This window comes from Eutrigla gurnardus (genome assembly GCF_963514095.1).
Source record: "Eutrigla gurnardus genome assembly, chromosome: 17".
NCBI lineage: Eukaryota > Metazoa > Chordata > Actinopteri > Perciformes > Triglidae > Eutrigla > Eutrigla gurnardus.
The window spans coordinates 20,526,579-20,598,667 of NC_139928.1; the positions used below are offsets into that span (position 1 = coordinate 20,526,579).

At 42.8% G+C, this 72,089-nt stretch overlaps 2 protein-coding genes across 2 annotated transcripts in view; both read right to left on the minus strand.

The window, feature by feature from the left end:
* Window positions 1–13,446: 13,446 nt before the first annotated feature.
* On the minus strand, window positions 13,447–21,665 carry LOC311027486 (uncharacterized protein; the record flags this gene model as incomplete). Its single annotated transcript, XM_084031508.1, has 2 exons — window positions 13,447–14,884; window positions 21,656–21,665. The coding sequence occupies 2 exons, from the start codon at window positions 21,663–21,665 to the stop codon at window positions 13,764–13,766; spliced, it is 1,131 nt and encodes a 376-aa protein (XP_083887634.1). The 3' UTR covers window positions 13,447–13,763.
* A 49,175-nt stretch (window positions 21,666–70,840) lies between these two features.
* The window catches only part of LOC311027487 (uncharacterized protein), a gene marked incomplete at both ends in the record, with an annotated part of 6,438 nt that continues 5,189 nt past the window's right edge, over window positions 70,841–72,089 (minus strand). The window contains 2 exons of the mRNA XM_084031509.1: window positions 70,841–70,924; window positions 71,837–72,089. The exon at window positions 71,837–72,089 is cut by the window's right edge and continues 86 nt beyond it. Coding sequence (XP_083887635.1) covers window positions 70,841–70,924; window positions 71,837–72,089 — 337 coding nt within the window. The remainder of the gene's footprint in view (window positions 70,925–71,836) is intronic.

Consider the following 72,089-nt stretch of genomic DNA (forward strand, 5'->3'; position numbering starts at 1 on the left):
CCACACAAACTCCGTCAAAATCTGTTTCCAGCTAGCATGCTAAGCTAACTAGCTTAGCTTCGTAGGCTCTCGGGAGATGATTCAGAGTTAAAACATTCAGAATAAAAGGTGAAGAGTACAAAGTCCATCCAGACAGGTTTATCCAGACACACAGAGACTCTGATGGATCAGTACTGGTGAAGCTAACAGACACTTTCTCAACACCACGAAGGAACTCTTCTACTGAAACCAGGCGCCATTGTTGAAAAGAGAACATCCGGGTGCGCAGCGACTTCTTCTGCTACTTCTTTAGTTAGGCAGACTAGACGCAGCTTTGGCGTAATGCTGCCCCTACAGTTTGTTATTAACAACTACATCAAATCCTTTTGTACAATCCTGTTTTGTGAAGATAATCCACCAATTTCTTTGTTTTAACCCAAGAATCGAGATTTAGATGTGTGCGCATGTTAAAAACAGTTTCCCCATCTGCTCCAAGTTTCTTGAAGAGAGTCCTTCTCTGACTGGAGTATATTTTGCCCTGGAGTAGTACATGTTTCACTGTCTCACTATCTCCACACTCACATTTGCCATCAGGATGTTTACAAATCAGAGCCAACCCACTCCTCAGCCTACAGTGTCCAAGTCTCAGTCTTGAGATTACTACAGAGTCTTTCCTACTGCACCTGTAAGTGCACTCGTCTTTACTTATGCTTTCCTGCACTGAAAAATATGCCTTCCTTTCCTTTCCTTCTCCTAAGACTTTTGCCACTTTTCTTTTAGAGACCTGTTTATTCTTTCACTATACTCTGGTGCCCCATATTGCAAATGAATTTGCACACTTTTTTTTATCAGGTCTGGACTTGGATTTAGCTTCTCGTAGTTAAGGTTGCTGTTGAATCACAGGGATTGCTGCCTGCTGCAACACCCCTGTCATTCTATGTACAAGACTCCGAATCTTTTTGCGCAGCGACTTCTTCTTCGTTTGGTCTTTTCTATGGCGGTTGGCAAACAACGTTGTGGTGCATCACCGCCACCAACTGGAGAAAAACTCATACAGAAGAACCTGAACCACCATGCAGCTGATGATTCTGATTACTATTCCCTAATTCTAATAAAGAAAATGATGAAAAAGCTATCCATCAAATTCGTCACTGAGACAAATTAATAACACCATATCCCATGGATTATTTCCCAACTTAACTTCCCTGAGACTCCGTGTCTATAGCATTTATCAAAAGCCTTTAAGTTTATAATTAAGATATATGTAGTGATGAAAAAGGGCCATAAGGACTAATCCGTTACAGATTTGCACTCTAGATCACCACTTAGAGTCAGGTACAGTCCGGAATAAACAAGACGAGAGGCCGATGGCTCCAAAAATATAACTTTTATTTTCAACCACTGATAAAAGCACAATTTGATATATCCTAATTAAAACCGTCTTAAGCTACACAGTAGCAAATTACATTACCCGGCACTTCTTAATTAAGACAATAAACTGGACAATTGGGCAAAAGTCGTGGCAGGGCCAACCTGTACAATATACGTGGGCTAGTAAGACAATAAGCTGGACAGTTAGTCAAAGGCGAGGCAAACCTAACCTTGGCAATATACACAGGCTAGTTAAGACAATAAACTGGACAGTTCGTTAAACACTAGTGCAACTAGTCTATATAGTACTGGTATAACAGGAGTTCAAAGGCTGCAATTATATTTAGGACCCAACGCACATGTGGCAAAAAAAGACTACGACCTAAGGTCCCGACCAGCTCCTCAGTGATCTGCCCTGTGGTACCTGTGGTCTGTGAAGCAGCTTTAGTATTTTCTCCCCTTTACACTCGTTTTGGCAGCACTGTCAGCTGGATAAATGTCAGAGATCATAATCTTTTGTCTATAAAATAGAATTATTATGATTAATATTGTTATTATTATTGTTTATGAAGATCCGTGTGGTCTGGACCAGCTGGTCTCTGGCACGGCCAGTGGTCACAACCACTAGGGGCGCTAAAGACACTGGTCTGTCTTGTGGTCCTTGTCATCTGCCTGTTGTCTTACCGAGTGGTCTTTGGAGTAGTTGTACATTTAATACACCTTCTCCCTTTTCTCATTGTGTTGGCAACACTGTGCTGAATCAATGTAAAAATAATTATTTTGTCTGACAAATATTTTTACTATCAATAGAAATCATAACGGAATAGAAATAACTTTGTCCCCGAGGGGAAATTTGCCTTGGGCACAGTGCTATATTTGTTGCTTCACAGGAACACCACAAAAAACAATTATAAAAACATCTCAAAATATGGAACACAATACATTTTAACAGTTTAGTTGTTCAACAGCTTGGTTGAAGTCATGAAAAATGATAACTTCAGTCAGTATGATTTCTATTGATAGTTAAAATATTCAGACAAAATAATTATTTTTACATTGATTCAGCACAGTGTTGCCAACACAATGAGAAAAGGGAGAAGGTGTATTAAATGTACAACTTCTCCAAAGACCACTCGTAAGACAACAGGCAGATGACAAGGACCACAAGACAGACCAGTGTCTTTAGCGCCCCTAGTGGTTGTGACCACTGGCCGTGCCAGAGACCATGGTCCCTGGACAGACCACGGAATCGGCTACAACCACTGCTGAGACCCTGCAAGAATACCAATACATGCATATCAGATCACCTTGAGACATATTTTAGCAAACGATATATTACAAACATGAGTATAAAAATACACAACATGCTGTACCTTGTCCAAGAGGGATTAAAGGCCGTGCCTTTACGGCGGCCACGCTGACCGAACTCGACCTGGGCTCTACGGGAACACATGCACATGGTTTTAATAACGTCTTTTTCGTGCGCTCTTTATTTACACTTAGTGTAGCGATAGACTACAAACCTACCGCAAACAATCGCCTGCCGTCTGTCACGCTGCTGACAATGCTTCCACGTCGCGCCGTTAATCAAAGGGAGAGGATGTACCCGGCTTCCGTTCCGTCCTTATATAATCTCCCGACCGGAAGAAGAGCCCGTGAGATACGTCGGTTCCGACAGTCAGACCTCCCCGCTACATATAGATATCTCATCAATGCGATCAAATATATTTCCTGTATTTAACGATAGGGCGTGGAAAGAGACGACTCAAAGGATTATTTCTCTGGATTTATTTTTGTGTATCAGAAGAGGTGATGCACAGCAAGATCATTTCCATAAGAAACTTAAATAAAAACATTAAATAATAAGTTGTGCTGTAATGATGGGGCAGACACAGACCAGGGGCCTGTACTACGAAGCAGGATTTGGGCTTAGCGAGGTAACTTAAGCGTTAACTCTGGGTTTTCCGTCCTACGACGTTCACTTCTTACCGGGGTAGATCGCCATGGTAACTTACGCTGTGGAGCTAACCTGCTCCGGAGCAGGTTATGTTCCTGATAATAAGAGATCAACGTGGAGAAACACACCGCCGACTGAGCAATCAGCTGTCTTGGTGCGCGGATATAAAAAAAAAAGAAGCTCGGTGGATCGTGAGAGGGTCTCGTAGGAGAACTATAGAGTGTACAGAGACCGGCAAAACCCTTTTGTCTGTGTCTGATGATGTTTTATATGAGAGATACAGATTCTCATCGGAGGGAAAGACTTTTCTTTGTCAGCATACAGCCTACTGACCACTTTGAATTATGTTTTATATTTATTTCATTTGCTCCCAAGTCCGTTTTACACCGCCGGGATTGCAGCTGAAAGAATGAGGCTAATGTTGTCATAAACAACGTTATAAGAATACATCCAAGCTACATATTTATCATTTTAAAGTTATATGTTTGGCGTATTAAGACAGCCGAAGTGTGGATTCGAACAGGTGTTGTACCCAATTCGGCACCCCCCGCGTCAGATGCACCCCCTCGCGGGAGCGCGCACCACTCGCTTGATCGGAAAGGAAAGCAGTTCGACTAAACAAACGCAGGGGAAAATACTATACTACGATTTAATTATTTGTGAAAGAGATGGAAGAGAAGAATACAAGTGATTACAGTCTTTAAAACTTTAAAACGAACGCAAAGGAACACCTTATTGTTCTGTGGAAATATATAGCCTACCCCAGCCATGACTACAAAATGAATTAACTTCATTTTGATTTGAGCAAGTTGAATGTATTTGACACGGCGTTTCACAAGACTAAATATGATTCTAGCATTTCTTGCAATTCATAGGTACAAAAGTAAGTGCTTTTAAATGGGTTAACCTGTATATAGGTCGAAACAATAGCCTTCTGATCCTGAATATCTCTTGATGAAAATGTAATGTGATCTATGCCTGATAGACAAGTCATAACCTATGTGTGTTTCTCACCATTAAAGGGCAAATTCTCTTCATCAAATAGCTACACTTGTTTTTGTGAAATTAAACATTTTTCTTGCTGCTTTATAAGATAAAATATAATAAACCAATTCCACATCCACCACTGACTTATCTGTTGTCAGACCTATCAAACTCATACATATCTTGGCACCAATTGCATGCAGTTAAAAGCACCAATAGTGAGGTCAAAGGAACAAAATGATGCAGATGGGGTGCATTTCATGGCAGGCCTTGTGTTCCATTTCCTGTGATATGTACCCCCAGCATAACTCTTACTGTGAAGCTGTCACATACACTAAACTGACTCTGGTTACACATACTAGTCTCATCTGCGTAGCGTGAAAAGCATTTGATGCTAGGATCAACAGAATCATGAATGAAACTGACTCTGCTTAGACATAATAGTCCCATGAGTGTACTGTCAAAAGTATTTGATGCTGGGATCAACAGGAAAATAATTAGGAGGGGGTGCATATCACGACAGGCCTATTTTCACACCAGGCAGAATAAGCACCCCCTCTTAACTTTTACTAGGAAAGTGGCACATGCATGAAACTCACACTGCTTACTCATACTAGTCCCATGTCTGTACTCTGAAAAGCATTTGATGCTGGGATCAACAGAATTCTTTTAAAGGGGGGGGTGCATATCACGCCAGGCCTATTCACAACAGGCAGAATAAGCACCCCCTCTTAACTTTTACTAGGAAGGTGGCACATGCATGAAACTCACACTGCTTACTCATACTAGTCCCATGTCTGTACTCTGAAAAGCATTTGATGCTGGGATCAACAGAATTCTTTTAAAGGGGGGGGGGGGGGGGGGGGTGCATATCACGCCAGGCCTATTTTCACAACAGGCAGAATAAGCACCCCCTCTTAACTTTTACTAGGAAGGTGGCACATGCATGAAACTCACACTGCTTACTCATACTAGTCCCATGTCTGTACTCTGAAAAGCATTTGATGCTGGGATCAACAGAATTCTTTTAAAGGGGGGGGTGCATATCACGCCAGGCCTATTCACAACAGGCAGAATAAGCACCCCCTCTTAACTTTTACTAGGAAAGTGGCACATGCATGAAACTCACACTGCTTACTCATACTAGTCCCATGTCTGTACTCTGAAAAGCATTTGATGCTGGGATCAACAGAATTCTTTTAAAGGGGGGGGTGCATATCACGCCAGGCCTATTCACAACAGGCAGAATAAGCACCCCCTCTTAACTTTTACTAGGAAAGTGGCACATGCATGAAACTCACACTGCTTACTCATACTAGTCCCATGTCTGTACTCTGAAAAGCATTTGATGCTGGGATCAACAGAATTCTTTTAAAGGGGGGGGGTGCATATCACGCCAGGCCTATTCACAACAGGCAGAATAAGCACCCCCTCTTAACTTTTACTAGGAAGGTGGCACATGCATGAAACTCACACTGCTTACTCATACTAGTCCCATGTCTGTACTCTGAAAAGCATTTGATGCTGGGATCAACAGAATTCTTTTAAAGGGGGGGGGGGGGGGGGGTGCATATCACGCCAGGCCTATTTTCACAACAGGCAGAATAAGCACCCCCTCTTAACTTTTACTAGGAAGGTGGCACATGCATGAAACTCACACTGCTTACTCATACTAGTCCCATGTCTGTACTCTGAAAAGCATTTGATGCTGGGATCAACAGAATTCTTTTAAAGGGGGGGGTGCATATCACGCCAGGCCTATTCACAACAGGCAGAATAAGCACCCCCTCTTAACTTTTACTAGGAAAGTGGCACATGCATGAAACTCACACTGCTTACTCATACTAGTCCCATGTCTGTACTCTGAAAAGCATTTGATGCTGGGATCAACAGAATTCTTTTAAAGGGGGGGGTGCATATCACGCCAGGCCTATTCACAACAGGCAGAATAAGCACCCCCTCTTAACTTTTACTAGGAAGGTGGCACATGCATGAAACTCACACTGCTTACTCATACTAGTCCCATGTCTGTACTCTGAAAAGCATTTGATGCTGGGATCAACAGAATTCTTTTAAAGGGGGGGGGGTGCATATCACGCCAGGCCTATTCACAACAGGCAGAATAAGCACCCCCTCTTAACTTTTACTAGGAAAGTGGCACATGCATGAAACTCACACTGCTTACTCATACTAGTCCCATGTCTGTACTCTGAAAAGCATTTGATTCTGGGATCAACAGAATTCTTTTAAAGGGGGGGGGGTGCATATCACGCCAGGCCTATTTTCACAACAGGCAGAATAAGCACCCCCTCTTAACTTTTACTAGGAAGGTGGCACATGCATGAAACTCACACTGCTTACTCATACTAGTCCCATGTCTGTACTCTGAAAAGCATTTGATGCTGGGATCAACAGTATTCTTTTAAAGGGGGGGGGTGCATATCACGCCAGGCAGTGGCGTGCACAGACTTTTTGAAGGCGGAAAGAGAAAAAAAGGGCACATATAGCGCGTTCTCACCACTGAAGAGGATTGTTGACGGGGGGGGGGGGGGGGGGGGATAAAATGTTAATAGTAATAGTATAAATAGTAAAAAAAAGTTTCAAAAGGGCAAAAGTCCTGGTGCGTTAGCACCACCTAGTGTCTATGTGTGCACGCCACTGACGCCAGGCCTATTTTCACAACAGGCAGAATAAGCACCCCCTCTTAACTTTTACTAGGAAGGTGGCAGATTTATGAAATGGACTCCCCTCATCAGTCCTGTGTGTACTCTGACAAGTACAGTAGTGATGCTGGGAGAAACACACCACTTTCATGAAAATAATGTAATTGTTTAATTTAATTAGTTTTTATTTTTACACTGAATAGTATTTGCATATGAAATGAATAGAAATGTAGGCAACATTCCTCACTCCCCACCATCGAGGCTGTCCAGCACAGAAGATGTCTGCGGAGGGCGCACAGCATCACCAAGTACAGCTCCCACCCCAACCGTTCCCGGACTAGCAGGTTCAGGAACAGCTTCTTTCCACCCCCCCCCCCCCCCCCCCCCCCCACCCCTGGCACATCGACCCCCATTGACTGTACTCCTCCCGGCCTTGACGGCCGTGCACCTTGACCCACCTGTTCATTTGCACTGACTGCTTTATACTGTTTTACTGTACTCCACTTATGCCCTCTACCTCAATCCACTTCACTCCACACCACTTGTTCTTCACCTGTCTTAACTGCACTTTATATACAGAGTCTGATCTGCACTCCCCTCTGCTATTTAGCAAAACTGCTGCTCACTTTTATAGTCATGTTATAGTCTTATATTGTACTGCACATATCCTACTTCATACTGTGCATTCTCATGTCTATAGTCTTTGTCATATTTTACTACTCCGTGTTACTGTACATATCTATCCATACTGTATATATCTTATTTATAGTCTTTTCATAGTTTACAACCTTACTGCTCACATTGCACATACTGTATCTTATTATATACTATCTCATTATTTATATACCACTGCCATTCATATGCACATATTCTGCACTTTCTGCTTATTTGCACTTCTGGTCAGATACTAAACTGCATTTCGTTGTCTCAGTACCTTTACTCTGTGCAATGACAATAAAGTTGAATCTAATCTAATCTTAAACATAAGTAGCTTAGAAATTAATTGCATTTGCCCCTTCATGTAGTGTAACTACTTTATTTAATTACATTTTACATAATAGCATAAATTTGTTAGCAAAGGATGATAATGTGCAGCAGTTGTAGCGCACAAACCCAGAACCGTGGTGGCACTTCAGGGGAAAAGTGCAGATCTGCTGGCTGAAGGTGGGACTGTCATAAATAAAGTTAATGTAGACCACCTTCAGCTTGCAAAGGTGGAGCAGCCCCGAATCCCCCACAAAATCGGTGCACATTGGGCCCAGTCTCCGCAGCACCAACCTCTGCAGCACCAGCCACAACAGCAGGTCAAGCATCGCCAGCCTCCACCCCACCAGCCTCCACCCCACCAGCCTCCACCCCACCAGCAGCACCAGCCTCCACCCCACCAGCCTCCACCCCACCAGCAGCACCAGCCTCCACCCCACCAGCAGCACCAGCCTCCACCCCACCAGCCTCCACCCCACCAGCAGCACCAGCCTCCACCCCACCAGCCTCCACCCCACCAGCAGCACCAGCCTCCACCCCACCAGCAGCACCAGCCTCCACCCCACCAGCCTCCACCCCACCAGCAGCACCAGCCTCCACCCCACCAGCCTCCACCCCACCAGCCTCCACCCCACCAGCAGCACCAGCCTCCACCCCACCAGCCTCCACCCCACCAGCAGCACCAGCCTCCACCCACCAGCCTCCACCCCACCAGCAGCACCAGCCTCCACCCCACCAGCAGCACCAGCCTCCACCCCACCAGCCTCCACCCCACCAGCAGCACCAGCCTCCACCCCACCAGCAGCACCAGCCTCCACCCCACCAGCCTCCACCCCACAAGCAGCACCAGCCTCCATCCCACCAGCCTCCATCCCACCAGCAGCACCAGCCTCCACATCCACCTCACCAGCTCCATATACTCTTACTTCAGCAGAGAAATGTAGGTATTATGATATTGTATTTCTTAAATTTGATTTTTTTTTCCCCCAAAATGTACAAATCTTCTTTTTTTCCCCAGATGTTCAGGAGGCATGGGCAGGGAAAGATGTTCATGTACTTCTTTCCAAAGTGGGGCCCATACAAGCTGTTTTATTGGGACATTCTGAATACTGGTCCGGACAAGGAGCTGGAGAGTGAGGTAATACTCTTCATTATTGTATGAAATCATCAATTTCCACTCCCTATTGGGTAATACTTCAGTAATGACATTTAGAGTATATTGTGTAGAAATAAAATGACCTTAAAACATGCAAGGAAAATCAGGAATACTACAACAGTGTAGTTGATAGTTTTACAGTGAAACTGCCACTGTGTAATACTAATGACATCTTTATAACATTTTTTATAGGTGATCAATGCGTATTTGTCTTTGCTACTGCGTCAGTACAACCAGTGCAATCCTGGAGATGGTGCGGTCATTGACACTTTCACAATGACCTCAATATGGAAAAGAAATTTCAGAAAAATCCGCGTATGTACTGGAGTGAAATGACTTTGCATTTTGTAAATATTACAAATATGCATTTTCAAGTTAAAGAGATTATGATTTTTTTCCCCCTTTAACTTCTTTCAGATTGATCCAATGGGCACACAAAGTCATAGTGGGAATTGTGAATGACAACCATCACTGGATGTTGGTGGTGAGAAGAGCAGCATTGCCCAACATTATAGAATTTCACTAATATCACTAATGCCCAGGGTGTTTTCCTAATTTATGTTGTGTTTCCATGTGAATAATAAAAGGTGATGTACCCACATGAAAAAAGAAGCCTTTTCTTGGATCATTTGGGGAATCCAAAGGCAAGATCCAAACGTGCCTGAGTCAACAAGGTAAATTTGACTCTTAAATGTAGTAGCTCTTCTATGAGTTCGCTAAATGATGTACAACAGTTTTCACACATGTGTTATTTACATACTTAGAGCCTTCATGAGAAAAAGGGCTGCAACGTTTCCAGGTGGACATGCAGCACTCTCCCCCATAGCCGTCAAAGAGATGGCACATCCTGTGGTGTCCTGGCCTAAAAGTGAGTGTGAAATGCAGTTACGGAAACATTATTGTCAAACTCAAATTAAGTAGCAATTGCAGTGAAGGTCTTGACCTGCTTTTAGACATCCTGACGTAGGTTTAATAGGTAGGTAATACTTAGAATTTGTTTGATTTGTATTTAATGAATTGGGGCAGGCGGTCATAGACCATGCAATGCTATTACATGTTCTTATCAAAGTTCTCTTCAGTTTGCAGAGAAAATTTTACAAGGGCAGGCAATGGACATCGACACATCACAGAAGGCAGTGGACAAGTTCAGACTAGAGATAGCCAAGTCCCTCCTTAGAGAATCAGGTGTTTCCTTTTTGCTCACATTGTCAGTCACTTCATGTTGTTGTTTTTTATTCATGTTCTCTCACAAATATGAAACCGTAAGACAGTCGATTAATACTGTGCAATGCAAATTGTATTAATCTGAACATGTTTGTCCAATATTGTTTGTCCTTAACAGATGACCTGAGCACGTGTGCTTCTTTTGTGGATGGAGCACCAGGATGAACACAATGGGTAATTTCTACGCTTTCAAAAATGTTAAAAAGGAAAAGGAATAGTTTTTACTTCATCATTGTCCATGGTTGCCCTGGTTATTTACAACAATTGATTACAACAATCTATGCTTCATCGGCATCTATTAATAAAGACATTGCTTATGTTGTGCTCGTTTTGTGTTGACATTTAAGATTACTTACTTTCTATTATGTGCTGGACAAAATATTTTTTTAGCCCGAACAAAACACTTATGTTGGTGAGAACATTCAAAACTGAATTAATATTAAAGATATTATTAGTCAATAAAATTAGAGTTATTCTATATTTAAGGACACGTTATAATATAAAACTTGCATACCACTACCCCTCCCTATTTCCCCAGATTTGCTGTAACGTCTGTCAGAGGTGGTACCACCACGGTTGTGTAGGTTGGCCTCCAGTGGATGAGGAGTACCTGTGTCTCGCTTGTGAATAATGGCGCCACTTGCTATTTATTGTATATATTTGTATATTGTTAGAATATTTATATTATTTATATTTTTGTTTGTTTTTTTTAGATGTGATGTGTTTATTGTGAAGGTGTTCAGTGTTCAAAGTGTTTTTTCATCACAATAAATTATGTAAATGTTCCCTATGACTTTGTGTGCACATTTCCCAAAAGAAGAGTCTCTAGAGAGAATATGTCATCACCAGTATGAATTACACTATCGTAGTGGGAGATGTGTTGCCGTTTCTCCCAGCATAAAATACTTTTTCAGAGTATAGTCAAAGGACTGATACTGATGACGGGAGTCCGTTTCATGCATCTGCCACCTTCCAAGAAAAAATTAAAAGGGGGTGCTTATTCTGCCTGTTGTGAAAATAGGCCCTGGCGTGATATGCACCCCCACCCCCCCCCCCCCCCCCCCCCTTTAAAATAATTCTGTTGATCCAGCATCAAATGCTTTTCAGAGTACAGACATGGGACTAGTATGAGTAAGCAGTGTGAGTTTCATGCATGTGCCACCTTCCTAGTAAAAGTTAAGAGGGGGTGCTTATTCTGCCTGTTGTGAATAGGCCTGGCGTGATATGCACCCCCCTTTAAAAGAATTCTGTTGATCCCAGCATCAAATGCTTTTCAGAGTACAGACATGGACTAGTATGAGTAAGCAATGTGAGTTTCATGCATGTGCCACTTTCCTAGTAAAAGTTAAGAGGGGGTGCTTATTCTGCCTGGTGTGAAAATAGGCCTGTCGTGATATGCACCCCCTCCTATTATTTTCCTGTTGATCCCAGCATCAAATACTTTTGACAGTACACACATGGGACTATTATGTCTAAGCAGAGTCAGTTTCATTCATGATTCTGTTGATCCTAGCATCAAATGCTTTTCACGCTACGCAGATGAGACTAGTATGTGTAACCAGAGTCAGTTTAGTGTATGTGACAGCTTCACAGTAAGAGTTATGCTGGGGGTACATATCACAGGAAATGGAACACAAGGCCTGCCATGAAATGCACCCCATCTGCATCATTTTGTTCCTTTGACCTCACTATGGGTGCTTTTAACTGCATGCAATTGGTGCCAAGAGATATGTATGAGTTTGATAGGTCTGACAACAGATAAGTCAGTGGTGGATGTGGAATTGGTTTATTATATTTTATCTTATAAAGCAGCAAGAAAATGTTTAATTTCACAAAAACAAGTGTAGCTATTTGATGAAGAGAATTTGCCCTTTAATGGTGAGAAACACACATAGGTTATGACTTGTCTATCAGGCATAGATCAACATTACATTTTCATCAGAGATATTCAGGATCAGAAGGCTATTGTTTCGACCTATATACAGGTTAACCCATTTAAAAGCACTTACTTTTGTACCTATGAATTGCAAGAAATGCTAGAATCATATTTAGTCTTGTGAAACGCCGTGTCAAATACATTCAACTTGCTCAAATCAAAATGAAGTAATTCATTTTGTAGTCATGGCTGGGGTAGGCTATATATTTCCACAGACACAATAAGGTGTTCTTTTGCGTTCGTTCTCAAAAAACTCGTTCGTTCGAGTTTTTTGTTTGTACTCTTTAGAACAGTTTTTAAAGACTGTAATCACTTGTATTCTTCTCTCCATCTCTTTCACAAATAATTAAATCGTAGTATAGTATTTTCCCCTGCGTTTGTTTAGTCGAACTGCTTTCCTTTCCGATCAAGCGAGTGGTGCGCGCTCCCGCGAGGGGGTGCATCTGACGCGGGGGGTGCCGAAATGGGTACAACACCGGGACCGCTGCCAGAGAGCCTCGTAACACGGGGCGGTAACTCTACCACTAATCTATCAGCGAAGTTAAGGTTAGCTTTTAATCAGTCAGATCTAGTAGTGTCCTTATGATGGGGCAGTCATATTATACTATTAATACTATTAATACCAACTTCCGCATTCACACAGTCGGCGAGTTTTTGCCAGCTGTCCTTCCTGCATTTGGCAGATGAAACTGTTGCTTTTTGCCTGCATTATATGTTTAACTTCTTCGTATTTCTGTAAGATTATGGTTCGCTCCTCGTACGTGAAATACGCCGCTCCGCTGCCGTAGACTGATCCATGTTTGTGATTGGTCAAATGCTGCAAACGCCGCCTCTTTCATGTGCACGCGCTCATAGCTGGACAGGTAAACCCTGGGTTGAGTTAACGAGTTGATAACCAGCTTCGTGTGACCGCTTATCTCCGATTGCCTTTGTTAGGGTTACTTAAGCTGGATCTCTGAAAGATACCCTGGGTTTGTTGAACTCGCTTCGTAGTACAGGCCCCAGGCATTCATCCACTTTATTTGTATCAATGCAGATGTACACTTACAATATATTGACAGGACCGTGCTCACAGAGATCCAAAAAGCATAAGTATGCATTTCTACCAGACAACAATTATGTGATCATATAATAACACAAATACGAACATCAGAAGTCAAAATTATTTAATAAATCAAATAAATCATCCAAAATACGTCATGAAAACTAATAATTATAAAAAATACATAGAAAAAGTAGGAATCAGTCAAAATACTGGCCTAACAATTTCGGAATCCAGGCTGGTTTATGTGTATATTAACCACAATCATGAGCGTGTTCTAGTCCTGCTGTTTGTTAAGTGTCCAGAGATAACTTCTGTTGTGATATGACACAATGAATAAAATGTTATTGAGTGAAACCTGTCACTTCCATCTTCTCCTCGTGCAAATCTAGATAGCACAGTGCAAACTTCACTTCATTGCTATGGTTGATTAACCGTCAACGGCTGGACTCTTATGTAACTGATTCTCATTCTCCTGTATGAGTTCTCATGTGTGTCTTCAGAGAACTGTTCACAGTGAAACGTTTACCACACACGGAACAACTGAAAGGTTTTTCTCCTGTATGAGTGATCATGTGTCCCTTCAGATGTCCATTTTCAGTGAAACGTCTACCACACACTGAGCAGCTGAAAGGTTTTTCTCCTGTATGAGTTCTCATGTGTGCCTTCAGAGTATCATTTACAGTGAAACCTTTACCACACACTGAGCAGCTGAAAGGTTTTTCTCCTGTATGAGTTCTCATGTGTCTCTTCAGATGTCCACTTACAGTGAAACCTTTACCACACACTGAGCAGCTGAAAGGTTTTTCTCCTGTATGAGTTCTCATGTGTGTCTTCAGATGTCCATTTTCAGTGAAACCTTTACCACACACTGAGCAGCTGAAAGGTTTTTCTCCTGTATGAGTTCTCATGTGTGTCTTCAGATTTCCATTTACAGTGAAACGTTTACCACACACTGAGCAGCTGAAAGGTTTTTCCCCTGTATGAGTTCTCATGTGTCTCTTTAGAGCTCCACGGATGTTGAATTGTTTCCAACACTGAGAGCAGTGAAATGGTTTCTTACCAGTTCTACATCTAAAATCACTGTCAGGATGATTTTTCAAAGCCTTTAAAACGGACGGAGGTTCTCTGGTCTCCTGCCAATCAGCACCGTCATCAGTCTCAGGTACAGAAGAGTCTCCAGTCTTGTCATCAGTCTGAGGTTCAGAAGAGTCTCTAGTCTTGTCATCAGTATCTGTTTGTAAATGTGAATCTGAGTTCCTGGCAGGTTCTGGTCCCCCACAGTCCTCTTCATCAGCTTCTGTTTTCATCTGTTCAGTTGAGCCTCTGGCTGCAGCTGAAACCAGCTCTGAGGACTGAGGTTTCTCTTCATCGTTGTCTTCTTCACTCTTAACAGGGACAACAGTCAATGGGAACTTGATACCAACCTCATCCAGGACTCGATGCTTCTCTCCTTGCTGACTGGTCCAGAGTTCTTCCTGTTCTTCTTTAATGTGTAGGGGGTCTGGGTCCTCCTGGTCCAGACTGGAGCTCCAGTCCTGCTGCTCAAAGGGAACCTCTTCTTTAGTCACCAACAGCTGCTGGACGTCTGCAGGAAAACAATAAACACACATAAAGAATATAGAGACGTTTCAAACAGCTGAACAATCAGTCACCAGTACACTGTTTTTTTTCTGAAACCAAACAGGCAGACAGACAAACTGCAAAAATAAAATGCACCAGCAGTAATGCAGTCATCAGTAGCTTGATATGAATACATTTGTTACAGTTTTTCATAATTGTTAAGAACTTGAAACCTTCCAACCTTTCATCTAAACTGTAAACACAAAACCCAGTTTTCAAACTACATTCACAAAACCTCTGATTCTTCTGGATAAATCAAACCATCACATACTGACTGTAATTGTGTTTAACTTCTGCAGCCTGTGGTCAGCATAATGCATCAGAAGTAAACGTTTTGGTCCTTTGCGTGTTGCATGTTACCTCCTGTCACACGTTAACGCAACTCATATTAGAACACTGCCATACCTAACGTATAAAAAGTAAGCACCAACCTGCTCTGTGTAACCGGACTTCAGGCAGGAAAACAGCGTCCAGTAGCTTCCGCTGTCGCTCGTTCTCCTCTTTAGAACGAGAAAGTTCCTCCTCGTATTCTGCTACCGTTCTTTCAAACAGCCCAAATATCTCTTCAACAGCCGCACTTAGTCGCTGCTCCACCAAAGCTCTCGTCACTTGGACTTTACTCATTTTCCCGCGACGAGAGAGACGTTTTGACTCCACACAAACTCCGTCAAAATCTGTTTCCAGCTAGCATGCTAAGCTAACTAGCTTAGCTTCGTAGGCTCTCGGGAGATGATTCAGAGTTAAAACATTCAGAATAAAAGGTGAAGAGTACAAAGTCCACCCAGACAGGTTTATCCAGACACACAGAGACTCTGATGGATCAGTACTGGTGAAGCTAACAGACACTTTCTCAACACCACGAAGGAACTCTTCTACTGAAACCAGGCGCCATCGTTGAAGATGGAACATCCGGGTACGCTGCGACTTCTTCTTCTTCTGCTACTTCTTTAGTTAAGGCAGACTAGACGCAGCTTTGGCGAATTACTGCCCCTACAGTTTGTTATTAAGAACTGCATCAAATCCTTTTGTACAATCCTGTTTTGTGAAGATAATCCACAAATTTCTTTGTTTTAACCCAAGAATCGAGATTTAGATGTGTGCGCATGTTAAAAACAGTTTCCCCATCTGCTCCAAGTTTCTTGAAGAGAGTCCTTCTCTGACTGGAGTATATTTTGCCCTGGAGTAGTACATGTTTCACTGTCTCACTATCTCCACACTCACATTTGCCATCAGGATGTTTACCAATCAGAGCCAACCCACTCCTCAGCCTACAGTGTCCAAGTCTCAGTCTTGAGATTACTACAGAGTCTTTCCTACTGCACCTGTAAGTGCACTCGGCTTTACTTATGCTTTCCTGCACTGAAAAATATGCCCTTCCTTTCCTTTCCTTCTCCTAAGACTTTTGCCACTTTTCTTTTAGATACCTGTTTATTCTTTCACTATACTCTGGTGCCCCATATTGCAAATTTATTTGCACACTTTTTATCAGGTCTGGACTTGGATTTAGCTTCTTTTATCGTAGTTAAGGTTGCTGTTGAATCACTGCATATGATTGAATTTCCCTGTTTATTGTCCTCAACCCATCTTAATGCCAACAGAACTGCCACCATTTCTACTGTGAAGACTGACATATGATTTGATATTCTATATCCTTTTTTATATCCGATTTCAGGTATGCTAATACCAACTGCCACTTTCCCACTCTCATGATCTTTTGACCCATCTGTATAAATTTGTAGGTGGTTTCCCCATTTTAGTTGCTGCCAGACTTTTACCTCCTTTACTACGACCTCTGACATCCTTGATTTTATTCAAAAGCTTTAGGTCAACAATGGGATCTGGAACCAACCATGAAGCCACAGCTGGACGACACACACTTATGTCCACAATTCCAATTTCCTGCGCCACAGATTTGAATTTTTCTCCAAAATTACTTTTAGTCCTTTTTGATGTTCCCATACACTCCCAATGTTCACAATGTTCAATGTTTTTGTTGGTTACATTGCATTTTGTCCTTTGAGCTTCATTAAATATCTCAAACCAAGTTTATGTCTCCTGATTTCTAACGGCATCTCCCCCATTTCTATCAGTAATGCTGATATTGGAGTTGTACTGAATGCTCCACAGCACACTCTTAGGGCTTCTGCTTGGACGATGTCAAGTTTACTGATCAATGAAGGAGCTGCTGATCCATAAACCATACTTCCATAGTCAATAGCTGATCTTATCATTGCTCTGTAAATCATCATTATTGATTCTCTATCAGCCCCCCAGTCTGACCCAGCCACACACCTAAGGACATTCATTATTTCCCCACACTTCAACGAAACCATTTCAACTTGTTTTTTCCCTGTCACCCTTTCGTCCAGCCACATTCCTAAAAATTTAAAATACTTGACTTTTTCAAGATTATTATTATACAATTGTATTTGCTGTGTCAGCATACTTTTCTTATTTCCAAACACCATATATTTAGTTTTATCTATAGACATTTTAAAACCCCAATCATTAGCCCACTCAGTCACTTTCTCTAAAGCACCTTGAATTTGGTCAAACAGGTAGGGGAGGTTCCTCCCTCCCTTCCAGACAGCCCCATCATCTGCAAATAATGAAAAACCAAATCCTTTCCCCACTCTACTAAACACGCCGTTAACCAGAATATTAAAAAGAAGTGGACTTATCATGCTTCCTTGAGGGGTTCCATTCTCCACCTCAAACTCATCTGAAAGTTCATTTCCAATTCTCACTTGAATTGATCGGTTACATAAAAAGTTCTTGATCCAGTTAAACATTCTCCCTCTGATTCCAACATCATAAAGTGCAATTAATAACCCTTCCCTCCAAAGCATGTCATGCTTTTTCAATATCCAGAAAGACTGCTACAACTGCTTCCTTATTTGCGATGGCTTTCCTTATGTCCATGTCTAAACTTTACTCCACACAGAAGAACCTGAACCACCATGCAGCTGATGATTCTGATTACTATTCCCTAATTCTAATAATAAAGAAAATGATAAAAAAAAAAAACTATCCATCAAATTCTTCCTATTCGTCACTGAGACAGAAATTAATAACACCATATCTCATGGATTATTTCCCAACTTAACTTCCCTGAGACTCAGTGTCAACAGTATTTATCAAAAGCCTTTAAACTTATAGTTAAGATATAGATATCTCATCAATGAGATCAAATATATTTCCTGTATTTAACGGTAGGGCGTGGAAAGAGACGACTCAAAGGATTAATTCTCTGGATTTATTTCTGTGTATCAGAAGAGGTGATGCACAGCAAGATCCTTTCCATAAGAAACGTAAATAAAAACATTAAAGAATAAGTTGTGCTGTAATGATGGCGCAGACACAGACCTGGCATTCATCCACTTTATTTGCATCAATGCAGATGTACCAGACAGAGATGTACACTTACAATATATTGACAGGACCGTGCTCACAGAGATCCAAAAAGCACAAGTATGCATTTCTACCAGACAACAATTATGTGATCATATAATAGCACAAATAAGAACATCAGAAGTCAAAAATATTTAAGAAATCAAATAAATCATCAAAAATACGTCATGAAAACTAATAATTATAAAAATACATAGAAAAAGTAGGAATCAGTCAAAGATACTGGCCTAACATTTTAGGAATCCAGCCTGGTTTATCTGTATATTAACCACAATCATGAGCGTGTTCTAGTCCTGCTCTGTGTTAAGTGTCCAGAGATAACTTCTGTTTTGATATGACACAATGAATAAAATGTTATTGGGGGGGTTTAGCTCAGGAGGTAGAGCGCTCGAATGGCAATCGCAAGATTGCCGGTTCGATCCCCAGCTCCTCCTAGCTGAGTGCCTGGTGTCCCTGAGCACCTGCACTTCCATCTTCTTCTCCTGCAAATCTAGATAGCACAGTGCAAATGTCACTTCATTGCTATTGTTGATTAACCGTCAACGGCTGGACTCCTATGTAACTGAAAGGTTTTTCTCCTGTATGAGTTCTCATGTGTGTCTTCAGATTTCCATTTACAGTGAAACATTTACCACACACTGAGCAGCTGAAAGGTTTTTCTCCTGTATGAGTTCTCATGTGTTTCTTCAGAGTGCCATTCACAGTGAAACCTTTACCACACACTGAGCAGCTGAAAGGTTTTTCTCCTGTATGAGTTCTCATGTGTGTCTTCAGAGTACTATTTTCAGTGAAACCTTTACCACACACTGAGCAGCTGAAAGGTTTTTCTCCTGTATGAGTTCTCATGTGTCTCTTCAGATGTGCATTTATAGTGAAACCTTTACCACACACTGAGCAGCTGAAAGGTTTTTCTCCTGTATGAGTTCTCATGTGTCTCTTCAGAGTACCATTTTCAATGAAACGTTTACCACACACTGAGCAGCTGAAAGGTTTTTCTCCTGTATGAGTTCTCATGTGTTTCTTTAGATTTCCACAGAAATTGAATTGTTTCCAACACTGAGAGCAGTTAAATGGTTTCTTACCAGTTCTACATCTGAAATCACTGTCAGAATGATTTTTCAAAGCTGTTAAACCTGACCGAGGTTCTCTGGTCTCCTGCCAATCAGCACTGTCATCAGTCTGAGGTTCAGAAGAGTCTCCAGTCTTGTCATCAGTCTCAGGTTCAGAAGAGTCTCCAGTCTTGTCATCAGTCTCAGGTTCAGAAGAGTCTCCAGTCTTGTCATCAGTATCTGTTTGTAAATGTGAATCTGAGTTCCTGGCAGGTTCTGGTCCCCCACAGTCCTCTTCATCAGCTTCTGTTTCCATCTGTTCAGTTGAGTCTCTGGCTGCAGCTGAAACCAGCCCTGAGGACTGAGGTTTCTCTTCATCTTCTTCACTCTTAACAGGGACAACAGTCAACGGGAACTTGATACCAACCTCCTCCAGGACTCGATGCTTCTCTCCTTGCTGACTGGTCCAGAGTTCTTCCTGTTCTCCTTTAATGTGTAGGGGGTCTGGGTCCTCCCGGTCCAGACTGGAGCTCCAGTCCTGCTGCTCAAAGGGAACCTCTTCTTTAGTCACCAACAGCTGCTGGACGTCTGCAGGAAAACAATAAACACACATACAGAATATAGAGACGTTTCAAACAGCTGAACAATCAGTCACCAGTACACTGTTTTTTTTTCTGAAACCAAACAGGCAGACAGACACAAACTGCAAAAATATAATGCACCAGCAGTAATGCAGTCATCAGTAGCTTGAGATGAATACATTTGTTACAGTTTTTCATAATTGTTAATAACTTGAAACCTTCCAACCTTTCATCTAAACTGTAAACATAAAACCCAGTTTTCAATCTACATTCACAAAACCTCTGATTCTTCTGGATAAATCAAACCATCACATACTGACTGTAATTGTGTTTAACTTCTGCAGCCTGTGGTCAGCATAATGCATCAAAAGTAAACGTTTTGGTCCTATGCGTGTTGCATGTTACCTCCTGTCACACGTTAACGCAACTCATATTAGAACACTGCCATACCTAACGTATAAAAAGTAAGCACCAACCTGCTCTGTGTAACCGGACTTCAGGCAGGAAAACAGCGTCCAGTTGCTTCCGCTGTCGCTCGTTCTCCTCTTTAGAACGAGAAAGTTCCTCCTCGTATTCTGCTACCGTTCTTTCAAACAGCCCAAATATCTCTTCAGCAGCCGCACTTAGTCGCTGCTCCACCAAAGCTCTCATCACTTGGACTTTACTCATTTTCCCACGACGAGAGAGACGGTTTGACTCCACACAAACTCCGTCAAAATCTGTTTCCAGCTAGCATGCTAAGCTAACTAGCTTAGCTTCGTAGGCTCTCGGGAGATGATTCAGAGTTAAAACATTCAGAATAAAAGGTGAAGAGTACAAAGTCCATCCAGACATGTTTATCCAGACACACAGAGACTCTGATGGATCAGTACTGGTGAAGCTAACAGACACTTTCTCAACACCACGAAGGAACTCTTCTACTGAAACCAGGCGCCATTGTTGAAAAGAGAACATCCGGGTGCGCAGCGACTTCTTCTTCTTTAGTTAGGCAGACTAGACGCAGCTTTGGCGTAATGCTGCCCCTACAGTTTGTTATTAACAACTACATCAAATCCTTTTGTACAATCCTGTTTTGTGAAGATAATCCACCAATTTCTTTGTTTTAACCCAAGAATCGAGATTTAGATGTGTGCGCATGTTAAAAACAGTTTCCCCATCTGCTCCAAGTTTCTTGAAGAGAGTCCTTCTCTGACTGGAGTATATTTTGCCCTGGAGTAGTACATGTTTCACTTTCTCATTATCTCCACACTCACATTTGCCATCAGGATGTTTACAAATCAGAGCCAACCCACTCCTTAGCCCACAGTGTCCAAGTCTCAATCTTGAGATCACTACAGAGTCTTTCCTACTGCACCTGTAAGTGCACTCGGCTTTACTTATGCTTTCCTGTACTGAGAATATGAGTCTTATATATAAGACTTTTGCCACTTTTCTTTTAGAGACCTGTATTACGGCTAAGCTGGACCAAATATAAAAACTACTAGCCGCGGTGGGCTGAACACGGGAGAAATTGTTGACGAGCACACTTCGTTTTATTCTTGCTCTCGAAGCACCTTTATTTTCATATCACGGCAGCGTACATAAGGTCCAACTGTTTACAAACGTCCGTACAAGGTTAATAAGGTAGGACTAAGTGAAGCACAATGTGATGTGACAGCGTAGCGGTCAACAGAAAATTTCACCCCCGTGGCTCACCCCACGCCATGTTCAGACGCCAACTGATGAAATCAGGTGAGTGCAATTACAAGTAACCACGGATCACACGCCCACAGTGACACACCCCTACCCACGCACCAATGCAGTGTCCACATCCACAACCAAAGACTTACATACGGATCCTACAACCGCCACCAACCGGAGAAAAACTCCATACAGAAGAACCTGAACCACCATGCAGCTGATGATTCTGATTACTATTCCCTAATTCTAATAATAAAGAAAATGATAAAAAAAAAAGCTATCCATCAAATTAGTCATATTCGTCACTGAGATAGAAATTAATAACACCATATCTCATGGATTATTTCCCAACTTAACTTCCCTGAGACTCGGTGTCTATAGCATTTATCAAAAGCCTTTAAGTTTAAAGTTAAGATATAGATATCTCATCAATGAGATCAAATATATTTCCTGTATTTAACGGTAGGGCGTGGAAAGAGACGACTCAAAGGATTATTTCTCTGGATTTATTTCTGTGTATCAGAAGAGGTGATGCACAGCAAGATCATTTCCATAAGACACGTAAATAAAAACATTAAAGAATTAGTTGTGCTGTAATGATGGGGCAGACACAGACCTGACATTCATCCACTTTATTTGTATCAATGCAGATGTACACTTACAATATATTGACAGGACCGTGTTCACAGAGATCCAAAAAGCATAAGTATGCATTTCTATCAGACAACAATTATGTGATCATATAATAGCACAAATACGAACATCAGAAATACAAAATACGTCATGAAAACTAATAATTATACAATAGAAAATGTAGGAATCAGTCAAAAATACTGGCCTAACATTTTAGAAATCCAGGCTGGTTTATCTGTATATTAACCACAATCATGAGCGTGTTCTAGTCCTGCTCTGTGTTAAGTATCCAGAGATAACTTCTGTTGTTATATGACACAATGAATAAATTGTTATTGAGTGAAACCTGTCACTTCCATCTTCTTCTGCCGCAAATCTAGATAGCACAGTGTTGGGGTTGTAGCAGGAGCAGATTTGGTTATCAACAGTTAACTATCAATATCAATATGATTATCGGTATTAATAATTATATTTAATATATTATCATGATATAATCATGAATAAACAGGGCACCACCCTGGGATCAGGGAAAAGATAACCTAAAACTGTATTCAGTCTCAATATAAAGGTTTTATACTCACATGCCAATCATCGTGATCATTGGCATAGAAGCATAAAAACAATCTAACAATTAAAAAGGTGTGAAATTTAAGCACTAGCCTTCACAACCTGCTGTTATCCAGTGACATATACACAACAAGCACAAGAGACCGCTAGTTATAATATAATAAGATTTATTAAAATCAGTAGTAATGATCACAATCAATAACACTGCAATTAACAAAGCCTTATTACCTAACTACCTAACACACAAAGCTAAGCTTAAACAAAGGGAGATACACACGTGGAGTGTGTGTGTGCGTATGTGTGTGCGTGCGTGCGTGTCGAGAGAGAGAGAGAGAGAGAGAGAGAGAGAGAGAGAGAGAGAGAGAGGGCTATGGGCGGCCACCAGATGGAGCTATTCCTCGCAGCGTTCAGGGGCGGAGCCACTGAGGTCCAATGGAGTAGGAGAGAGAGAGAGAGATGGCCGTATGTAGCCACCAGATGTTATGTCCCTAGCGTCCGCTGGGAACAGCTGGCTTAGGGCACGTGTGTGCGGCGTGTATGTGTGTGTGTTAGCGGGACACAAACAAAGAGAGAGAGGATGCGCGAGCGATATTCGGAGGGACAGAAAGCGTGCCGCTATCACACGGGCTCGCGTGAATGAACTGGCGTTTATTCCGCGAGACCGGTCTTTTAACTGATAGTAGAGGCTTTCTCAACTTGCGAATATGGCGGAGGTTAGTCGAAAACACTGTTACAGAAATCAACCCAGCTGCGTGGGTACACGATCAGTATTCAAATACAGCAGCACATGAACAAACGGACTCGGCGATCCGCGATCAGAACTTAAAACACATTAACAAGAATTACAAGCATATCCTACACTATCACTTATGTCTCTGTCCAGACTGATAGCCTCTTACTGGTATCGTTGCGTAAGACGATGACGGCGTTCCGTAACGGTGGTAGTTCGTGAGTCCCCGGCGTCAGCGGGGGACGTGATGAGTCGGCTTCGTCCAGACGAGAGCGGAGCGGGTTTCCTCTCGTTGATCAAACTCAAATAAAGAAAACAGTTGGTGTTTCCTCCTTCCACGAGCGGCGATATAACTGCGGCTTGGCGATTTAGTCAGCCTACTTCAGACAGCGTCTGGTAGCTGGAAGGCAGGAACCGGCTTGGTTCCTCTTGTTGCAGCGGTGCGCTGCAGGAGGGGGTCGCCTCCCGTTGCAACGTGGTGTTGCGCCGGTTGTAGGAAGAGACGCCAGAGTAGGAGTCGGAGTAAGAGTGAGTAAGAGAGCGTTCTCCAGGCGGCTTCGGTTTATAAAGCTCAGGCCGCTCCAGGGGACCCCCCGGGGTTCCCTGAAGATTGTCAGCCAATAGGCATCAGTTGTGTGGCGTTGCATCTCTCACCTGGGTGAGATGTGAAACTAAAATGGCGGTGTAGTTTTTAACCCCCTTTGTCCTGTTGTCCTGGCCGCATGGTGTAGTCCTAACGGTTAGGTCCCAACAACAGTGCAAACTTCACTTCATTGCTATAGATGATTAACCATCAACGGCTGGACTCTTATGTAACTTAAAGTTTTTCTCATGTATGAGTCATCATGTGTCTGTTCAGAGAACTATTTAGAGTGAAACATTTACCACACACTGAGCAGCTGAAAGGTTTTTCTCCTGTATGAGTAATCATGTGTCTCTTCAGAGTACAATTTTCAGTGAAACATTTACCACACACTGAGCAGCTGAAAGGTTTTTCTCCTGTATGAGTTCTCATGTGTCCCCTTAAATCATACATTCTAATGAAACCTTTACCACACACTGAGCAGCTGAAAAGTGTTTCTCCTGTATGAGTTCTCATGTGTCCCTTAAGAGTATCATTTACAGTGAAATCTTTACCACACACTGAGCAGCTAAAAGGTTTTTCTCCTGTATGAGATCTCATGTGTTTCTTCAGATTTCCATTTACAGTGAAACCTTTACCGCACACTGAGCATCTGAAAGGTTTTTCTCCTGTATGAGTTCTCATGTGTGTCTTCAGAGAACTATTTATAGTGAAACGTTTACCACACACTGAGCAGCTGAAAGGTTTATCTCCTGTGTGAGTTCTAATGTGTCCCCTTAAATCATACATTTTAATGAAACCTTTACCACACACGGAACAACTGAAAGGTTTTTCTCCTGTATGAGTTCTCATGTGTCTCTTTAGATTTCCACGGATGTTAAATTGTTTCCAACACTGAGAGCAGTTAAATGGTTTCTTACCAGTTCTACATCTAAAATCACTGTCAGGATCATTTTTCAAAGCCTTTGAAACTGACCGAGGTTCTCTGGTCTTCTGCCAATCAGCACTGTCATCAGTCTCAGGTTCAGAAGAGTCTCCAGTCTTGTCATCAGTCTCAGGTTCAGAAGAGTCTCCAGTCTTGTCATCAGTCTCAGGTTCAGAAGAGTCTCCAGTCTTGTCATCAGTATCAGGTTCAGAAGAGTCTCCAGTCTTGTCATCAGTATCTGCTTGTAAATGTGAATCTGAGTTCCTGGCTGGTTCTGGTCCCCCACAGTCCTCTTCATCAGCTTCTGTTTCCACCTGTTCAGTTGAGCCTCTGGCTGCAGCTGAAACCAGCCCTGAGGACTGAGGTTTCTCTTCATCGTTGTCTTCTTCACTCTTAACACGGACAAGAGTCAACGGGAACTTGATACCAACCTCCTCCAGGCCTAGATGCTTCTCTCCTTGCTGACTGGTCCAGAGTTCTTCCTGTTCTTCTTTAATGTGTGGGGGGTCTGGGTCCTCCTGGTCCAGACTGGAGCTCCAGTCCTGCTGCTCAAAGGGAACCTCTTCTTTAGTCACCAACAGCTGCTGGACGTCTGCAGGAAAACAATAAACACACATAAAGAATATAGAGATGTTTCAAACAGCTGAACAATCAGTCACCAGTACACTGTTTTTTTTCTGAAACAGAACAGGCAGACAGACAACCTGCAAAAATAAAATGCACCAGCAGTAATGCAGTCATCAGTAGCTTGAGATGAATACATTTGTTACAGTTTTTCATAATTGTTGAAATTGAAACCTTCCAACCTTTCATCTAAACTGTAAACACAAAACCAGGTTTTCAAACTACACTCAGCATCAATGAAAACTTAACACTTACAATACCACTCTAGTTTTAGCTCAGAGTTTAGTATTTGTATTTACTACTCATACTTGAGTAGTAATGAGCCAAACAAGTGAAATCTGGGTGGTTGTTTTGCCATTGACCTACGGTCACACCTGACTGCACTTGCTTTGTAATTAGAGCAATGTCGTTGTGCTTGTTGTGTTTGCTGCCAATCCTGTGAGTTTTTGGGATTGGTTCTTGTTCTCTATAAAAAGCCATGTTGAAAAAATGACTTTTCATTGTCCTGGATGCCATTATGCCTCGCCTATCAGAGAACGACCGACATCGAGCTTTGGGTCTGTTGGAGGGTGGACTGTCGATTCGACAGGTGGCCCATAGAATGGGTTGTTCTCCACCCACAATAATGAACTTGAGACGCCGGTTCAACGAAACCCAGTCTGTGAGGGATAGAGCACGTCCTGGACGCGAAAGAGTGACGACTGAGGCCGACGACCGTTACATTGTGATGCAGCACCTGCGGGACAGGTTCCAGACAGCTGCCCAGACGGCTGCAGAGACTCCAGGCAGGCACCAACCAAGCATGAGTACCAGTACTGTACGTCAGCGCCTGCATTCTGCCAACTTAGCGGCCAGAAGACCCAATATTGGACCTGTCTTGACCAATGAACGTCGCCAGAATCGTGTGGAATGGGCTCGGCGCCACCTACCCTGGACTCAGGCACACTGGCGTGGAGTCCTCTTATCTGATGAGTCCAGATTCTGTCAGTACAGGAGCGACGGACGTCAGCGGGTATGGCGCCGCCCTGGGGAGAGGTATGCATAGTGCTGCATGCGTCAGCGCGATCGACTGGGTGGTGTGGGTGTTATGGTGTGGGCTGGCATCTCTGCCAACCATAAAACCCCACTGGTCATTAGGGATGTCCCGATCCAGCTTTTTGCACTTCCGATCCGATACCGATATTGTAGCTTTTAGTATCGGCCGATACCGGCCGATCCAAGCATGTATTAAAGATTAAAGATATTTACTTAATTTGTTGTCAGACTCATGTTGAAAAGGGTTTTACTCTTAAGAACAACTAGCCAACTTAATTAGGTTAGTTTGAATAATCCACAATGGTTGGTAATGAGAAGCTGACCTCTTTATTCTTAACAGGGTTAAATAAACACAAAATACACTAAATAATAAATAGTCAATCTTACCGCTTTACCACCACGCTTGACTTTATTGTGGCAAGTATTGCACTCCGCATCTTCGTCTTTTTCGTCTTTTAGGGTAAAATAATCCCACACAGCTGACATTTTTATCGATAACTTTAAATTCTTAGTGGGACATCAGTGTTTCCACTAGAATTTTTTTCAGGCCCGGTGGTACCCACCGAAAAAAACCCTAAACAGACGAGACGCGTAGGATGGTGTTTTGGTGCAGTTGGATTAAGTCAGGTGGCACAGCAAGCAGTCTGCAATTCTGCAATTATTATATTTGCATTCAACATTTTTGTTCAACCAGAGTGTATTCAAGGTTTTCAAGGATTCAAGGAGAGAATGACTTATTAAGGTGCCGGAAAAATATGGCTGGAAAATGATGAGCATCACATTAATAGCTACAGATACTGTAAAACACTATAACGACATATGAGTGCATATATTGTCTTATTTTATCAAGTAGATATATAAATAATATAAAAATATATATAAAGTAAATATAAGTTATAGGTTTATTCAACAGCTTAATAGTTCATAGAAATTCAGGTAGAAATAGGTTAACTCAGAGTTCCACATCTTATCAAAAACAATCCTCCCCCACAGACGTCATCACGTTCTACACACAATATGGCTTGATGCTGTTTTGAAGGAGTGCATATATTTATCGACAACACTCGACCTGCATCAGCGCATGTGCGCACGAGCGGATCTGTGCGAGCAGGCACCGCGGAAGCCGGTCCGGTTCCGCTCACACCACGAGTCTGAAGAGTGCAACAGCTTATCAAAATACAGTGTCAACTCCGTGTTTTCAAAGTAGAAAGCGACATCGTGGTTGTTTAACGAGGCAAAGCGGCATCAGAACAACATCAAGCGCGTAAAATACACGAAGAAGAACGTAGCGGGAGCGCGCGGCTAGGATTGTTGCGGCCGCGCGTATTGCGGAGCAAGTCTACTGTGCTGTGCGGAGGCGCTCCTAATGGACAGGTCGCGAGGTATGCGCTAGGTGTGCTGGGAAACGCGGACCGGACTTTGGGGAAAAACAGAAAAAAACTGGAATGGATTACCTACGTCGGTGCGCTGGAAAACACGGGCCGGAGTTTTGAAAAAAAAACTGGATCGGGAGTCCGGATCGGGATTTTCCCGTGCAGGCCGATCCGATATCGATATGCATTTTTTGCTAATATCGGTGGCCGATCCGATCCAAATATCGGATCGGGACAACCCTACTGGTCATCATTAATGGCAACCTCACTGCCAGACGTTACATTGTCGAGGTGCTGGAGACAACGTGTGTGCCGTTCATCAGGAATCATCCTGAGATCAGCATTCTGCAGCAGGATAACACCCGCCCGCATGCTGCACGTGTCACCACAGCGTATCTTGAGCAACACAACATCGATGTGCTGGACTGGCCACCATACTCGCCGGATCTCTCACCCATTGAGCACCTCTGGGACCAGCTGGGACGACGTGTCTCTCGACGTGTGCCTCCACCCAGGAATCGCCAGGAACTGGTGGCTGCGTTGCACCAGGAATGGGCAAACATACCCCAGGACAATGTTGGACGTCTTATACGGTCAATGCGTAGACATTGTGTGGCCTGTCTTGATGCTAATGGCGGTAACACGAGATATTGAAATTTCAGGAATTTGGAAATTGGGCATGTCATTGTTAAATGTCAATAAAATTATGAAATAGTGTACTTTTTGTTGCTTTCTTTCAAAACTCATCAGTAAAATATCCATACTAACCGAATATAAAAGTTCAAGTACCTACATCAAAAGGATCCGACCACACATAAAAAAATACCAGTGTTAAGTTTTCATTGATGCTGAGTGTACATTCACAAAATCTCTGATTCTTCTGGATAAATCAAACCATCACATACTGACTGTAATTGTGTTTAACTTCTGCAGCCTGTGGTCAGCATAATGCATCAAAAGTACATCACAGAGAAACATGTGTTTTTGTAAGTGAGAATGTGTTTAGCTTCAATTAAAAACATGCGTTTAGGCCACCGACCTTTAGGTTCAGAGATTAGGATTTAGTCTTTCAGCAAATGTGAACAACTGTAATACGGATGCAGAAGTAAACGTTTTGGTCCTATGCGTGTTGCATGTTACCTCCTGTCACACGTTAACGCAACTCATATTAGAACACTGCCATACCTAACGTATAAAAAGTAAGCACCAACCTGCTCTGTGTAACCGGACTTCAGGCAGGAAAACAGCGTCCAGTAGCTTCCGCTGTCGCTCGTTCTCCTCTTTAGAACGAGAAAGTTCCTCCTCGTATTCTGCTACCGTTCTTTCAAACAGCCCAAATATCTCTTCAACAGCCGCACTTAGTCGCTGCTCCACCAAAGCTCTCATCACTTGGACTTTACTCATTTTCCCGCGACGAGAGAGACGTTTTTACTCCACACAAACTCCGTCAAAATCTGTTTCCAGCTAGCATGCTAAGCTAACTAGCTTAGCTTCGTAGGCTCCCGGGCGATGATTCAGAGTTAAAACATTCAGAATAAAAGGTGAAGAGTACAAAGTCCATCCAGACAGGTTTATCCAGACACACAGAGACTCTGATGGATCAGTACTGGTGAAGCTAACAGACACTTTCTCAACACCATGAAGGAACTCTTCTACTGAAACCAGGCGCCATTGTTGAAAAGAGAACATCCGGGTGCGCAGCGACTTCTTCTGCTACTTCTTTAGTTAGGCAGACTAGACGCAGCTTTGCGTAATGCAGCCCCTACAGTTTGTTATTAAGAACTACATCAAATCATTTTGTACAATCCTGTTTTGTGAAGATAATCCACCAATTTCTTTGTTTTAACCCAAGAATCGAGATTTAGATGTGTGCGCATGTTAAAAACAGTTTCCCCATCTGCTCCAAGTTTCTTGAAGAGAGTCCTTCTCTGACTGGAGTATATTTTGCCCTGGAGTAGTACATGTTTCACTGTCTCACTATCTCCACACTCACATTTGCCATCAGGATGTTTACCAATCAGAGCCAACCCACTCCTCAGCCTACAGTGTCCAAGTCTCAGTCTTGAGATTACTACAGAGTCTTTCCTACTGCACCTGTAACTGCACTCGTCTTTACTTATGCTTTCCTGCACTGAAAAATATGCCCTTCCTTTCCTTTCCTTCTCCTAAGACTTTTGCCACTTTTCTTTTAGAGACCTGTTTATTCTTTCACTATACTCTGGTGCCCCATATTGCAAATGAATTTGCACACTTTTTATCAGGTCTGGACTTGGATTTAGCTTCTTTTATCATAGTTAAGGTTGCTGTTGAATCACTGCATATGATTGAATTTCCCTGTTTATTGTCCTCAACCCATCTTAATGCCAACAGAACTGCCACCATTTCTGCTGTGAAGACTGACATATGATTTGATATTCTGTATCCTTTTTTATATCCGATTTCAGGTATGCTAATACCAACTGCCACTTTCCCACTCTCATGATCTTTTGACCCATCTGTATAAATTTGTAGGTGGTTTCCCCATTTTAGTTGCTGCCAGACTTTTACCTCCTTTACTACGACCTCTGACATCCTTGATTTGCTTTTATTCAAAAGCTTTAGGTCAACAATGGGATCTGGAACCAACCATGAAGCCACAGCTGGACGACACACGCCACAGATTTGAATTTTTCTGCAAAATTAGTTTTAGTCCTTTTTGATGTTCCCATAAACTCCCAATGTTCGCTCAGAAGGTTCTTTGTTGGTAACATTTCGTTTTGTCCTTTGAGCTTCATTAAATATCTCAAACCAAGTTTATGTCTCCTGATTTCTAACGGCATCTCCCCCATTTCTATCAATAATGCTGATATTGGAGTTGTACTGAATGCTCCACAGCACACTCTTAGGGCTTTTGCTTGGACGATGTCAAGTTTACTGATCAAAGAAGGAGCTGCTGATCCATAAACCATACTTCCATAGTCAATAGCTGATCTTATCATTGAACTGTAAATCATCATCATTGATTCTCTATCAGCCCCCCAGTCTGACCCAGCCACACACCTAAGGACATTCATTATTTTCCCACACTTCAACAAAACCATTTCAACTTGTTTTTTCCCTGTCATCCTTTCGTCCAGCCACATTCCTAAAAATGTAAAATACTTGACTGTTTCAAGATTATTATTATACAATTGTATTTGCTGTGTCGGCATACTTTTCTTAATTCCAAACACCATATATTTATTTTTATCTGTAGAAATTTTAAAACCCCAATCATTAGCCCACTCAGTCACTTTCTCTAAAGCACCTTGAATTTGGTCAAACAGGTAGGGGAGGTTCCTCCCTCGCTTCCAGACAGCCCCATCATCTGTAAATAATGAAAAACCAAATCCTTTCCCCACTCTACTAAACATGCCGTTAACCAGAATATTAAAAAGAAGTGGACTTATCATGCTTCCTTGAGGAGTTCCGTTCTCCACCTCAAACTCATCTGATAGTTCATTTCCAATCCTCACTTGAATTGACAGGTTACATAAAAAGTTTTTGATCCGGTTAAACATTCTCCATCTGATTCCAATGTCATAAAGTGCAATTGATAACCCTTCCCTCCAAAGCATGTCATATGCTTTTTCAATATCCAGAAAGACTGCTACAACTGCTTCCTTATTTGCGATGGCTTTCTTTATGTCCATGTCTAAACTTAAGACAGCATCCATTGTTGAACGTCCCTGCCTAAATCCACTCTGATGAGTCACAAAATAACCACTTTTCTCCAGCATTTCCACAAGCCTATCCGTTATCATACGTTCCATAATTTTGCATAAGACAGAGGTCAAGGCAATTGGTCTATAGGAGGTTATCAGGTTGCTTTCCAGGTTTCACAATTGGAACAATCAGTGCATGTTTCCATTCTTTAGGAGGACATCCCCTATCCCACACATTGTTTATTAGGGCAAGCACTTCCTCTCCCATCAGTTCTCCAGAATGTTTAAATAATTGATATCCCAATCCGTCCCTACCTGGAGAGGTATCTTTCCCCTGATAAGTGGCTTTTTGTAACTCTCCTAGTGAGAAAAACAGATTGATAATATCAGAATTATCACTATTAATTTGCAATTTATCCAGTTGCTTTCCTAATACTTCACATCGCCTCCTCCTATTTGCATTGTAAGAACTATGTACTATATGGAATTGTTTAACTAACATATTTGCTTTTTCTTTGTTATTTACAGCTTCAGCTCCATCACAGAGAAGGGCAGGGATTGCTGCCTGCTGAAACACCCCTGTCATTCTATGTACAAGACTCCAAATCTTTTTGCACAGCGACTTCTTCTTCGTTTGGTCTTTTCTATGGCGGTTGGCAAACAACGTTGTGGTGCATCACAGCCACCAACCGGAGAAAAACTCCATACAGAAGAACCTGAACGCCCATGCAGCTGATGATTCTGATTACTATTCCCTAATTCTAATAATAAAGAAAATGATGAAAAAGCTATCCATCAAATTCGTCGTATTCGTCACTGAGACAGAAATTAATAACACCATATCCCATGGATTACATCCCAACTTAACTTCCCTGAGACTCAGTGTCTATAGCATTTATCAAAAGCCTTTAAGCTTATAGTTAAGATATAGATATCTCATCAATGAGATCAAATATATTTCCTGTATTTAACAATAGGGCGTGGAAAGAGACGACCCAAATAATTATTTCTCTGGATTTATTTCTGTGTATCAGAAGAGGTGATGCATAGCAAGATCATTTCCATAAGAAACGTAAATAAAAACATTAAAGAATAAGTTGTGCTGTAATGATGGGGCAGACACAGACCTGGCATTCATCCACTTTATTTGTATCAATGCAGATGTACACTTACAAGATCTTGACAGGACCGTGCTCACAGAGATCCAAAAAGCATAAAGCCCTGATTATGCTTCCGCGTAGTGATCACACAACGGCCAAGCAGTGTCTTGGAGACCGTGATGGTTCTGTGTTAAGTTTACGTGACAAAATGCAATTCAATGCCACACCGGTAAAGGGCGCTATGTTTTTTGTAAAGACTGACCGACCGACCGACCGACCGACCGAGACTCTTGACGTATATCGTTGTTAGCCTCGTTATAGCCTATTTGTTTACTTTCCGGCTTTAAACGTCCACTATTTTTCAGAACTTGGTGTTTTATTTCTTTGTGCAAAAGCGGCAAGGTGCAAACAATAAAACGAGGTGAAAACAATAAAAGTAGCCTTTTAAAAGTTTAAATGGCGGTGTTTATGTGTGGAAACCGGATAGCGGTCTCCAGCGGATGTAGTTAGCGGACCAATCTGTCTGACCACTGTCTAACTATGATATGACACAATGAATAAAATGTTATTGAGTGAAACCTGTCACTTCCATCTTCTCCTCCTGCAAATCTAGATAACACAGTGCAAACTTCACTTCATTGCTATGGTTGATTAACCGTCAACGGTCGGACTCTTATGTAACTGAAAGGTTTTTCTCCTGTATGAGTTCTCATGTGTTTCTTCAGATGTCCACTTTCAGTGAAACATTTACCACACACTGAGCAGCTGAAAGGTTTTTCTCCTGTATGAGTTCTCATGTGTTTCTTCAGAGTGCAATTTACAGTGAAACCTTTACCACACACTGAGCAGCTGAAAGGTTTTTCTCCTGTATGAGTTCTCATGTGTCCCTTCAGATGTCCACTTTCAGTGAAACATTTACCACACACTGAGCAGCTGAAAGGTTTTTCTCCTGTATGAGTTCTCATGTGTCTCTTTAGAGTGCAATGCACAGTGAAACCTTTACAACACACTGAGCAGCTGAAAGGTTTTTCCCCTGTATGAGTTATCATGTGTGTCTTCAGACTGCCATTCGCAGTGTAACGTTTACCACACACTGAGCAGCTGAAAGGTTTTTCTCCTGTATGAGTTCTCATGTGTCTCTTCAGAGTACCATTTTCAATGAAACCTTTACCACACACTGAGCAGCTGAAAGGTTTTTCTCCTGTATGGGTTCTCATGTGTTTCTTCAGATTTCCACAGAAATTGAATTGTTTCCAACACTGAGAGCAGTTAAATGGTTTCTTACCAGTTCTACATCTAAAATCACTGTCAGGATCATTTTTCAAAGCCTTTAAACCTGACCGAAGTTCTCTGGTCTCCCGCCAATCAGCACCGTCATCAGTCTGAGGTTCAGAAGAGTATCCAGTCTTGTCATCAGTATCTGTTTGTAAATGTGTATCTGAGTTCCTGGCTGGTTCTGGTCCCCCACAGTCCTCTTCATCAGCTTCTGTTTCCATCTGTTCAGTTGAGCCTCTGACTGCAGCTGAAACCAGCCCTGAGGACTGAGGTTTCTCTTCATCGTTGTCTTCTTCACTCTTAACAGGGACAAGAGTCAATGGGAACTTGATACCAACCTCCTCCAGGCCTCGATGCTTCTCTCCTTGCTGACTGGTCCAGAGTTCTTCCTGTTCTTCTTTAATGTGTAGGGGGTCTGGGTCCTCCTGGTCCAGACTGGAGCTCCAGTCCTGCTGCTCAAAGGGAACCTCTTCTTTAGTCACCAACAGCTGCTGGACATCTGCAGGAAAACAATAAACACACATACAGAATATAGAGACGTTTCAAACAGCTGAACAATCAGTCACCAGTACACTGTTTTTTTTCTGAAACAAAACAGGCAGACGGACACAAACTGCAAAAATACAATGCACCAGCAGTAATGCAGTCATCAGTAGCTTGAGATTAATACATTTGTTACAGTTTTTCATAATTGTTAAGAACTTGAAACATTCCAACCTTTCATCTAAACTGTAAACACAAAACCCAGTTTTTAAACTACATTCACAAAACCTGATTCTTCTGGATAAATCAAACCATCACATACTGACTGTAATTGTGTTTAACTTCTGCAGCCTGTGGTCAGCATAATGCAACAAAAGTAAACGTTTTGGTCCTATGCGTGTTGCATGTTACATCCTGTCACACGTTAACGCAACTCATATTAGAACACTGCCATACCTGACGTATAAAAAGTAAGCACCAACCTGCTCTGTGTAACCGGACTTCAGGCAGGAAAACAGCGTCCAGTAGCTTCCGCTGTCGCTCGTTCTCCTCTTTAGAACGAGAAAGTTCCTCCTCGTATTCTGCTACCGTTCTTTCAAACAGCCCAAATATCTCTTCAACAGCCGCACTTAGTCGCTGCTCCACCAAAGCTCTCGTCACTTGGACTTTACTCATTTTCTCACGACGAGAGAGACGTTTTTACTCCACACAAACTCCGTCAAAATCTGTTTCCAGCTAGCATGCTAAGCTAACTAGCTTAGCTTAGTAGGCGAAGCTTAGCTTACCTTAAAAGGTGAAGAGTACAAAGTCCATCCAGACAGGTTCAACCAGACACACAGAGACTCTGATGGATGAGTACTGGTGAAGCTAACAGACACTTTCTCAACACCACGAAGGAACTCTTCTACTAAAACCAGGCGCCATTGTTGAAAAGAGAACATCCGGGGGTGCAGTCGAATAGTCTTTTTTGCTTAGGAAGGTTCCTAACTGAAGAAGTGACCCGGAAGTAAACAAGTGGCCGCCATGATAAGAGCTGTTCGAATTCTCTAAATGCAAAGGAAAGGAGCTCCAATGCTTCCTTTCAGAGCTCCTTTAGCATAGGATGCAACGGACCTTCCTATGCCATAGGAAAGGAGATTACGCCGACCCACAATTCTTTGCGAGAGCAACATTTAAAGTGCCGCACACCTCGGCCGTTAATGAAAACAAACGATATGTGCATTTACATATTTAACAATGACTTTCATGCAGACATATAGTAATTGGAATAGTGATAATAAATGTGTGGACAGTGATAATAATTGAATGGTATTTTTTTATTTATTTCAATCATGTTACAAATGTTTGACAAAAACGAAACTAAAACCACAAATGAAAAGTAAATAAAACAACGGTCAAACAGAAAGGAGGAGCTGCTGGAACTGAAGCTGGTCAGTGAACCAGCTGTTGATAAAACCAACATGTGGAGAAGTGGACGATGCGCTTTTTGTAGTCCATTATTGTAGTTTCTCCAGCACAGACGCACGTCAATCGCCGGTGCCGATCATCAGCTGTCAATCATCAGCGGCCGCGTTTTAATGACGTAGCTTAGTGAAAGTCCGGTCGGATTCTCTGAGCACCGCGGTCGACTATTCCTAAGTCCTTTTGAGTTCTCCTATCGTCTTTCCTTAACCCCGTGACGTTTTCCCCAGAGGTCAAGGAATAGGAGATAGGAATAGGAGTTAGGACCTTATTTTTTGACTATTCGACTGCACCCCGGGTGCGCAGCGACTTGTCCTGCTACTTCTTTAGTTAGGCAGACTAGACGCAGCTTTGGCGTAATGCTGCCCCTACAGTTTGTTATTAACAACTACATCAAATCCTTTTTTACAATCCTGTTTTGTGAAGATAATCCACCAATTTCTTTGTTTTAACCCAAGAATCGAGATTTAGATGTGTGCGCATGTTAAAAACAGTTTCCCCATCTGCTCCAAGTTTCTTGAAGAGAGTCCTTCTCTGACTGGAGTATATTTTGCCCTGGAGTAGTACATGTTTCACTGTCTCACTATCTCCACACTCACATTTGCCATCAGGATGTTTACCAATCAGAGCCAACCCACTCCTCAGCCTACAGTGTCCAAGTCTCAGTCTTGAGATTACTACAGAGTCTTTCCTACTGCACCTGTAAGTGCACTCGTCTTTACTTATGCTTTCCTGCACTGAAAAATATGCCATTCCTTTCCTTTCCTTCTCCTAAGACTTTTGCCACTTTTCTTTTAGAGACCTGTTTATTCTTTCACTATACTCTGGTGCCCCATATTGCAAATGAATTTGCACACTTTTTATCAGGTCTGGACTTGGATTTAGCTTCTTTTATCATAGTTAAGGTTGCTGTTGAATCACTGCATATGATTGAATTTCCCTGTTTATTGTCCTCAACCCATCTTAATGCCAACAGAACTGCCACCATTTCTGCTGTGAAGACTTACATATGATTTGATATTCTGTATCCTTTTTTATATCCGATTTCAGGTATGCTAATACCAACTGCCACTTTCCCACTCTCATGATCTTTTGACCCATCTGTATAAATTTGTAGGTGGTTTCCCCATTTTAGTTGCTGCCAGACTTTTACCTCCTTTACTACGACCTCTGACATCCTTGATTTGCTTTTATTCAAAAGCTTTAGGTCAACAATGGGATCTGGAACCAACCATGAAGCCACAGCTGGACGACACACACTTATGTCCACAATTCCAATTTCCTGCGCCACAGATTTGAATTTTTCTGCAAAATTAGTTTTAGTCCTTTTTGATGTTCCCATGAACTCCCAATGTTCACTCAGAAGGTTTTTTGTTGGTAACATTTCATTTTGTCCTTTGAGCTTCATTAAATATCTCAAACCAAGTTTATGTCTCCTGATTTCTAACGGCATCTCCCCCATTTCTATCAATAATGCTGATATTGGAGTTGTACTGAATGCTCCAAAGCACACTCTTAGGGCTTCTGCTTGGACGATGTCAAGTTTACTGATCAATGAAGGAGCTGCTGATCCATAAACCATACTTCCATAGTCAATAGCTGATCTTATCATTGCTCTGTAAATCATCATCATTGATTCTCTATCAGCCCCCCAGTCTGAACCAGCCACACACCTAAGGACATTCATTATTTCCCCACACTTCAACGAAACCATTTCAACTTGTTTTTTCCCTGGCATCCTTTCGTCCAGCCACATTCCTAAAAATTTAAAATACTTGACTGTTTCAAGATTATTATTATACAATTGTATTTGCTGTGTCAGCATACTTTTCTTATTTCCAAACACCATATATATAGTTTTATCTGTAGAAATTTTAAAACCCCAATCATTAGCCCACTCAGTCACTTTCTCTAAAGCACCTTGAATTTGGTCAAACAGGTAGGGGAGGTTCCTCACTCGCTTCCAGATAGCCCCATCATCTGTAAATAATGAAAAACCAAATCCTTTCCCCACTCTACTAAACACGCCGTTAACCAGAATATTAAAAAGAAGTGGACTTATCATGCTTCCTTGAGGAGTTCCATTCTCCACCTCAAACTCATCTGATAGTTAATTTCCAATTCTCACTTGAATTGACCGGTTACATAAAAAGTTTTTGATCCAGTTACACATTCTCCATCTGATTCCAATGTCATAAAGTGCAATTGATAGCCCTTCCCTCCAAAGCATGTCATATGCTTTTTCAATATCCAGAAAGACTGCTACAACTGCTTCCTTATTTGCGATGGCTTTCTTTATGTCCATGTCTAAACTTAAAACAGCATCCATTGTTAAACGTCCCTGCCTAAATCCACTCTGATGAGTCACAAAATAACCACTTTTCTCCAGCATTTCCACAAGCCTATCCGTTATCATACGTTCCATAATTTTGCATAAGACCCTCTGTCATAGGCAATTGGTCTATAGGAACTAGGGTTATCAGGTTGCTTTCCAGGTTTCACAATTGGAACAATTACCGCATGTTTCCATTCTTTAGGAAGACATCCCCTCTCCCACACATTATTTATTAGGGCAAGCACTTCCTCCCCCATCAGTTCTCCAGAATGTCTAATAAATTGATATCCCAATCCGTCCCTACCTGGAGAGGTATCTTTCCCCTGATTAGTGGCTTTATGTAACTCCTAGTGAGAACAACAGATTGATATCATCAGAATCATCACTATTAATTTGCAATGTATCCAGTTGCTTTCCTAATACTTCATATCGCCTCCTCCTATTTGCATTGTAAGAACTATGTACTTTATGGAATTGTTTAACTAACATATTTGCTTTTTCTTTGTTATTTACAGCTTCAGCTCCATCACAGAGAAGGGCAGGGATTGCTGCCTGCTGAAACACCCCTGTCATTCTATGTACAAGACTCCAAATCTTTTTGCACAGCGACTTCTTCTTCGTTTGGTCTATTCTATGGCGGTTGGCAAACATCGTTGTGGTGCATCACCGCCACCAACTGGAGAAAAACTCCATACAGAAGAACCTGAACCACCATGCAGCTGATGATTCTGATTACTATTCCCTAATTCTAATAATAAAGAAAATGATAAAAAAGCTATCCATCATATTCGTCCTATTCGTCAGAGATAGAAATTTATAACACCATATCCCATGGATTATTTCCCAATTTAACTTCCCTGAGACTCAGTGTCTATAGCATTTATCAAAAGCCTTTAAGCTTATAGTTAAGATATAGATATCTCATCAATGAGATCAAATATATTTCCTGTATTTAACGATAGGGCGTGGAAAGAGACGACTCAAAGGATTATTTCTCTGGATTTATTTCTGTGTATCAGAAGAGGTGATGCATAGCAAGATCATTTCCATAAGAAACGTAAATAAAAACATTAAAGAATAAGTTGTGCTGTAATGATGGGGCAGACACAGACCTGACATCCATCCACATTATTTGTATCAATGCAGATGTACACTTACAATATATTGACAGGACCGTGTACACAGAGGTCCACAAAGCATAAGTATGCATTTCTACCACACAACAATTATGTGCTCATATTATAGCACAAATACTACATCAAATCCTTTTGTACAATCCTGTTTTGTGAAGATAATCCACCAATTTCTTTGTTTTAATCCAAGAATCGAGATTTAGATGTGTGCGGATATTAAAAACAGTTTCCCCATCTGCTCCAAGTTTCTTGAAGAGAGTCCTTCTCTGACTGGAGTATATTTTGCCCTGGAGTAGTACATGTTTCACTGTCTAACTATGATATGACACAATGAATAAAATGTTATTGAGTGAAACCTGTCACTTCCATCTTCTCCTCCTGCAAATCTAGATAGCACAGTGCAAACTTCACTTCATTGCTATGGTTGATTAACCGTCAACGGCTGGACTCTTGTCACTGAAAGGTTTTTCTCCTGTATGAGTTCTCATGTGTTTCTTCACATGTCCACTTTCAGTGAAACATTTACTACACACTGAGCAGCTGAAAGGTTTTTCTCCTGTATGAGTTCTCGTGTTTCTTCAGATGTCCATTTACAGTGAAACCTTTACCACACACTGAGCAGCTGAAAGGTTTTTCTCCTGTATGAGTTCTCATGTGTCCCTTCAGATGTCCACTTTCAGTGAAACGTTTACCACACACTGAGCAGCTGAAAGGTTTTTCTCCTGTGTGAGTTCTCATGTGTTTCTTCAGATGTCCATTTACAGTGAAACCTTTACCACACACTTAGCAGCTGAAAGGTTTTTCTCCTGTATGAGTTCTCATGTGTCTCTTTAGAGTTCCACGGATGCTGAATTGTTTCCAACACTTAGAGCAGTTTAATGGTTTCTCATCAGTTCTACATCTAAAATCATTGTCAGGAGCATTTTTCAAAGCCTTTAAACCTGACCGAAGTTCTCTGGTCTCCCGCCAATCAGCACTGTCATCAGTCTGAGGTTCAGAAGACTCTCCAGTCTTGTCATCAGTCTCAGGTTCAGAAGAGTCTCCAGTCGTGTCATCAGTATCTGCTTGTAAATGTGAATCGGAGTTCCTGGCTGGTTCTGGTCCCCCACAGTCCTCTTCATCAGCTTCTGTTTCCATCTGTTCAGTCGAGCCTCTGGCTGCAGCTGAAACCAGCCCTGAGGACTGAGGTTTCTCTTCATCGTTGTCTTCTTCACTCTTAACAGGGACAACAGTCAATGGGAACTTGATATCAACGTCCTCCAGGCCTCGATGCTTCTCTCCTTGCTGACTGGTCCAGAGTTCTTCCTGTTCTTCTTTAATGAGTTGGGGGTCTGGGTCCTCCTGTTCCAGACTGGAGCTCCAGTCCTGCTGCTCAAAGGGAACCTCTTCTTTAGTCACCAACAGCTGCTGGACGTCTGCAGGAAAACAATAAACACACATACAGAATATAGAGACGTTTCAAACAGCTGAACAATCAGTCACCAGTACACTGTTTTTTTTTCTGAAACCAAACAGGCAGACAGACACAAACTGCAAAAATATAATGCACCAGCAGTAATGCAGTCATCAGTAGCTTGAGATGAATACATTTGTTACAGTTTTTCATAATTGTTAATAACTTGAAACCTTCCAACCTTTCATCTAAACTGTAAACATAAAACCCAGTTTTCAATCTACATTCACAAAACCTCTTATTCTTCTGGATAAATCAAACCATCACATACTGACTGTAATTGTGTTTAACTTCTGCAGCCTGTGGTCAGCATAATGCATCAAAAGTACATCACAGAGAAACATGTGTTTTTGTAAGTGAGAATGTGTTTAGCTTCAATTAAAAACATGCGTTTAGGCCACCGACCTTTAGGTTCAGAGATTAGGATTTAGTCTTTCAGCAAATGTGAACAACTGTAATACGGATGCAGAAGTAAACGTTTTGGTCCTATGCGTGTTGCATGTTACCTCCTGTCACACGTTAACGCAACTCATATTAGAACACTGCCATACCTGACGTATAAAAAGTAAGCACCAACCTGCTCTGTGTAACCGGACTTCAGGCAGGAAAACAGCGTCCAGTAGCTTCCGCTGTCGCTCGTTCTCCTCTTTAGAACGAGAAAGTTCCTCCTCGTATTCTGCTACCGTTCTTTCAAACAGCCCAAATATCTCTTCAGCAGCCGCACTTAGTCGCTGCTCCACCAAAGCTCTCATCACTTGGACTTTACTCATTTTCCCACGACGAGAGAGACGTTTTGACTCCACACAAACTCCGTCAAAATCTGTCTCCAGCTCGCATGCTAAGCTAACTAGCTTAGCTTCGTAGGCTCCCGGGCGATGATTCAGAGTTAAAACATTCAGAATAAAAGGTGAAGAGTACAAAGTAGTGATGTGAATTCCGAAACGGGCGTGTCGGCGCTTCTCTGAAGTCCCGGATCGAAACGTTTCGAAACGTTGTGCCGAAAAGCGGTTCTGAACCGCCCATGTCACGTGACTGTAGTTCAGTGATTGAAGGAACGCCTCTGTTTCAGAAACGGCTATTCCAAGACGGGCAGATCCTTTGAAATACTGGCAAGAGCGACGTGCTGTCTTCCCTAATTTGTACCAACTGACTAAGACATGTTGAAGTGTCCCTGCAACAAGTGTACCCCGTGAAAGGATTTTTTCAAAAGCAGGGGAAGTGTTATCCAAAAAAAGAAACAGACTCAGCTCAAAAAGAGCTGAACAAATATTATTTTTCAATAAAAATCTTTGATTATTGTATTGCATATAACAATGTGTCATTTATTTATTTTTAATAATGTTACTTTAATTCAACCTGTATTCTACTTAAATTAAGGAAACCCTAAGACCGGCTCATTTCATAGTGGCACATAATTAGGAGTTTTCTTTGGCCAGAGCATGTAGTTCACATAAGTGGCCACTAGATGCCACTGTAGAGTCAGGTTTAATATTCGTTTCAAGGCTTCAACACATACTAAAACATCGCTTCGAACTGTTTCGAAGCTTCCCTTTGCCCATCACTAGTACAAAGTCCGTCCAGACAGGTTTATCCAGACACACAGAGACTCTGATGGATCAGTACTGGTGAAGCTAACAGACACTTTCTCAACACCATGAAGGAACTCTTCTACTAAAAACCAGGCGCCATTTTGGAAAAGATTACATCCGGGTGCGCAGCGACTTCTTCTTCTTCGTTTGGATTTCCGGCAGTTTAGACGCTTCTAGGCGTATGACTGCCCTCCTCAGGAAATCACTCTAAGGATAATATTATTGCTTCAAATTTTCGTATACAGCCCTGTATCTTGTAAAAACTGTAATACTACTTTAGCAGTCAAGTGGTGATTCTCATTTTGACCCAATAAAGATTTAACTGAAAATGACAGAACTCCCAAATCTGATACTCTTGTTACTCCCAATGCAGGTGATTAATTAGCAAAATGATAATAGTCCAGAGAATGAAATTAAACAGTTTTATTACAGGGTTCTGCTTGACAGGTTATAGGCCCACTGGTATCTCCTCAGTTTACATCAACAGTATCACTAGCAAGGCCAGGATTACGTTTTTCAAACCACTCTTTACACTGCAAAAGGTTTACACACTTAGTGAACTCACACTCTTAAGGTTTGCACACAACTCAATTTCACTGCAAACATCTTAACCACGTCACACCTTATGCCTGCCTTGACGGTTTAACTGAGACTACACCTGAGACTGAAAACGAGTGGGGGTTTGTCGCAGAGCACAAACAAACAAATAAACAAACAAACAAAAAGAAAAAAAGAAACTAGTCCACCCAAGGGCAATACCCAGCTCTTTTCGCCCGTTACCGGCTCACTTGCCCGGTGGACTAGACAAAATAATAAACCCAAAATAATAAACAAAACAACGGCAAGAACAACTAATAGGCCACCGATTCTCTGGTCTGCCGAACTGTGCCCATTCACCAGCTACCAGCTACACACAAGACCCGCAGGGCAATAAGTCAGTTTTCTTTGTTTCCCCGCAAGCCCGCATGGAGTGAGGTGTGCACCTGCCTCACTCCTCCGGCCAGAACCAACAAGCTGAGTCTCGTTCCCTCTACAGGTAGGCTTATTTCTACCCGCCCCATAACTTCCTGCACCTCCCCTTCCCCACTCAGTGCCACCTGCCACATATCACCCCTTCAAAATGCATCGGCGCCCCGACGATGTACTGAATAAAAAAATAAGCAACTCAGTAACCCTTAGCATACAGTGATACTTAACTACACTGATGGATCTTATTTTGACCTTACGGTTTGTGGCAGATGGTAAGGATTTGTGCGTTTGCCTGCAGTACTTCTAGTGGACGGAGGCTCCCAACGACCCCTGCGGTCTCTTCTACTTCCATGTCCTCCTCCTCTTCTCCCATTCCCTCTGGGCAAAAATCAGATTCTGACATTAAGTCCCCGGCCAGCACTCCTGGGGGATTGAAATCTGACTCCTCCATGCCTCCAGCATCCACCTGTTCATCTCCTGTCATCCGTCCTCAGGCCACCCTCAGGCATACCTCTCAGCTCGGTCCGGTGCACCTGACGCACAGGCCCACCTTGGACTGCAGGGGTGACAGAGTAAACAACACCACGATCTGGGGGGCAGTGCACCACCCAATAGGCGGTTGGGCCCCACACATCCTGTATTTTATTACGGCCTTTCACTCCATGATTTCGGACATACACCAGGTCTCCCTCACTTAAAGATGGATCTCTCACTTGAGCCTCCTGCTTCTGGTCTCGGTGCTGCCTCCTTGCATCCAACCGCTGACGAACATGGCTATAAGCCTCCTCCAGCAACTCCTGATGTCTCTGTACCCAGTCTTCCTCCTGCCCCTCCTCCGTCTCATCCCTAGAAAAAAATCCACAGGCAAACGGGGCTCTCGCCCAAACATGATAAAGTAGGGAGTCATGCCTGTGGACTGACATTATAATAATGGGCCACGAATGACATAGTTGCAGTAGCTCATAACAGGGACTGAATGCCTATCGTAACTAATTAGGAATGATCATGATTAATTATGTTGAAGAATATACTTAACGATCAACATGGACTTCTGATAAATAATCGAGTTAAGAACTACAACCAAATATCACCGTATCAATAGTTTACATAGCTATGTATGGCAGCATTAACTCAAATGTAAAATAAAATAGACCAGCATGTATGTTCCAAAAACATTCATTCACAAGATAATAATGGTAAAAGGCAAGCTCTCACACAGGCCGATAGACCAGAGCAAAAACATAGACAGACAACCGTTTAATGAACCTATCCTGTATGTCTTTGGACTGTGGGAGGAAGCCAGAGTACACAGAAAGAACCCACTGAGCAGCTGAAAGTTTGCGCTTCTGTGTGATTTTGCATGTGTGTCAGTAAACTTCTACTATGTGCAAACATTTCTTACAAACAGAGCAGCTGAAAGGATTTTCTCCTGTGAGTTCTCATGTGTCTCTCCAAAGCCCCATTTGCAGTGTAAGGTTTACTACACACTGGGCAGCTGAAAAGTTTTTCTCCTGTACTTGTGTTGATGAAGACATGTATAAGAGGAGAGGAAGGTCTGTCACAGTTGTGTTCAATTTGGGAAACACTGGCTTCTTTCTACTTTTTGTCCAACTCAGTTTGAAGAAAGACAAATATGTTATTACATTTTCAGTGCTTTGAGGGAACAGTGAACCAAATTCAACAGAAGCTTGTTTCCTTTTAGTTTAAGTCACAAATAAAGGATAGAAATGTTTCTCCGAGTGTAAATCTAATTTTTCATGTTTTTGTTGCTTCAACGTTGTGTGAAGGTTTCATGTTCATGTTTTTAAATGACAGTTAATGAGATCTGTACGCCGAGGCCTCTTTGTATCTCAACACAATTTAATAAACATTCATCAATATGTAACAAAGAAAAGAAAAAAAAATTCCATGAATGTGTCCCAAACATGTCGATATGCAGAGTCTGTAAAACGTACAAAAAGTTGTTGGGGATACAGATATGAACAGGTCTGGTTATACGCTCATTTCAAAAGATATTTATAAATTAAGTTATGAATTGGAAAACGCAAACCGTCACCAGACTGACTAACAGAAGATATTTACTGAATGCTTGAATCTCAGCTTTAATCCCCCCCCCCAAAAATAAATCCTAGGTGCTGTAGAGACTTTGAAATTCATCGACTCTGAAAATCATGAACGTGTTCTAGTCCTGCTCTGTTTAACGTGTCCAGAGATCACATTATTGTAATATGGTGTTGGGTTAGTAGCAGGAGCAGATTTGGCTATCAACAGATAATTATTAATGTCAATGATTATCGATATTAATAATTATATTTAATATATTATTATGATATAATCATAAATACACGGGGCACCACCCTGGAATCAGGGAAAAGATAACCGAAAACTGTACAATATAAAGGGGTTTTATACTCACATGCCAATCATCGTGATCATTGGCATAGAAGTAAAAAAAAACAATCGAACAATCAAAAGGCATGAAATTCGAGCACTGGCCTTCACAACCTGCTTTTATCCAGCATATACACAAAAAGCACAAGAGACCGCTAGTTATAATATAATAAGATTTATTAACATCAGTAATAATGATCACAATCAATAACACTGCAATTAACAAAGCCTTATTACCTAGCTACCTAAAGGCACACAAAGCTAAGCTAAACAAAGGAAGAGACACACGTGAAGTGTGTGTGTGTGTGCCTGCATGTGTGTATGTGTGTGTGGGGAGAAAAAAAAGAGAGCGAGAGAGATGGCCGGGCGCAGCCACCAGGTGGAGCTATTTCCCTAGCATCCAGAAACAGAAACATCTGACGTAGGATACGTGTAGGGGCGGTGTATGTGTGTGTACCTGTGGCGGGACCCTGGTCCTTAAACCAATAGTAGACCGCTTACTGAGCTCGTGAATGTGGCCGAGGTTAGGCCACACACTGTTACAGAAATAAACCCAGCGGTGTGGGTACACAATCAGCATTCAAATACAACAATACAGAAAGCAAAACTTAAAACACATTAACAAGAATTACAAGCATATCCTACACTATCGAATCTCTGCCTCTGCCCAGACAAATAGCCTCTTACTTTTGTTGATGTGCTTGAGTCCGTCCTATGCGGTGGCGTAGTTTCTTGACACAGCCAGTGATGTTGCTAGGTACGCGTCCTGCGTCCCTGACGCATTAAAATCTGAAAGGACGCACTAAACTCACTATCCATGCGTCCCGGGGACGCACCTCATTTTTCCCATGAAAAACGATACATTGTGAACATTAAACAACTCGTGTTTAATCACAGTAACTGGCAAAAGAAACCTTGTTGTTAGCAGACTGGACAGCGCTGTTTCAACCCTCTGCGCATCTACTCGGCGCAGACGTGATCCCCTGTACAAAGTATCGGGACATGCTAATTTAGCCGCTACCAAAACAACTAGCCTGTCACCGCTGATTTCATTTCAACAATTAAAAATACGAACTTCATAGTAAATAAACCCACGTTTCCACTGCTCGATGCTGTGCTCATTCGTGTACACCAAAAACATATCTGCATCATTTCATTTTTCTCAAAAGACTTTCCACTGTGTTAGTTATGTTTCATTTTTAAGCTAATCAGGGATGTGATTCTTCCAGATAAATCCGGAAATCCGGCTTTTCGGCAAGGCACGGGTCATAATGACCGCTCACGCTGTCAACGGTTTTTGTGCCTCTGATTCATGTCTTCGTGTCACTCCGCAAGTAGTGCGCGTTGTCGCGGTGGAACTTCATTCAAAGCAGAGCAAACCAAAGTCTCCGCTGTGCTTCCCGACCACGGGCTAGAAGCGGAAGCAGGAGCGGTTAACTATGGAAATGAGGAGAACATGACTCGCCCTGCCTCGTCGGCATGCAAACAGTAATCAGGAGTAAATGCTAAACGTCAGTGATAGACTCGGGTGCTGAGCTCTCACCCAGCGCGTGTGGCCAAGCTTTCTCCCCCTTCTCCACCTCACATGAGATGGGGAGAGAAGTCCCCCCCTCCCAGGTGAGCTGCTTCTCCAAAATAAACCAATAGCGAAGCCCGTTAGAGGGCGTAGCACGTACGAAATAGAAGTAGAGTTAAACATCTATTTAGAGTACAAATTAATAAGAGTAATTATTGTAATGTAAACATTATCAAATTTGATCTTTTTTTTCTGCTTGCTGAGCCTGAACATTGATTACCATCTCCCAAAATGCAGTGGAAGACTGTAATAATAATAGATAATAAATAAACTACTATTAGGTGATTTCTGTCATCTTGTTTTGTCTTGTACAGGCTTTAGGGATGAGCTGGTCTTTTGTGCAATTTCTATATGCCTATTGTCTTTAACCTGCTGATACAATGCATTGGTAAATAATAAATATTTAAGTTAAACAAATTTTACAATTTTCTAGTAGTCCAGATTGATGCATTTAATTGTTAAAGTTGACAACATTTTCTTCCAGGGGACCCCCCCTAGTTGTACCCAGTTTTCTCATTAATGTAATGTTCTACATTAATGTGAAACGATTCGGGGGGGGGGGGGATTTTCCTGCTTTTTTATTCTTTGCCGATCACATCCCTGGCTAATACAGTAGCTAAATACACTAAAAGTTTCACAGTGATTGACTCAGTTCATTTGATTTAGTTGATGTTCAGATGAGAAGATTTTGGTGACAATTCATTTATTGACTCTGTCATGGTGATGAAAATGTTTTGTTCATTTGTTAAAATCAGCACTTTTATTGAAATTGTATTTTGGTACTACAGACCATAGAGACACCATTTTGTTTTGATTTGAATTTTAGTAATTTATTTTGGTGCTATTTATGTTGCTACAAAAATGCTGTTTGATTTGAATGTCATATGTCATGCCACTGTGACAGTTGTTTTGCAATAAACTTTTCAGATTTGGAATTTTATTTGTTTAATTTCAGATACATTTTGAACATACATGTTCAATGAATATATCCGTTTATTATAACCATATCATACCACCATCAAAGGAGTTTAACACTCAATAAAATTTAAGAAATAGAATAATATAAGAAATAATTCCTTTTTTTTATCTGGGGAGTCGGGACCCATTGAATTTCCCAGGGACCCACTCAACTCACCACCTGTGGGTCCCGGGGACTCATTACATTGAAAACCTATCAACATCACTGCACAGCGGTGGCGACGGGCTGTGGTTGGCGAGTCCTCGTATGGCAGAAGGGTGCGACGAGTCGGTTGAATCAGGACGAGAGCGGGGCTTATCCTTGTCACTGATCAACTTGGCTGAAGAAAACAGTTTGTGTTCCTTCCTTCTGCAGGCAAACAATAAAATGGCGATTTGGTCAGCTGGCTCCAGCTGAGAGCGGGTTGTAGCCGTTATCCTTCTCGCTGGTAGCTTGGATGAAGAAACAGTTGTGTTCTTCCTTCTGCAGGCAAACAGGGCCTGCAGTAGGCGGCGATCTCCTGTTGTAGCGGTGTGCTACGGTGAAGAGGAGGGTGCAAGAGAAAGCCGGCTTTTATACCTCACGGCTGCCTCTGAGGGATCCCCTGGGGTCCCTGTGGTTGTCAGCCGATAGGGCAGCAGAGATGTGTGATGTCACACTTCACACCTTAGTGAGAAGTAAAACAAGATGGAGGATTGGGGGTTGTAGTTCTTTTATCTCCTTTGTTCCTTTATTCTGACCACATGTGAAGGCTTTTGGCGTCCATGCAGGCCGATCTTGGTTCTCTCTGGTGAGGTCCCAACAATGGTACTGTAAATAAAATGTAATTGAGTGAAAAAAGTCAGCTGCCAGACTGTTGTGTAACTGAAAGGTTTTTATCCTGTGTGAGGTCTAATGTGTTTCTGTAAATGTTGAGTCCTTCTGAAAGTTGTTATACACTTAGCAGCTGAAAGGTTTGTCTCCTGTATGTGTTCTCATGTGTTTCTTCAGAGCGCAATTGTGAGCAAAATCTTTATCACAGAATGAGCAGCTGAAAGGTTTGTCTCCTGTATGAGTTCTCATGTGTGTCTTCAGAGAGCCATTTTCAGTGAAACCTTTACCACACACTGAACAGCTGAAAGGTTTTTCTCCTGTATGAATTCTCATGTGTTTCTTCACAGTGCCACTTTCACTGAAACCTTTACCACACACTGAACAGCTGAAAGGTTTTTCTCCTGTATGAGTCCTCATGTGTATCTTTTTATGTCCACTTGAAGTGAAACCTTTCCCACACACTGAGCAGCAGTAAGGTCTTTCTCCTGTATGAGTCATCATGTGTGTCTTTAAATGTCCACTTGAAGTGAAACCTTTACCACACACTGAGCAGCAGTAAGGTCTTTCTCCTGTATGAGTCATCATGTGTGTCTTTATATGTCCATTTGAAGTGAAACCTTTACCACACACTGAGCAGCTGAAAAGTTTTTCTCCTGTATGGGTTCTCATGTGTGTCTTTAGATTTCCACGGACGCTGAATTGTTTCCAACACTGAGAGCAGCGAAATGGTTTCTTACCAGTTCTACATCTAAAATCACTGTCAGCATCATTTTTCAAAGCCTTTAAAACAGACCGAGGTTCTCTGGTCTCCTGCCAATCAGCACTGTCATCAGTCTGAGGTTCAGAAGAGTCTCCAGTCTTGTCATCAGTCTGAGGTTCAGAAGAGTCTCCAGTCTTGTCATCAGTCTGAGGTTCAGAAGAGTCTCCAGTCTTGTCATCAGTATCTGTTTGTAAATGTGAATCTGAGTTCCTGGCTGGTTCTGGTCCCCCACAGTCCTCTTCATCAGCTTTTGTTTCCATCTGTTCAGCTGAGCCTCTGGCTGCAGCTGAAACCAGCCCTGAGGACTGAGGTTTCTCTTCATCGTTGTCTTCTTCACTCTTAACACGGACAAGCGTCAACGGGAACTTGATACCAACCTCCTCCAGGCCTCGATGCTTCTCTCCTTGCTGACTGGTCCAGAGTTCTTCCTGTTCTTCTTTAATGTGTGGGGGGTCTGGGTCCACCTGGTCCAGACTGGAGCTCCAGTCCTGCTGCTCAAAGGGAACCTCTTCTTTAGTCACCAACAGCTGCTGGACGTCTGCAGGAAAACAATAAACACACATACACAATATAGAGACGTTTCAAGCAGCTGAACAATCAGTCACCAGTACACTGTTTTTTTTCTGAAACAAAACAGGCAGACAGACAACCTGCAAAAATACAATGCACCAGCAGTAATGCAGTCATCAGTAGCTTGATATGAATACATTTGTTACAGTTTTTCATAATTGTTAATAACTTGAAACCTTCCAACCTTTCATCTAAACTGTAAACACAAAACCCAGTTTTCAAACTACATTCACAAAACCTCTGATTCTTCTGGATAAATCAAACCATCACATACTGACTGTAATTGTGTTTAACTTCTGCAGCCTGTGGTCAGCATAATGCATCAGAAGTAAACGTTTTGGTCCTATGCGTGTTGCATGTTACCTCCTGTCACACGTTCACGCAACTCATATTAGAACACTGCCATACCTGATGTATAAAAAGTAAGCACCAACCTGCTCTGTGTAACCGGACTTCAGGCAGGAAAACAGCGTCCAGTAGCTTCCGCTGTCGCTCGTTCTCCTCTTTAGAACGAGAAAGTTCCTCCTCGTATTCTGCTACCGTTCTTTCAAACAGCCCAAATATCTCTTCAACAGCCGCACTTAGTCGCTGCTCCACCAAAGCTCTCGTCACTTGGACTTTACTCATTTTCCCGCGACGAGAGAGACGTTTTGACTCCACACAAACTCCGTCAAAATCTGTTTCCAGCTAGCATGCTAAGCTAACTAGCTTAGCTTCGTAGGCTCCCGGGAGATGATTCAGAGTTAAAACATTCAGAATAAAAGGTGAAGAGTACAAAGTCCATCCAGACAGGTTTATCCAGACACACAGAGACTCTGATGGATGAGTACTGGTGAAGCTAACAGACACTTTCTCAACACCACGAAGGAACTCTTCTACAGAAACCAGGCAACATTGTTGAAAAGAGAACATCCGGGTGCGCAGCGACTTCTTCTGCTACTTCTTTAGTTAGGCAGACTAGACGCAGCTTTGGCGTAATGCTGCCCCTACAGTTCGTTATTAAGAACTACATCAAATCCTTTTGTACAATCCTGTTTTGTGAAGATAATCCACCAATTTCTTTGTTTTAACCCAAGAATCGAGATTTAGATGTGTGCGCATGTTAAAAACAGTTTCCCCATCTGCTCCAAGTTTCTTGAAGAGAGTCCTTCTCTGACTGGAGTATATTTTGCCCTGGAGTAGTACATGTTTCACTGTCTCACTATCTCCACACTCACATTTGCCATCAGGATGTTTACAAATCAGAGCCAACCCACTCCTCAGCCTACAGTGTCCAAGTCTCAGTCTTGAGATTACTACAGAGTCTTTCCTACTGCACCTGTAAGTCCACTCGTCTTTACTTATGCTTTCCTGCACTGAAAAATATGCCCTTCCTTTCCTTTCCTTCTCCTAAGACTTTTGCCACTTTTCTTTTAGAGACCTGTTTATTCTTTCACTATACTCTGGTGCCCCATATTGCAAATTAATTTGCACACTTTTTATCAGGTCTGGACTTGGATTTAGCTCCTTTTATCATAGTTAAGGTTGCTGTTGAATCACTGCATATGATTGAATTTCCCTGTATATTGTCCTCAACCCATCTTAATGCCAACAGAACTGCCACCATTTCTACTGTGAAGACTGAAATATGATTTGATATTCTATATCCTTTTTTATATCCGATTTCAGGTATGCTAATACCAACTGCCACTTTCCCACTCTCATGATCTTTTGACCCATCTGTATAAATTTGTAGGTGGTTTCCCCATTTTAGTTGCTGCCAGACTTTTACCTCCTTTACTACGACCTCTGACATCCTTGATTTTATTCAAAAGCTTTAGGTCAACAATGGGATCTGGAACCAACCATGAAGCCACAGCTGGACGACACACACTTATGTCCACAATTCCAATTTCCTGCGCCACAGATTTGAATTTTTCTGCAAAATTAGTTTTACTCCTTTTTGATGTTCCCATAAACTCCCAAAGTTCCCTCAGAAGGTTTTTTGTTGGTAACATTGTATTTTGTCCTTTGAGCTTCATTAAATATCTCAAACCAAGTTTATGTCTCCTGATTTCTAACGGCATCTCCCCCATTTCTATCAGTAATGCTGATATTGGAGTTGTACTGAATGCTCCACAGCACACTCTTAGGGCTTCTGCTTGGACGATGTCAAGTTTACTGATCACTGAAGGAGCTGCTGATCCATAAACCATACTTCCATAGTCAATAGCTGATCTTATCATTGCTCTGTAAATCATCATCATTGATTCTCTATCAGCCCCCCAGTCTGAACCAGCCACACACCTAAGGACATTCATTATTTTCCCACACTTCAACAAAACCATTTCAACTTGTTTTTTCCCTGTCATTCTTTCGTCCAGCCACATTCCTAAAAATGTAAAATACTTGACTTTTTCAAGATTATTATTATACAGTTGTATTTGCCATGTCAGCATACTTTTCTTATTTCCAAACACCATATATTTAGTTTTATCTGTAGAAATTTTAAAACCCCAATCATTAGCCCACTCAGTCACTTTCTCTAAAGCACCTTGAATTTGGTCAAACAGGTAGGGGAGGTTCCTCCCTCCCTTCCAGATAGCCCCATCATCTGTAAATAATGAAAAACCAAATCCTTTCCCCACTCTACTAAACATGCCGTTAACCAGAATATTAAAAAGAAGTGGACTTATCATGCTTCCTTGAGGAGTTCCATTCTCCACCTCAAACTCATCTGATAGTTCATTTCCAATTCTCACTTGAATTGACCGGTTACATGAAAAGTTTTTGATCCAGTTAAACATTCTCCCTCTGATTCCAACGTCATAAAGTGCAATTAATAACCCTTCCCTCCAAAGCATGTCATATGCTTTTTCAATATCCAGAAAGACTGCTACAATTTCTTCCTTATTTGTGATGGCTTTCTTCATGTCCATGTCTAAACTTAAAACAGCATCCATTGTTGAACGTCCCTGCCTAAATCCACTCTGATGAGTCACAAAATAACCACTTTTCTCCAGCTTTTCCACAAGCCTATCCGTTATCATACGTTCCATAATTTTGCATAAGACCCTCTGTCGTAGGCAATTGGTCTATAAGAACTAGGGTTATCAGGTTGCTTTCCAGGTTTCACAATTGGAACAATTACCGCATGTTTCCATTCTTTAGGAAGACATCCCCTCTCCCACACATTATTCATTAGGGCAAGCACTTCCTCCCCCATCAGTTCTCCAGAATGTTTAAATAATTGATATCCCAATCCGTCCCTACCTGGAGAGGTATCTTTCCCCTGATTAGTGGCTTTTTGTAACTCCTAGTGAGAAAAACAGATTGATATCATCAGAATATCACTATTAATTTGCAATTTATCCAGTTGCTTTCCTAATACTTCACATCGCCTCCTCCTATTTGCATTGTAAGAACTATGTACTTTATGGAATTGTTTAACTAACATATTTGCTTTTTCTTTGTTATTTACAGCTTCAGCTCCATCACAGAGAAGGGCAGGGATTGCTGCCTGCTGAAACACCCCTGTCATTCTATGTACAAGACTCCAAATCTTTTTGCGCAGCGACTTCTTCTTCGTTTGGTCTTTTCTATGGCGGTTGGCAAACAACGTTGTGGTGCATCACCGCCACCAACTGGAGAAAAACTCCATACAGAAGAACCTGAACCACCATGCAGCTGATGATTCTGATTACTATTCCCTAATTCTAATAAGAAAGAAAATGATAAACAAGCTATCAATCCAAGTCATCCTATTCGTCACTGAGATAGAAATTAATAACACCATATCCCATGGATTACTTCCCAACTTAATTTCCCTGAGACTCACTGTCTATAGCATTTATCAAAAGCCTTTAAGCTTATAGTTAAGATTTAGATATCTCATCAATGAGATCAAATATATTTCCTGTATTTAACGGTAGGGCGTGGAATTTAACGGTAGGGCGTGGAAAGAGACGACTCAAAGGATTATTTCTCTGGATTTATTTCTGTGTATCAGAAGAGGTGAAGCATAGCAAGATCATTTCCACAAGAAACGTAAATAAAAACATTAAAGAATAAGTTGTGCTGTAATGATGGGGCAGACACAGTCCTGACATTCATCCACTTTATTTGTATCAATGCAGATGTACACTTACAAGATCTTGACAGGACCGTGTTCACAGAGATCCAAAAAGCATAAGTATGCATTTCTACCACACAACAATTATGTGATCATATAATAGCACAAATACGAACATCAGAAGTCAAAAATATTTAAGAAATCAAATAAATCATCCAAAATAAGTCATGAAAACTAATAATTATAAAAATACATAGAAAATGTAGGAATCAGTCAAAAATACTGGCATAACATTTTAGGAATCCAGGCTGGTTTATGTGTATATTAACCACAATCATGAGCGTGTTCTAGTCCTGCTGTTTGTTAAGTGTCCAGAGATAACTTCTGTTGTTATATGACACAATGAATAAAATGTTATTGAGTGAAACCTGTCACTTCCATCTTCTTCTCCTGCAAATCTAGATAGCACAGTGCAAACTTCACTTCATTGCTATAGTTGATTAACCGTCAACGGCTGGACTCTTATGTAACTGAAAGGTTTTTCTCCTGTATGAGTTCTCATGTGTCTCTTCAGATTTCCATTCACATTGAAACCTTTACCACACACTGAGCAGCTGAAAGGTTTTTCTCCTGTATGAGTTCTCATGTGTTTCTTCAGAGCGCCATTCACAGTGAAACCTTTACCACACACTGAGCAGCTGAAAGGTTTTTCTCCTGTATGAGTTCTCATGTGTGTCTTCAGATTTTCTTTTGCAGTGAAACCTTTACCACACACTGAGCAGCTGAAAAGATTTTCTCCTGTATGAGTTCTCATGTGTCCCTTCAGAGTATAATTTACAGTGAAACCTTTACCACACACTGAGCAGCTGAAAGGTTTTTCTCCTGTATGAGTTCTCATGTGTCTCTTCAGATGTGCATTTACAGTGAAACGTTTACCACACACTGAGCAGCTGAAAGGTTTTTCTCCTGTATGAGTTCTAATGTGTTTCTTTAGATTTCCACTGATTCTAAATGTTTTCCAACACTGAGAGCAGTTAAATGGTTTCTTACCAGTTCGACATCTAAAATCACTGTCAGGATCATTTTTCAAAGCCTTTAAAATGGACCGAGGTTCTCTGGTCTCCTGCCAATCAGCACTGTCATCAGTCTCAGGTTCAGAAGAGTCTCCAGTCTTGTCATCAGTATCTGCTTGTAAATGTGAATCTGAGTTCCTGGCTGGTTCTGGTCCCCCACAGTCCTCTTCATCAGCTTCTGTTTCCATCTGTTCAGTTGAGCCTCTGGCTGCAGCTGAAACCAGCCCTGAGGACTGAGGTTTCTCTTCATCGTTGTCTTCTTCACTCTTAACAGGGACAAGAGTCAATGGGAACTTGATACCAACCTCCTCCAGGCCTCGATGCTTCTCTCCTTGCTGACTGGTCCAGAGTTCTTCCTGTTCTTCTTTAATGTGTGGGGGGTCTGGGTCCTCCTGGTCCAGACTGGAGCTCCAGTCCTGCTGCTCAAAGGGAACCTCTTCTTTAGTCACCAACAGCTGCTGGACGTCTGCAGGAAAACAATAAACACACATACACAATATAGAGACGTTTCAAACAGCTGAACAATCAGTCACCAGTACACTGTTTTTTTCTGAAACCAAACAGGCAGACAGACAACCTGCAAAAATACAATGCACCAGCAGTAATGCAGTCATCAGTATCTTGAGATGAATACATTTGTTACAGTTTTTCATAATTGTTAATAACTTTAAACATTCCAACTTTTCATCTAAACTGACAACACAAAACCCAGTTTTCAAACTACATTCACAAAACCTCTGATTCTTCTGGATAAATCAAACCATCACATACTGACTGTAATTGTGTTTAACTTGTGCAGCCTGTGGTCAGCATAATGCATCAAAAGTAAACGTTTTGGTCCTATGCGTGTTGCATGTTACCTCCTGTCACACGTTAACGCAACTCATATTAGAACACTGCCATACCTAACGTATAAAAAGTAAGCACCAACCTGCTCTGTGTAACCGGACTTCAGGCAGGAAAACAGCGTCCAGTAGCTTCCGCTGTCGCTCGTTCTCCTCTTTAGAACGAGAAAGTTCCTCCTCGTATTCTGCTACCGTTCTTTCAAACAGCCCAAATATCTCTTCAACAGCCGCACTTAGTCGCTGCTCCACCAAAGCTCTCATCACTTGGACTTTACTCATTTTCCCGCGACGAGAGAGACGTTTTGACTCCACACAAACTCCGTCAAAATCTGTTTCCAGCTCGCATGCTAAGCTAACTAGCTTAGCTTCGTAGGCTCCCGGGAGATGATTCAGAGTTAAAATATTCAGAATAAAAGGTGAAGAGTACAAAGTCCGTCCAGAGAGGTTTATCCAGACACACAGAGACTCTGATGGATCAGTACTGGTGAAGCTAACAGACACTTTCTTAACACCACGAAGGAACTCTTCTACTGAAAACAGGCGCCATTGTTGAAAAGAGAACATCCGGGTGCGTCGCGGTTTCTTCTTCTTCTTCTTCTTCTTTGGAGTTTAATGGCAGTCGGCATCCTTAGTGTTGCATTTACCGCCATCTGCTGGACTTTACTTCTCCCGTTCCTCCTCTTCTACATCCTTTTAATTAACCCAGTTGTTACTAGGTATCTTATTATGATTCTCCTCCCTTCCCTCGATTTTCCACATTCTATTATACTGTTAAAATTAATTTCCCTCACTCCTACCTTCTGCAACCCTCTATTCATCCTCTCCCTCTCCCTTTCATATCCAGGACATGCCATCACCACGTGTTCAACTGTTTCCCTCTCTCCACAATTACACAGACCATTTGCATGCTTCCCTATGATATTAAGTGTGCTGTTCAGTTTGGTATGCCCTATTCTTAGTCTGCTCATTGTTACCTGTTCTGTTCTATTGTCTCCATAACCCCCCATCTCTCCTACTACTCCCTGTAATTTATATAAATGTCTCCCTTTTTCCTGGCTCTTCCAATACTGGTTCCATTGATTGATTATTTCCTTCCATATTAAACTTTTCCCCTCTGCTTTTGATAATTTTACTTTCACTTCCACCTCCTTTTTCTTTACTGCCTCCTTAGCAGATTTGTCTGCTTTTTCATTTCCTTGTATCCCTAAGTGAGCTGGCACCCACATGAACGTTATTTCCCTCCCCTGTTGTGTTAATCTGGATGTTTTTAACAGTATTTCATATAATAATTCCTGATGTGTTTTTGCTGACCTGTTTTTTATGCTTAAGAGTGATGAAACTGAATCACTGCATATGACTGTCTTCTTGTCCACTCTGTCCTCCACCCAGTCTATTGCCATTAATATTGCGCATAGCTCCACCGCATATATGCTTAGGTGGTCTGAAGTTCTTTTTGATATTTTGGTATGATGACTGGGAACCACCACTGCTGCACCTGTTGCTCCTGTTTCCGGCTCTTTTGATCCATCTATGTGCACATATTCCCCATACTTTCCCTCTGTGTAGTTATAAAATTCCTGTACTAGGTCAGCTGTTTTATTTCTTCTCTTGATGTTCCATATTTCTAGGTCTACGCTTGTCTCTTGTAGCATCCATTCTGGTATTTGCGTCCACAGAACTGTTGGGCTTCTATTTGCTGTATTTTTAGTTGTTCTGCTATTCCCTCACCGACCCACCCAAAGCTTGATTTTTGTTCTTTCCCCTTTTCCCAACACATCTCCAAAACTTTCTTTGTTGGATGGTCTTCATTGTGTCCTTTTAGATGTATCCAGTGATTGGCTGTAAGCTCTTTCCTTCTGAGCCATAATGGCATTTCTCCTGTTTCAACCTGAAGGGAGCATACTGGTGCTGTTTTCATTGCTCCTAAACAAATTCTCAGTGCTCGAGCTTGAATGACATCTAGCTGTAAGAGGACTGATTTAGCTGCTGATCCATATCCCACGCTACCATACTCTATTCTAGATCGTATTAGTGCAATGTATATATATTTTAGTGACGTAAAATCAGCCCCCCATTCTAGCCCAGCCAAACACCTCATAACATTCAATACTACCTTACTTTTTTGAACTATTCCCTTCACATGCTCTCTCCACGTTAATCCAGAGTCAAAGCTTAATCCCAAGAATCGCATGCTGTTTACTCTTTCTAAGTTCCTTCCATATAAGTTTAACTTTTTATTTTCACTGATTTTCTTTTTTGAGAAGAACATTACTTTACTTTTTTCCACTGAAAATTTGAAACCCCATTCTGCTCCCCATTTTTCCACTTGATCTATCCCTTGCTGTAATTTCATGACTATGTGATCTATGTTGCCTCCCCTCTTCCATACTGTCCCATCATCTGCAAACAGAGATCTTCCCATTCCTGTTGGTATGTTGTTGAAAATGTAATTTATCATTATTGTAAATAGTGTAGGACTGATAACACTCCCCTGCGGCGTACCATTCGTTACAATATAACTTTCTGAGATTTCTGACCCAATTTTAACCTGGATGACCCTTTCCCTTAGAAAATCCATGACCCAGTTAAATAACTTTCCCTCAATCCCCATGTGATGCATCTTAATCAGCAAACCTTCTCTCCACAACATGTCGTATGCTTTTTCGACATCAAGAACACTGCGGCCACCGTTTCTTTATTTACCTGTGCTTTCCTAATGTCGTCTTCTAAACATAATATCGGATCCATTGTGCTCCTACCTCTTCTAAATCCACTTCAATACCTAGTCACCAGTCGCCTCTTTTCAATATAATACATGAGCCTCTCATTAATCATTCTCTCCATTATTTTTCCTATATGTGACGTAAGAGCTATGGGTCTGTAGTTTGTTGGCTTGCTATGATCTTTCCCAGGCTTCCTGATTGGGATGATTATCGCCTCTTTCCAGCTTTGTGGGACTTTACCCTCTCTCCAGACTTTATTGTATAGTGTTAATATTTTCATTAATCCCCCCTCACTTATATGTTTAATCATTGTATAACATATTCTATCTTTATCTGGTGCACTCCTTCTTGTTTTGGCTATTGCTCTTTTCATTTCTCCGATGGTAAATGGGACATCTAACTCATTTCCCCTACTATCCTTTCTTTTTAACACCTCCCTGTTTTCATTCCTAGTTTTCTCCCTACCATTTCTTCCCTCCTCTGTTAAATTATTTGAGCTGTGCACCGCAACAAAAGTTTTAACCATTAACTCAGCCTTCTCTTTATTGGTTACAGCGACCTCATTTCCAGAACTCAGGACTGGATAATTCCAGTCCTTCCTATCTCCACCCATTTTTTTCAACATCCCCCAGACTTCACCTATCTTAGTAGTGCTCCCGATCGATCCACAGAACTCCCTCCAATACGACCTCTTTGCTTGTCTTATTGTTTTCCTTACCATTGCTTGTGCTTGCTTATATTGGATCAGATGTTGAAAGTTATGATATCTTTTAACTAACTTAAATGCTTTGTTTCTGCTTTTAACTGCTTTGTTTGCATTTTTCATCCCACCATGGTACTAACTTATTCTTCTTTCTGCCTGTACTTTTAGGTATGGAGCTGGTTGCTGCTGCTATGATCCCCTGCTTTATTTTCCTCTCCATCATTTCCACCTCTAAGTTAACACTAATCTGAGAGAGATTTTTATCGCACTCCTTCATGAATTCTACCCAATTAGCTTTTTCTAAGATCCATCTTCCTCCTGCTCTCTCTGTGGCCTGTACTGTTGCTAAATTTATTTTATTATATATAGGATAATGGTCACTTCCTATAGTCCCTTTTTGACACACATTCCATTCACATAATGGCGCTAATGTATTGGTCACTAATGTCAAATCTAAAGCCGACTCCTTCCCAGTATTTACGTCTATCCTTGTCCCTCTCCCATCATTCACACAAACCAGATTCTTTCCATCTAACAATTCCTCCACTGTCTCCCCATTGCGGTCGTTCTTCTCACTCCCCCATAATGTATTATGAGCATTAAAATCTCCACACCACACTGCGTTTCCATTGCTCTTGCCTTCCATTTCTTCCAGTTTCTTAATGTCCAACTGTCTGCATGGGTTGTAAAAATTTAGTATCACCAGCTTCCTCTTTCCTATCCATACTTCTATTATAATACTCTCCATCTCAGCTCCAATATCAATAATCCTGTAGGGAATGCCCTCTTTTACAAATGTGACACATCCGCCTCCTGTCCCTTCTCCCCTGTCTCTTCTGACTGCCACGTAATCTTTAATAATGAACTCTAAGTTCGGTTTTAACCAGGATTCCTGGATGCACATTATGTCTGGTTTTTCCTGTTGACTATAGATGAACTGTTTAAACTCCTGACCATTCACAATTAGGCTTCTTGCATTCCACTGAAGGATTATCATTATTATTAATATTACCCAATACATGATGGTTCTTGACTGGCCTGAACACTCAACTCATCTCTTACCTCTTCCCATCTTATCCCCTTCATATCCAGATGATGTACTGCCGCTTTCACTATTATTTGTATTCTTTCTGTTTTAGATTTAACATCTGCGGTCGCATTTATGACTCCTGCTATGAATGTCACCAATCTCTTTTTCTCCTCCAACATTTGCTTTTCAACTTCTTGTACAACACTTGTCATCACTTGTTTCTCTCTCTTCTGTTGCATGCCACTGATATTCCCTTGTCCCGCTCTCTTAGCAGCTTCAGCATACGACACTTTTTCATTCACTTTTATCTGTTGCACTGTTATTTCTCTCTTCATAGCCTCACAGCCCCAGTATGCTACGCTATGCTCTCCTCCACAGTTACAGCATTTTGGCCTCACCCCCGTTCCACATTTCCCATATTCATGGTCTCCTCCACACCTTGCACACCTTCTTTTGCCTTTGCACCGGTTAGCTATATATACTCCTGACAATTGAAGCACCTCATTGGTTTTGGGACGAATTCTCTCACATTGTATTTTACAAATCCACAATAGAGTTCCCTTGGGATAGTTTTTGTATCAAACTCTACCACTACTGTTTCTTATTCTTTTTTCTCAGGTCCTCTTGTCATTCTTTTAACATCTTTAACTGTGGTATTTCTCATTTTTAGATTTCCCACTAGATCTTTTATGCTGATACCAAGGGGAACCCCTGTTATCACTCCCTTACATCCATTATTTCTCTGTTCCCCAACTTTCACTGTTTTTGTAACCTTAATTTTTCCTACACTCACCATTTTCCGAGCTTTTTCTACTTGTGTTTCTGTGTTACACCCAATAAGCAGGTTCCCATCTCCTAGCACTTTAGCGTACTTAACTTCTCCTACTTGTGCTCTGATTATTTTTGTGATTTTTAGTGGGTCCATTTTCTTTACCCCCCCTTCTCCCTCAAATCTCACCACTACATTAAGGGATCCCTTCTTCCCACTCCTTACCTCCTCTCCCTGCCCCTCACTCTCTGTGCCTTCCAAACTATCTTTATCTTCCTTCTTTCTCTTTTTCCCACTTGCCCTTCTACACCTTCCTCCTCTCCCTACTTGCTCCCATTCACTACCCCCTTTATCAATCTCACAATCCTCTTCACTCATTTCCATACTGTTGTAACTATCTCCGTCCCCCTTCCTTCCCTCCATTTTACACCCACTTACAGAAAGCAGCACAAGGGTACCGCTACCGGACCTATACAGGCCGTCGGTCGATACCCCCACAATCTACTCTCTGTAAGTTACCTACCTACTTTCAACACTCAAATGACAATGTCCCGCACTCTTGTCAATTCAATTTTCACTCTTAGTTTTTAAGTTTTACCACTCTTCCACAAATCACTCTCTCCGCTATCGCTCAACCGCGTCGCGGTTTCTTCTTCGTTTGGTCATTTTAGCGGTTGGCAAACAACGTTGTGGTGCATCACCGCCACCAACCGGAAAACAAAAAAACAAAAAAAAACACAGAAGGAACCAGAGGAACTCCATTTCATTAAAATTAAGGTGATGTTGTTAAGCGTGTTGGTTTATGTGAGATTTGTTAAGACCGACTAAAGAAAAGACTACGACGTACTGTTAACTATTTATTCAGGATTGTATTATGAAGTGAAATCAAGATATCAAGGACTTTTTCTGTTTGAAAAATCTCAGGCATCAAAGCTGATAATCAACTAGGATGTTAACTGCAACCAATCGCCCAGAAAAAGATGCACAATTTCTTTATCAATTAAAGGTGGGAGGACCTGTGGTTTAGACTTTAGCCCTCCCTTTCTTGGTGCAAGACCTGGTCCCAGCTCCATGGCAACACAACCTTGCTTCCTGGAATCGATACCCTGTAGAAAAAAAGATTGACCGTCTGCCTGTCCCTGCTCATCTGCTCTTTGTTTTAACTTCCTCATCTGACTCCTTAAACTCCAAGTAAACCAGTGTTATCCCTTGACCTCCCTTTCTTCATATCCTGGGTTCTTACTTTGTCTACACTGCAGGGATGCCAGGGTTACGGCCCGCGGGCCGGACCCGGCCCGACTGTACGTCGCATCCGGCCCGCGGGTATAAGGGGAGAATTGTTTTTTTTTTATTATTATTTTATCTATTTTTTTAATATATACCGGAAATCCTCTAATACTGGCCTGTATTCTATTACCGGCCAGTCACATATGCCGGGGCAAGTGTCGACAGGCAGCGTTATTTCCACCCTTCCCATTCATTCAGTCAGGTTCGCGTTGCGAAGATTTGGGCTGAGGCTATATTAAAGGATTTACGGTATGGCCTGCAATGCATTCGACTCACGGCGAGTGTGGAGAGACGGTGCGCCGCTGCCTTCCGAAAGCTCTCGAAAATATTTTAAACTGAATGTGGTCGATCTAAATGTTACGAGAGTGGCATATGTGTGTGCGCGAGAATGTCTGTGTGTGTGTGTGTGAGCGTGACGTCAGCGAATGAGTCGACGAATGAGTGAACGAGCGATTGCGCGAGTGTCAGTCTAGGAGGAACTAAACGAGACCGGTTGTGGTTTTGAGTATACGTGTACTGTTAAATAAAGTACCAAACGCCAAGAATCTGTGCCCGTGTCTTCCGACCTATAAACAGACCCACTGCCGGTTATGGTGAAGGGTGTTACCCCCGAAAGGACATCGGCCCTGGAGGGAACGTCTCCCCTGTGCTCCCCGACTACGGTCTGAGAGCCAAGGAACAGGAAAGGTGTAACATTGGCGACCACGAAGGGACCCTCTCACGCAAACGGAAAGGCAGTGGTGAGCAAAGAATGAACGGTGAAACAAACCAGAGAAGTTAGAAGAGACAAAAGAATAAGCGGAAAGCATTGTTTATCTGTTTCAGCTAAGCTAAGATGGCGGACGCTAACCGCCGTAGCCCGTGCAATCTTGGCTACTCAAAGTCCAACCCGTTCATAACGATAAACGACGGTGATGTGGAAGAGACCATAGACAATATGAGTGAAGGAAATACAAGTTATTATGGACTTTCTAACGTGTTCCACCGTGAAGTGGAGCCTATTAGAATGAAGTATGCGGCGGCGCCATGTGAGCTCATTCAACCCAAGTTCTCGAGCCGGAACCCCTTCATTAATTCCGAAGAGGACAGCTACCGTTTTCAATGTGGTGCGGGCAACAGACAAAGTGACGACTTTATTCCACAACCTGCTGCTATTGCAACGCCGCATTCAAACCCCTTTTCCTCGGACCAGGGGAGTTACATCCACAGCACCCCCAAGATCGGTTGCCCCCCAGCCCCCACATGCCTGTGCACCACCTGCCCTTCTTCATCAAAGGATATTAACTATGGACATTCGCCGGAGCCAGGGCACAGTCGGACTATGAAGTTGCGCAAAGGTGAGCAGCCAAAGTCACATCAGCCCTCCTCCGAGAGTGAGGATGACTATGATCATCGAGAAAGAGTCCCCACTTTGAGACCCGGACAGTATGATGGCACCACACCCTGGACAGAGTTCCTGCACAGGTTTGAGAGTTGTGCTGAAGCTAACTACTGGTCCGCAAAGACAATGGCTGTCCAGCTGAAGTTCTGCATGGTGGGTGCAGCCGGGGCCATCATCCACAGAAATCCCCGGTCCGCCCTGTGGGACTACGTCCGCCTGGTAGAGGAGATAGAAACTGCATACGGCCCTTCCTCGCAGCATGCAGCTGCAGTAGCTATCGAGCTGAGACAGCGTGTCCGCAAACCGAGTGAGGCTCTCCATGTTTTGCGAGATGACATCTACGGGAGAGTGTCAGTAGCCTACAGCAGCAGGGCTGATGCTGAGCAGGACGCCATAGGAGTTGAAGTCTTTACTAATGCTCTAGGGGATGCAGAAATTGTACAAAAGCTTTTAGAGCAGCGCCCCCAAACGTTAGCCCAAGCCTTTGACATTGCCCATCGCTATGAAACCACGAAGCGAGCAGCATCATATGTCGCCGGTCTCATGCACTCAAGAGCCCGTGACATAGCTGAGCGCAGGCCCCGTGCTATGGTGATCAGAGAGGGAACCGACGAAGAGGAATTAAAGACTGCTACAGCGCCCCCATCAGCCATCTTTAAACCTGCGTCTCCCAGCCACAGTCACACACCATATAGAGGTAAAAGCCCCAGAGACATTAAATGGGATGAGATTCGGTGTCACAACTGTTCAGGCCTGGGTCACATGAAGAGAAATTGCCCCTCACCAAGAAATGCAGCTAGAGCTCTAACTTCAACCATGTCCCCTCAAAGCTCAAGGTCAGCTGTGCTTCACCTTAAGGCCCAGGGTCAAGAAATGAACATTCACATGATTGTGTACGAGCTAGAAGTGTGCGCTGTTTTGGACAGTGGGGCTCGGAAAAGTGTTTTTCCTCTGTGTCATTACAACGCCATTCATCCAGATGTCAGGCCTCCACTTCAGTCATCCATCGTAGAGACACTGATCGGTGTTGGGCCTGGTGACATACCCGTGCTCGGCGAAGCTCACATCCCCGTCCAGATCAACAACTGTCAGGTGAGCGTCCTCTTCCTGGTTGCTGATATAGCTGGTGACGAGGCCCTCCTGGGCCATCCATTCCTGAGCCAGGCCCAGGCACGTCTTGATTTTGGGAATCAACGGATTGTGCTGTTTGGAGAAGAGGTGCCGTATTTCGATTCCAAAAACAAACCAAAGGCGCACGCAGTGAGAGTGGCCCGGACGGTGGTGCTGGAGGCTGGGCAGGAGTTTGTGGTAAGAGGCAACATCCACCTTAAAGACCCAGTTGAAGGGGGATTGATGCTGAGCCCCACCAAAGGCTTTGTTGAAAAACACAGACTGTTAGTGGCCCGAGTTTTAGTGGAAGCTCAGCCCCATATGACCATGCCCCTCCGCATCTTCAATCCGGGCAACAGTGCCGTTACCATTAAAAAGGGGGCCATCGTGGGACTCCTCCAGCCGGTAAAGGTTCTGCAGCCTGCAAACGCGGTTGCCCACAACCAGCATGAACAGACTGTCAGCAGCCGCCCTCCGGTCCCCCAGAACCTACAGGAGCTCTATGCCCAGAGCTCGAATGAGCTTAACCAAGAGGAGCAGCTGCGGCTAGCTCAGCTGCTGTGCACCTATGAGAATGTGTTCTCCACAGGACCCACTGACCTCGGCAGGACCAGCCTGGTTCAGCATGACATCGTAACCATGCCAGGCCTCCCAGTCAAGCAACCACCACGCCGGATGGCGTTGGAGAAACAACAGGATGCTGACCAACAGATACAACAGAGCCTGGGGGCGGGGCTGGCCCGCCGCAGCAACAGCAGTTGGGCATCGCCCATAGTGATGGTAAAGAAAAAAGATGGGACGTACCGCCTCTGCATAGACTATAGAGGCCTGAATGACTGAACGATTAAAGATGCATATCCTCTGCCCCGCATCCAGGACACGCTGGACACCCTCTCTGATGCCAAGTGGTTCAGCACCCTTGACCTCGCGGCCGGCTACTGGCAAGTCGAACTGACCCCAAGAGCACGCAAAGCAGCAGCATTCTGCACCAAAAGTGGACTGTTTGAATGGAATGTCATGCCATTTGGACTGTGTAATGCTCCGGCGACATTCCAGCGCTTGATGGACCGGGTGCTGGCCGGCATGCAGTGGGAGACCTGCCTAGTGTACCTGGACGACATCATCGTTCTGGGCAGCGACGTTCCGCAGATGCTGCAGCGGCTGGGCCAGGTTTTCAGTCATCTCGACCAGGCCAAACTGAAACTAAAACCGTCTAAGTGCTGCCTCTTCCGCCGCCAAGTAGCCTACCTGGGTCACATCGTTTCAGAGAGCGGTGTGGCCACTGACCCCAACAAAGTCCAGAAAGTGCAGGACTGGCCAACACCGACGTCACTCCAAGATGTCCGTCGCTTTGTGGGCCTTGCATCTTACTATCGGCGGTTCGTTAAAGACTTTGCTTCCATTGCAGAACCTCTCCATGCCCTGACCAAGAAACATGCCCAGTTTCGTTGGTCTGAGGAATGCCAGGCGGCATTTAATGAACTCAAATGCTTGCTAACGACCGCGCCAATCCTGGGCTACCCACTCGACCAAGGCAACATGATACTAGACACAGACGCCAGCGACGACGGTATCGGCGCTGTTCTCTCACAGGTTCAGCAGGGTGTGGAACGTGTGCTAGCCTATGGAAGCCGCAAGCTGTCCACAACTGAACAGAATTACTGTACCACACGGCGAGAACTGCTAGCCGTGGTCGACTTCACGTCACACTTTCGCCAGTATCTCCTAGGGCGGCGCTTCACGGTGCGCACCAACCACAGCAGCCTTCGGTGGCTAACAAGGATGAAGGAGCCTGAGGGGCAGCTCGCCAGGTGGCTCGAGAGACTTGGCGAATACAACTTCGAGATCATCCATCGCCCTGGCCAGCTTCACGGCAACGCAGACAGCCTCTCCCAGAGACCCTGCCGTCAGTCCTGTCCTTGTAAGCTCCCCAGCCCATCTCCTCCTCAGTTGAACATCAGTCACCAGGCTGTGCAGTGCAATTTGGACTCTGACATCAACCAGGCGATGCTGAGTCCAGTGGGGTAGAGAGACACCCAGCTCCCGCAGAAGCAAGTCTAGTGGGGGTAGACAAGGCCCTGCCAGCTGACTCTAACAACTTAAAGTCCCCCGAGAAAATATACCTGACTAAGTCAAAAGAAAATGAACAGTTTGGTGGTTGGTCCCTGGAGGAGCTGCGACAAGCCCAGGAAGACGACGCAGACATTGCACCCATCAGAACCTGGTTGGAAACCAGCGGAGAACGTCCTGCATGGGTAACAGTCTCACCATGCAGCCCAGCCACAAAGACATATTGGAGCCAGTGGAAACGCCTCTACATCAGAGATGGAGTGCTAGTAAGACGTTTCTACTGCCTGGACGATACCCAATTCTATCCACAAGTAGTGCTGCCCCGCACCTTCCGGCCAGACATCATGAGACAGATGCATGAGGGACAAGTTGGTGGACATTTTGGTGTAGAGCACACTGTAGCTCGGCTGCAAACCCGATACTTCTGGTACAGAATGAGGGAGGACGTTGCCCTGTGGTGTAACACCTGCACCAGCTGCGCATCAAAAGCCAGGCCACGGAAGACACCACAAGCCCCCATGGGCACTGTTCGAGTCGGAGCGCCTATGGAGCACATCGCTTTGGATATCATGGGGCCACTGAATGAGACTGAGCGCAACAACAGATATGTGCTGGTAATACAGGACTATTTCACAAAATGGATCGAAGCGTTTCCCCTACCTAACGAACAAGCTGTAACTGTGGCTGAAGTGCTCGCCTCCGAGTGGGTGTGTCGCTATGGAGCCCCGCAGACACTGCACAGCGACCAAGGCCGGAACTTCGAGTCTGAGGTGTTCCAGGAAATGTGCACGCTGTTCGGGATCGACAAAACACACACCACACCTTTCCGTCCTCAGTCCGATGGGCAAGTTGAAAGGTTCAATGCCACTCTGCAAAAGATCCTGGCCACGACAGCCGAGCGTTGCCACTGGGATTGGGACCTCATGATTCCCTACGCTGTCATGGCCTACAGAGCAACAAAGCACAGTTCAACTGGTTTCACCCAGAACTACATAATGTTTGGCCGGGAAGTGAGTGAGCCAGTAGACCTGGTATCCGGCCTGCCACCAGACCCTGAACCAGCTCCCTCAGCCCCTGAGTATGTCCAGCACCTTCGAGAGCGACTGGAGCTGGCGCACCAAATCACCAGAGATGCTCTCTTAGAGTCTGTGGAACATGCAAAGAGACAATATGACAAGAACTGTTGCCGCACACATTACAATGTTGGTGATGCTGTGTGGTACCTCATCAAAGGAACAAAAAAATTCAAGAACAGAGTGAGGAAGTTCCTCCCATCTTACGAAGGGCCATTCTTCGTTCTGGGTCAGTTGGACGACCTGGTTTATCGAATCCAGAAAGGGCCAAAGACTAAAGTAAAGGTGGTTCACCACGATCAGCTGAAGCCTTATCGCTGCCGGGACCCACTGGACAATACTTGGGCCCTGGAGCAAGCCCAGAGCTGGACACCAATGGAGGTGTCACCCCCAGACGACGTAGATCCTGCTGACACTCTACTGGGTCTGCCCCAGCTCTTCTCCGACGCTGATGACAGCTCCAGCTTTCCCTCATCAGATCCAGCTGTGGACATTCCTGTAGCTGCTGCTTCTCACCCCTCCTACACTCACCTTGACTCCTCCGTTCCTGTGGAGTTCAAGGACAGTGGGGGTGGTGCGGCGGTGCAGCACCCTCAGAGCCCTCGTTCTCAAAGGCCCCAGCGCAGGCGTAGACCAGTTTGGTGAGTGGGTGGCTCACTGAGCGCCCCGGCTCACTGAGCGCCCGTGTTCATGGGCAGTTCCAGAACTTTAAGGGCAATGTTTACGATGTTTAAAAAAAAAATAATAAGTTGCTTATTGCTTATGTTTTGTATTTCTCTTGGTAAAGAATATATAATATATATATATAAAAAGAGAACTTAAAGGTAAAAAAAAAAGTTTGATACAATTGAGTGCGAATGGTTGTCTGTCTCTACATGTCGGCCCTGTGATAGACTGGCGACCTGTCCAGGGTGTACCCCGCCTTTGCCCAATGACAGCTGGGATCGGCTCCAGCCCCCCCCCCCCCCCCCACGACCCTGAATACAGGATAAGTGGTAGACAATGGATGGATGGATGGATGTTGCTGCAACGCTGCTGGGCTGAAACTTCTGGCTATCTTGAGTCTATGGAGCAAGTTTGGTGTTGATACAGAAAAATGTGGATTATTATTGCACACCTAGTCATACATTCTTAATCATGAATCAATAGTGTGGTTTTGAGAATATACCATGTTTTTGTTGGGTAATGTTTCACAATGATGGTCACATCATAGCATTAGTTGAGCATTAGTTAAGCATTAACAAACATTAACTGGTAACTAGTGGTCAAAAATCACTAAATCTGTTGAGCATCCTCAGGATGGGGTCCCGAGTCCATGTCCCAAGTTTGGTTTCCATACATGAAAGTGTTGCTGAGATATGGATTCACTTCCTGTTTTAACTGATGGTGGCACTAGAGCTTTCAATGCAGAGGCACAAAAATGATTTGAGTGATTGGAAAGGTATGCAGCAAAGAGCTGTAAGCATTGTAAGCTGTACGCACCTTAATGAACTTAAGAGCAAATACGCATGTCCAATATTGAACTGATGGTGGCGCTAGAGCGTTCAATGCAGTGGCACACAAATTGATGAGTGATTGCGACGTTATGCAGCACAGAGTTGTAAGCAAAGTAAGAAGCATGCATTTCAAAGGATTTACAAGCATAAATGCATGTCAAACATTGAACTAGTGGTGGCGCTAGAGCGTTCAATGAAGAGGCCTGAAAATTGGTGTGAGTGATTGGGACAGTGTCTTGACTCCAGGTACCAAGTTTGTTTACGTTGAGTCAAAGCATCGGTGAGACGTCAGCTCATTTTTGGCAGCCTCGCCGCCATTTTCAATTGCCTCTCACAGGAGAATAAACTTGAAATTGAAAAATCTTTGAAATAACTTTTGTGCGGATTGGTCTTAAGATCATCTTTGTCAAGTTGCGAGCGAATTGAACGAACTTTGTGACCCGTGAAGGTTTTTAAAACTTTCTGAGATAATCCAATATGGCGGAGGTCCAATATGGCCGAAAGTGACGGACCATGTATCATTGAACTTGGGTTGATCCAAGGATCACAACCCTACCTCACTTGTGAAAATCAGATGCACAAGTCATGGTCCACGTCAGGAATGCACGTCCAACTTTCACCCATTGGTGGCGCAAGAGTGTTGGGCATAGAGTTCTGTTAATTGGTGAGAGTGATCATGGAACAGTTCCAAATCTGTGTGCTGAATTTCATAACTTTTGACCAAGCGGTTCAATTTTCAGCCAAATTTTGACCCGTTGGTGGCGCTAGACTGCTGGGTTTAGAGGTCCGTAAATGAGTGAGTGGTCAGTACAGTGTTCCGAAACTTTCAGCCAAATTTCAGCACTTTTTACCAAGGCGTTCTATGGGCTGCCATAGACTTCAATGGCAGAGGAGTAATAATAAGAAAACATAGAATCACTAATAGGGGGTCTTGCAGCTTCGCTTCTTGACCCCCCAAAACAACATTAAAGAATTAGTTGTGCTGTAATGATGGGGCAGACACAGACCTGGCGTTCATCCACTTTATTTGTATCAATGCAGATGTACACTTACAATATATTGATGGGACCGTGTTCACAGAGGTCCAAAAAGCATAAGTATGCATTTCTAATATACAAACATTATGTGATCATATTTTAGCACAAATACAAACATCAGAAGTAGAATATATTTAAGAAATCAAACAAATCATCCAAAATATGTCATTAAAACAAATAATTATAAAAATACAAAGAAAAAGTAGGAATCAGTCAAAAATACTGGCCTAACATAGTTTTTTTAGGAATCCAGCCTGGTTTATCTGTATATTAACCACCATCATGAGCATGTTCTAGTCCTGCTCTGTGTTAAGTGTCCAGAGATAACTTCTGTTGTGATATGACACAATGAATAAAATGTTATTGAGTGAAACCTGTCACTTCCATCTTCTCCTCGTGCAAATCTAGATAGCACAGTGCAAACTTCACTTCATTGCTATAGTTGTTTAACCGTCAGCGGCCGGACTCTTATGTAACTGAAAGTTTTTCTCCTGTGTGTTCTCATGTGTCCCTTCAGATGTCCATTTACAGTGAAACCTTTACCACACACTGAGCAGCTGAAAGGTTTTTCTCCTGAATGAGTTCTCATGTGTCTCTTTAGATTTCCACTGATTCTAAATGTTTTCCAACCCTGAGAGCAGTTTAATGGTTTCTTACCAGTTCTACATCTAAAATCACTGTCAGGATCATTTTTTAAAGCCTTTAAAACGGACCGAGGTTCTCTGGTCTCCTGCCAATCAGCACTGTCATCAGTCTGAGGTTCAGAAGAGTCTCCAGTCTTG